Source organism: Xenopus tropicalis, chromosome 8 (genome assembly GCF_000004195.4).
Source record: "Xenopus tropicalis strain Nigerian chromosome 8, UCB_Xtro_10.0, whole genome shotgun sequence".
Classification (NCBI taxonomy): domain Eukaryota; kingdom Metazoa; phylum Chordata; class Amphibia; order Anura; family Pipidae; genus Xenopus; species Xenopus tropicalis.
Window position 1 is genome coordinate 104,203,830 of NC_030684.2, and position 72,089 is coordinate 104,275,918.

The following is a 72,089-nucleotide window of genomic DNA, read 5'->3' on the forward strand; positions in this document are numbered from 1 at the left end:
CCCACGAACGGGTCGAATGGAGTCCGATTGCGTTTTTTTCGTAATGATCGGTACTTTGCGATTTTTTCGTATGTTTTGCGATTTTTTCGGATTCTTTACGAATTTTTCGGATCCAATACGATTTTTGCGTAAAAACGCGAGTTTTCCTATCCATTACGAAAGTTGCGTAAAAAGTTGCGCATTTTGCGTAGCGTTAAAACTTACGCGAAAAGTTGCGCATTTTTCGTAGCGTTAAGTTTTAACGCTACGAAAAATGCGCAACTTTTCGCGTAAGTTTTAACGCTACGCAAAATGCGCAACTTTTTACGCAACTTTCGTAATGGATACGAAAAACTCGCGTTTTTACGCAAAAATCGTATTGGATCCGAAAAATTCGTACAGAATCCGAAAAAATCGCAAAACATACGAAAAAGTCGCAAAATATTCGTTTTCAAGTCGGAACTTTTCCAATTCGGGTCGGATTCGTGGGTTAGTAAATCAGCCCCTATGTCTATGTTTGGCTCCAATGTTTTCTTTTGTAATCTTGCTTTTTCAAAATATGCTGTCATGTACAGGTTTATTTTGCTGTGAAAGGGTGGCAAACTGAAATTTGACCCAGTGGGGTCCAGGACAGGTAAGGCTGCTTGCCTTGAACCTCCATAGTACAAGTCTATGCAGGTAAAGAAACATTAGGTGGGGGCTGCAATGAGGCTGTGAACACAGAGTTCTTACAAAAACAAGGTCCTTTGCACTCTCCATTATCCACTACTTCATTGTACATTTTCTCACAGGAACTATGTTTTACTTGCAATTTGCTTGCTTTCAAGGTCAAAACCCCCAAATAGTTGACCCCAAATATTGTCACCATTGGCATCATCTGAAATGCTGAAAGCAGGTAAAACTAAGTCCCTGTGAAAAATGTATAATAAAGTAGTAGAATTCTTAAAGGAGAAGGAAAGGCTAATAAAGAGTTAATCTCAAGCTGCAGGCATACCTTCAGTTGTCTCAATAGTGCCCTTAAGTCTCCCCATATTTCTCCCGTTCAGATGATCAGAAGCCTCATAGGGAAAAAAAACCACCGAGCTCTGTAAAGAAAATTCCCATAATGCCTTGCTCCTGCAGACTGCTGTACATGACTATGAGACAGCTTCCTACTGATTGGCTCAGATCCACATTCCTAAGGGGGGGGGAGGGCGTTCTTAGCATTCTTGAGGGAGGGCGGAGCAGGAGGGGGGAGAGAGCTGCACAGACTCTGGCACAGGAAAAAAAAAACAAATCCTGTTTCTTTTGACAGAGGACTTATGGCTGGTCTTACATAGACCTTTCTGATAAAGCCTACTTAGTTTTTACCTTTCCATCCTTTAATAAATCAGATGTAAGTCAATGTAGGACTTGCCAGACTGGGGTTGACTTTGCTGAAGTTGGCCAGTTTGAATGTATGGATAAACATTGTGACTATGTTTGGCTACAACATTCCCTTTATAATCTTGCTTTCATATACAGGTTTCCTTTGCTGTGGAGCACAGAGAAAATAGACCCTGCGGGTGCTCTTCTGCTCCTTGGCAGGTAAGGCAATATCTGATATGTTTTAAAAGGGCAAACTGTACCTGACCATTTACTTCTATAGAGCTCCAGATGGAGGCACTGTTAGGGTGCAGGTTCTACTGTTAGGGTGCAGGTTCTACTGGCCTTCACATCTACATTGTTCCTGGATATCTCTGCGTCTATGCCTAGTCCTCAACATTGACCTCTCATAATGTTTTTACCATCTTTGTCCTTGGATGGATTTTGTATGATTGTTGCAGTATTGTATCCTTAATGGATAATCATTTTTGATAAAACTGTATCTTTCCATTGTCTGAAGAGAGATGCCCCTTTATGGGGTGGTTCACCTTTAAATTAACTTTTAGTATAATGTAAACATTGATATTCTAAGACCATTCTCAACTGGTTTCACTTTTTATTTTGTATGGAGTTTTGGTTATTTAGCATTTTGTGCAGTAAAACTGGAGAGTTTGGTATTTTAGCAGCAATCAGGTTGCTAGGGTCTCTAGAAAAAAGGCAGTAGTTTTAAGAAGAGATGGGATTATGAATAGGATAGGGCCTAAATAGAAAGATAAGTAATAACAAGTAACAACAGCAATAAAATTGTAGCCTCACAGAGCAATAGTTTTAGGCTGCCAGGGTCAGCGACCCCCATTTGAAAGCTGTAAAGAATCAAAAGAGGAAGATAATAATTCAAAAACTATAAAAAAATAAATAATTAAAACCAATTTTAAAGTTGCTAGGAATAGGCCTTTCTATAACATAACATAAAGGTGAACCACCTCTAAGTCCTGCTAGCTACCAATTACTGACAGGATATCAAAATAAAGGAAATTGCAGGAAGGAAAATGACACATAAATGAATGAGAACATAGCACGTATTTTTGGGTCAGCTCATTAAAGTTAATTAGATACCATGCTGCTAATGTAAGCAACGCATAACTGTAATAATAAACATGTAACACATATACTTTCTTGCCACATTTTGTCTTATAATGCAGTGAAAATATTCTCTTTTGAGCTGCAGTGTGATCGCACTGCCTTAGTAGATCCCCATTCTCTTGTCAATAACATCAGATGATGTCTTTATAATGCAAGAGCAGCCCAAAACTGCAAAAACACCAATAATGAATTTATATCCCCATTGCTGGTGTATATCATCTTTTAGGGCAATGACAGACGTGGAGATTAGTTGCCCACCGTAAATCTCATCTACGGCGGGTAAGTACAAAATGCTTTGCATTTCATTTAGACACCTCAATCCTCATCTGCCCAGTTGTCCCCCTTTTTCTAGGTTTATGGTTATTATATACTCTTGCCATAGTTTGTAGGGAGAATTCTTATTCAGGACTTTATCTGCTGGTGTTCAGCCACTGCATGGAAACACAGTTAGAAATGCCCAGGCATAAGAAAAAAAGTACATTGTGCAGCTCTGTGTCAAAATCTGTGCATAAGGTATATTTGTTACATGTATTCCTTTTTGGGATTTGACTGTAGGCTAATAAACATAATTAAGTTCTTGTAAATAATTAACATCTAGGAAACCATTACAAATTCATATGGTTCCTGTTGCAGTCCTTATTCAGTACTTATTGATTTTTATTTTATTTGCAGTGCTTTGGTTTTTATTTTTTAAGCAAATTTCTCTGGGTCATGTGATTACCTTTAAACATCCCCCCCAGAAAGGGGCAGGAAATAATTAAATCTACAATGGTCTCTGTGCTAAGGTAGCAGCTGCTTCTCAGCTGCCTTGATCAAAAACACAACAACCTGTCAGCATGAAGCTCCGTTTTCCAACCAAGAGTTCCATTCTCCTCCATTTCCCATACCATTTTTAACATTTTGCGTGCCAGAGGGGATATCATTTTAATGCACGCCTGAAGGTAAGAGGTCGCTCACAAATGCATTCAGAAAAATAAACACCAAGTGCACCTTTAGTTCTTTTGTTTTTAACATATATTTTATCTTCTCCCCTACGGTGAAGTTACTTTTAAGTCCCTTGCTTGCCGTAAAAAGTCTTTACCAATTAGTACGCGGCGACTCCTACATGTATTTTTTTTCATTTTAAGATGAGCAGGAGACTAATAATGCTGTGATAAAAGGGCATAAGGCACCCAGAGCCAAGGAGGGATTAATGAGCTCCTCCATTTATTTGTCTTCCTAACAGCTGAACTGTTACAACTATTGACACTCTTCAAAAGGTTCGGCTCTGAACCCTGTCCAGGCTCTGCAGGCTCCAATGGACATCTTCAAATTTAGAGAAAGGCAGGGCAAGAGCTTCCCCTGTGTGATGCCAAAACCAACAAAGGACCGTGGATCAGGTAATGAAACTTCAGCTTTTTACCCTTTGAGATTTATTTACTGGCAGCTGACAAGGGGCAAATTCAGATCGAATTGTGCAGTCAAAGCCTTGTCAAGCCTTTAGAGGCACCCTTGTCTTGAAGCACCTTCATGACTGGCATTTCTCTCAAAAGCCCTCGGCACTGGTCCTTAACAGCTTATGACATCACAAAGGACACTCCAGACAGATGCCTACATGGCATCCTGCAGCATTTTAAAAGAGAATTAGTGGTTTTAATTATGGTCGTAGTATGAAAGGGAACCATGCAAGCTCCACAGGAGACCTTTGATCGGGCCTTTTTGCTAGTACAATGCCACGGAACTGTGACTATGCCTAGTAAGGGGCCTTTTCTTGCTGAATGACTCACCAGTGATCTTTGAATGCAGACAAGCTTTAGCCCTCCCTCTTCATTAGTGAGCATTTCTATACAGGGCCTATACAGTGCTTGGAGTCTAGGAGCTATACAATTGGGGGAAAAAGAATCCCTACAGATTCTGCTCTCTACTTAGGAAATGCTGAAGGACTCCAAGTGACTTTATTCATTAAAACAGGTTGGTATTAATTAACTGTCATAATAAAGTAAAGAACTATTATTTGCATTTCTGTTGTATGGTCTTTTTAGGAGTACATATAAAAAAAGATGCCTGAAACAGAAATTCATTTAACAGAGCTTCAGAAGTCTCCTTTTTACACGGAGGCAGCAGGAGCCGGCTAATTATTAGGACCAGATCAAGAAGCGAACAAATAGAGTACAGAGTAAATATGAAACTAATTAACCAAAAAAAAAAAAATCCAGTTTACTTGGCAACAACTTCATGCAACAGAGATGAACAAACACCACATCAGCTTTGCTTGTTTGCTATCCATCTACAATACCAGAAGGCGTACCACCAAGTCTGCAACACTGATCATTACGCTTAGATTAGCAGAACTTTCTTAGCAGGAAACCTGTCGTTCCAGACATGTTGGTAAAATTGTTATCGAAAAGCAAAATCGTTACCAGAAATAAAATTTAGCTAATAGGATTTAAGTCTGATACTGGAAGTGTTTTTGTACATATTTTATTGTATCATACAGTAGTATAAAAATACAATAGTTCCTGTCCCCTTGCATATGGTAATGGGAACACATTTGGATTGTGTGGAACACATTATGACATTGTTTGAGAGGTTTCGGTTAAGTCTGTATTGAAATCACAGCATTTCATTCAAACATGGGCATACATCTTTAGTTGTGGGAAAACAACCAATCAGAACTGTTGTGGCTGCATCAGAGAAGCCATCTGTCCACACTACTGTGGGCAGAGAGAGAGGGCAAGAAAGCTATGCAATGCTTCTATGACCAGAAATGGAAGCTAATTTAGCTCTGCAAGTAATGCTAAAGCAAAATAACTCCATTAATTACAGTGAATGGCAATATTAGGAATACATGATGGAATTGGCAATACTACAGTTTACAGCATAATTTTTTAAACCCAATAAGTTTCCATTTCACAGAAAAATCAATAATAAACATATACTGACAGCCTATAACATTGTTATAATTCAGATTCAAATAAGGAATTGCGTAATACTATTTAAAATCTAAATTTTAAAAAATTTACAACAATACTTTTGCAGGGAATTTTGTACAACTGCTCTGGCAAATGAAATGCTAGTTCTTCTTGGCAAATAGTCTGTTGCAGGCAAGGCTAACATAAATACTGAGAAATGGGCAACAGTTCTCTTTTATTTGTTTGCTTTCGTGTTGCTTTTAATCTTCTTTAATCGAACAAGTTCTTCTTTTAAATATGTCACAGCTTGGAATATTGCAGCCCTTTGTTTATCCTCAGGCGCCTTTTTCACATATATGGAAAAATACTTGATGGCCTCAGTTAGAAGCGTTTCTGGGTTGACATCTGCTCTTTGCTGGCGTAAGAGTCTTTCACAGGCAATAGCAAAATTTTTGCTCCAGTTTACTGGATGGTTATTGTGTGACGTTATAATCTCTTTATACAACTGAAATACAGGTTTGGAATAAAAATTACACACAAGTCATACTTAAACATTTTTAGGCAAAAACTATACATCCATCTAACTGATTCCAGGACAATGGCTTTAGACGTAAAGCACAGTAGAAGAGTAAGTCAACTTCTAATTAAGCAGACTGGCTGCATCCATTTGATCTTTTTGGGAGGGGGTTGGATCTATAGCTGTTTCTAAGGTTTCTATTCCCCTTAGCCAGACAAAGGTAGTTCAGACTCTGCAGCTTGTAAGCTCGTCATATTATATCTTCCCCTAACATTCTGCAGTAACTCAAAACTCACTCTACAGCTATTTACCCCACAGATTTTAAAGAAATGTAAACCAGCATATAGAAGATTAATTTACCCTTAGGGGCCCATTTACTTACTCACGAACGGGCCGAATGCGTCCGATTGCGTTTTTTTCGTAATGATCGGTATTTTGCGATTTTTTCGGAAAATTATCGCGACTTTTTCGTTACCAATACGATTTTTGCGGAAAAATGCAAGTTTTTCGTAGCCATTCCGAAAGTTGCGATTTTTTCGTAGCGTTAAAACTTGCGCAAAACGTTGCGCCTTTTAAGTTTTAACGCTACGAAAAAAGCGCAACTTTTCGCTCAAGTTTTAACGCTACGAAAAAATCGCAACTTTCGGAATGGCTACGAAAAACTCGCGTTTTTTCGCACAAATCATATTGGTAACGAAAAAGTCGCGATAATTTCCGAAAAGTCGTAAAGGCGCCGAAAAAATCGCAAAAAATACGAAAAAGTCGCAAAATGTTCGTTTCCAATCGGAATTTTTCCAATTCGGATTCAAAATCGTGTCTTAGTAAATCAGCCCCTTATTCTTCTGGGTACACAATATATTGTCCATAGAAAATAATTTTCTGTATACATTATGAATTCTTAACCAACACATTGGTTATATAATATTAAAAAAATCTTACCAAACTGAAATATATATACTGTTGTGTATATATATATATATATATATATATATCAGTGAATATTTCCCATTTACATATTTTCCTTGAGCCACCATTTAGTGATGGGCTGTGTGCTCCCTCAAAGATCACCTGACAGGAAATAATGCAGCTCTAACTGTAACAGGAAGAAGTGTGGAAGAAAAAGACAGAACCCTGTCCATTAATTGGCTGATGTGACCTAGCATGTATGTGTGCCTTTGTTTTTTATGCACCATGAACTGTATGAACCCAGGGGGTGGCCCTTACTGCTTAAAGAAATACTGATGCTAGAAATTTTTTTGCATCTATCATAAGATTGTCTTTGCATGCTATTTATAATATTGCCTTAAAAGTATTTGCCTAATGCATTTACATGACCTATTTGAGGCCTGTGTTCCTATATGAGGGGGCTGCCATATTTGTGCAGCAGTAGGACATTAGGATTAAAAGCCATAACCGACATGTTGAGAAGAGACAGTTAAGTTGGAAAAACAGTCAGGTTTAGGAACTTCAAGTAACAATTACTTACAGCAGCCCTATCAGGGAAAAACCTTTAACATGCAGCAATTTTTAATGTACATTCATATTGTGAAGAGTATTTTTTTAGTGTCAGTCCTTTACACAAGTGAACATAAACTTACCTTATAGGAATAGAAATAGAGTTGATTTTTCACAGAAGGAGATATATGAGCATTGTCTGCCAGGTCAAATATAAAGAATGCTGTTTTTGTCCTAAAAATAATACACAAGTTAAAAGAAGGTAAGAACTTTGCCTATAATACATCAGTGTGTAAAAAAGTTACACTGGTGCTAAATGAAAACTAAATGAAATATACCGAGCTTCCCACATTTCTTCATTTGCTACAGATTCCCAAGAAGACGCATGAAACCTAAAGGAAAAAATCATTTTATTTAAGTAGAAAGAAATAATATTAAATGTGGAATCAAACACCAAAACATTGGGCCATATGATTTCTGAAACACACCTTCCGTGCTCTTCTGTCCAGTTATATAGGTTCCTTGTAAGCTTGATCCATTCCTCTGCATCAAAAGGAGTACTTTTAGGGACCAGTTTCTCGCAAGCTCCCCAAGGCCATAATGAATAACTTTTCTGCCATGTTGGATCCCCTTCATTCACTCCTATGCAGGAAAATATTTCTTTACTGTAGTAAAAAGAATATAATGCAAGAAGTTTAAAGAGTAACATTAAATTCCCACAAAGAAGAATCTTAGTTTGATGTTTAGATCAGTTTATAGATGAATAAAAATTAAAATTAGAGACATTAAAGCCAAATTATTAGGCTATAAAACACTGACTGCTGTACCAACTTGAACAGAAGATGACACTATGGGGCAGATTTATCAAAATGTGAGTTTAAAGCTTAATACATAAAAACTCACCAATGTTCTATTCATTCCTATGGGATTTTTATAAGTGTATTTATCAATGGGTGAAAGTTAGAACTCACCTTTTCTTAAATAAGCTTCTGAAAATCCCATAGGAATGAATAGAACATGGGTGAGTTTTTATGTATTAAGCTCAACACTCACATTTTGATAAATATGCCCCTTAAGGTCATCATCTTTTCAACAGCATGTAAGCATGCCTAGTATGCACAGTGGCGCGGAGCTCTCTAAGCCAATGCAATGCCACTGACACAGGTGAGATGGCCATACAGAAAGATATGGATCTATAATGGCTAGTCATCATCAGTTATAGCCTTTTGCTTTGTCAGCCTTTAGGTGCAGATGAAAAACCATATGGGATCAGACATATGAGGAAGCAAGTAGAAGGCAGGTAGGGGCAGGTAAAAGAAACACATTTCTTCTTCTTATTGTTCCGTTTTATTTAAAGGTCTGTGTTTTTATTGTAATCATGTAAGCCACAGTTATGTAAAAAAGGCAGTATACACTGACATTACGCTAAAAATGTGTTTGGAAATGCTTACCGTTCATTTACTTTGAGAAAATGATGAAGGTTAAAGGTTGTTGTCCCATCAGCAAGTTTTGTTTCCACTGGACTCCACTTGCTTCCAGGAAAAATAACATTGGATATGTGCTTTGCAAGACTGGGTACATACCATGCATATGTCATCATCTGTAAATAAGAACGCATATTGCACATTTACCAACAAAGTAGGCTACCGAGGTAACTGTCAGAATGTGGTACTGAAGTACAGAAATACATCTTTTCACTTACAAACATAAAAAAAAATCATTACAAAATAAATATTATTCAACAAAACTTAATTAGCATTAAACAAAATTTTCTTCTATTTACATTGGTGCCACTTTGTCTATCTCATGTGTTTGAAACACACAAGCATGTATTAATTCCTGGACACCAGAGACCATCCTTCCCTGTTCCTATTTTATTATGGCACTGAAGCATATTGCTGGAAAAATTTAAACAAACAACAAGCTAGCTGTGAGCTGATGTAGGTACTTCTAAAATGGCAGTGAGTGTTAAAAGGCCACTTGTTTCAGTAATATATATATTACTAGTGCAACAATGTTCTTACCTCTTGGTCTACCAGTGCCAAGTCAGGTCTGAGTCCTTCACAGTAATGGAGATAACGCAATGAGTTGCCTGGCAGGTCACCTCTTAGTAAGATAACTGAACCATTTGGCATTGAAAAGAGAAGATTTCTTGCAAACTGATCTACTATATAATTGTTGCTTTGATCACAAATTCTAAACAAAATAATAAAACAAAAAAGCGGAATAAATATTAACATGCTTTATTATGTTCTGAAACATATAAAACCCTAAAGCAGTTGAAATGCCAGAAATCTGGCTTATTATTAAGAGATACCACAGATTATAATCACTGTAAATAAAAAGTATCACAAACACTGACACTATATATAGAAAAACATCAATTAATTTTAAAATATCATGTACCTGTAATTGGTTCTAATTTGGTTAAAAATAACCACTAGGGCACAAATCCATTCCATACACTGAATAATGTCCCTTTTGTTAATTTTCCTCTTCAGAATGTTGGTCAAAAAGGCCATTCCGAGGCCTGCAAAAAGACTAATAACTATATTGCTCTGCATCCAAAATCTCTCCACCTAGGATAAAAAAAAGTATATTTAAATATTCATTTTCCATTTCAGATTTAAAGGAAACCTATATAGGTCACTATAATATTTTTTGCATAAAAACACTCATATGTGAAACTCTGCTTCATCTAAGTAAACCATTCCTATAAAAAATATACATTTCTATTAGTATGTGCCATTGGGTAATCCTGCGCTCACACACAAACTAACAGCAAACATACTTGCTAGTTTATATCAGCCAATACATAGACAAAGCACTGTCTAACATTTTCCTGTTACAGAGCTGCATTATCTCCTGTCAGGTGATCTCTGAGGGAATTAGGTAAAATATATAAAAGGGCAATGTTTATTTATTTATCAATATGGCAATATTCTTTAATAAGCCATTTATTATGATATACAGTACATGATATGTTTGTTAAGTAGTCACTCTGAAGGTTTTCCTTCAAGCCACTGAGGCTTGCCCCGAATTGTTACTTTTGCACTTACAAACACTAAGGGGCTGATTTACTAAGACACGAATTCGAATCCGAATTGGAAAAATTCCGATTGGAAAACGAACATTTTGCGACTTTTTCGTATTTTTGCGATTTTTTTCGGCGACTTTACGACTTTTCGGAAATTATCGAGACTTTTTCGTTACCAATACGATTTGCGTGAAAAAACGCGAGTTTTTCGTAGCCATTCCGAAAGTTGCGCAAAATCTGCCGATTTTTTCGTAGCGTTAAAACTTGCGCGAAAAGTCGCGCCTTTTTGTAGCGTTAACTTAAAAGGCGCAACGTTTCGCGCAAGTTTTAACGCTACGAAAAAATCACGATTTTGCGCAACTTTCGGAATGACTATGAAAAACTCGCGTTTTTTCGCGCAAATCGTATTGGTAACGAAAAAGTCGCAACAATTTTCCGAAAAAATCGCAAAATACCGATCATTACGAAAAAAACGCAATCAGACGCATTCAGCCCATTCGTGGGTTAGTAAATGTGCCCCTAACAGTTTAAAGTGGAAACCCTATTTAGCTGGCTGCCATGCAGTTTGGATTAATATTTGTTCAGTTGCCTAAAGGTTATGTCACGTAAGGTATACTGATTTTCATGATTCTATTGTATTTCCAGTTTACCTAGATCAGAGGACAGTGTTTCCGAGCATTCACATCTTGAGTGTTTTATAAAACTATTGTGTAAATTTAATCGCTTGGAGGCACATTTATCAACATTTGAATATTCATCGTTTTACAGGTTTTTGAAAAAACAAATAAACTCATTACCACTAAAACCAGAAATGCCTAGTCATTTATCTGAATATAAGAAACACAAATGAATTAAAATGCGGAACAAAAATGAAAAGACCACAAAAATATCTTTTTCGATGTTTTTGTTTTTTCGTAGTCACAAAACAAAACCTGTGGTACCATGTTAGCCAGTGGCAAAAATAAAAAAAAACATCTACAAAAGTATTGATACTACTACTAAAGAAATGATACCTATATTGGCTAACAATAAACACATATTGCAAGCTTTCGGAGCGCTAAGGCCCCTTTATCGGGTAATTTTAAGTGTAGAAATATGTCCCAATTATACATTATTATTACCGTTAAAAAGTACTTACCACACCGAGGAAGAGTGGCTTAGAGATATCTAAATTTGCTCTCCAGGCAAAGAATAAGGAATAGCAAAGGAGCATTATGGTGAATAAAGTAACCACAGAGGTCTTTTTGTCCCTGTAGATGGAAATATCTTTTCAATAACTTAATTTTAAACATTTAATGTTAACACTATATGACATTTAGATAAAGTCCTCTCAGAACAGTTTCAATCAGCCCAAATTTCCCAGTACCGTGTCCAGGAAAGCTGGGAATTAGTACCTGCCTAATTCAAAACTCTGGTGACAATGTTCATATGTTCATATTACTTCTTTTTATTTAGTTTCATTGCTTTTCCTTCCAACTTAAACTTCCCTAGCCACCCATTTCAATGTCCAAATACACTTTTTGTAATCATACACACCGAAAGTTTCTGCAACACCTATCACATTGAGCTACTTCCAATAAAAGCTCTACAATTGGAGACAACATCCTCCCACATCCTTTACCCATCTCTATGCTACTTTTACTTTATGCCTGGGATCTCCAAACCCTGGTCCCTTACTCATACTTACTTTGTCCTTGTTATATTTCTCCATTGTCCCATCCCTATGAGGCTTCTATCCATCTAATCTTATAAAGATTACCACTCTTCCCTTTGCCTTTCTCAAAATTCATTTTCACCCATGATCTGTTCTGCTTAACGTTACTTATTATCTATGTTGTAGCTAAAACCTTGCATTATACAGGTAGCATTGAGACTCATTTCACTACCCCTTCCTATATAAAAACCACATTTAATTGCTCATTTGTGCCCTCATCTTATCCTGTCTATATTGTTACAATATTTTCTTATCTGACTACCCCTTTAGTATATCTTACTCTTTGCTGCTTGAATACTCCTACTGGCTTCTTCAGCTTTAAATCTATATCAAGGCTCACCATTAAGCAAAAAATAAATAAATCTGATTGGACTCTGGACTGGGACCTAAATCCCCTACTTGCACAGACCCACCCATAAATGAAGTCAGCCTTACAGTTTGGGGAAGTCTTTCCTAAAAATGAAAGAAGCAGCCTTTACACTACACTAAAGGGATTTCTGAAAGTGAAAATCTTTTATTTACAACTTTCCTCAAAGTTCTCTAAATGCCCCCATATATGCTGATAAGTAACCATCTACCTTTCTTCCTGCTGCAGACTTGGTGATTATCAAGCATGCAGACATGGACTCATGATTAACACCTTTAAAGGAGAATGCAAGTCAAGATGTAAAAAGCATACTGCCCAATAATCCTCCTATTGTTTAGTAAAAACGCCACACTTTTGGCTCACCTAATCAAATATTTACTCAGTCACACTTACTTCACATTTTCTAGAACAGGCAGCCATCTCTAAAAAGGTATTCTCCCTTCCTTTCCCTCCTTGCTTCATACTGCACATGTGTTTCATTCCCTCCCCCCCCTCCCCTCTGGCAAATCCGCTTCTGATTGGCTGGTGGGCATGTGTAGCTCAGCACAGGAGACAGGATCAAGTTACACACATGCTCAGAGAATAGGAAGGCTGCCACTGGCAGCCTACAGAAAGGGGAGAGAGATGTCACTGTAGTCTTCACACTGCTATAGGCTGCCAGCACCATATCTCAGAGAAGCAAGCAGGGATCTGGGAATTTAGATATGCAGTAAGTACTTAAAAAGAATGCCTTTAGACTTACTTTTAATTTATATTAACCTTTCATTGTCCTTTAAGAAGTCCCCACTTTATTTAATGTCATCCAGCAGCTGAAGCAGGACATAATTTGTTTTATTTTAAGCATTTTACAAAGTAGGCATCAAACTAGCTTGTGTCAATGAAAATGCTTTAAAGTGATCAAATGACAGGCGCGCGGACAAAAAATTTGAGTCTCTTAAAAACTGAATGATAAAATACTACATACCTAGTTCCAAAGCAGAAGAGCAATGCGAGAAGAGCAAGGACTTGTGCTACATAAGTGAGCTCTGTGTTCATATGACTGATCTGGTTACTGTATTAAGGAAGAATATAACAATAGTTTTAGTTGATTCATGGTTTTAAACAAAGTTGGGAATTTTTTTGTTGATATAAAAGGTGGCTCAATTTTAGATAAATTATGTTACTAGATGGAAATGCAAAAATGTACTACAAACACACAATATATTTTGGTCAATATTTTATATGGTTTAGATGACTGGGATTACACTTGTAAAAGGTTGAAGAATACTAAAACCCAAACCATAACATGCCTTGGTAAAAAAAAAATTTTTTTATCCATACACATGCATAGCCACTCCTACAATAGTTAAAAAAATATCTCACTTTTAATAATCACAAAAAAAAGACCAAAAGAAAATGTAGAACGAAATAGTAGTAAAAAGTTATTAGTTTACGTACATTAACATTCCCATCATACCAGGTCCTGTCTCCGATTTAGCCTAGTTGGAAAAAAAGCACAGTTAAACTACAGTAGGTACAAAATCAAAACAAAAACAAAATGCACGCAGCATAATTTTGTCAGAAAGTCATGATAAACTCTTTAAATAAGTAAGCAAAAAATACATGTCTGACATTTGCAATTCCCCCCCCCCCCCACACTAATGATGGAAGTAAACAATGGTTACCTGTAACACAGACAGAGAGCAGTGTACTCAAATAAGGCAGTGTTCCCCGAGTTCATATTGTTGAAAAAATAAAAGAAAAAGCTACCAAATGTTACAAACAAATTATTTATTTGGTACACCTCTCAGTTCATCTTCCGAAGAAAGAAGAATAATTAACTGATTTGGCAGGACACATGATCCACATGGCCACAGCATCCTGGTCCTGAGTCAGAACCATAAATACGGGCATGTGAATTGGCATATAAGTACCGTAAAATTCAGCATCTAGATAAAGATATAGGTGTATACACACACACACACACACACACGCATGCATGCATGCATGCACACACACTATAATTTTGTTGCTGCATTTCCCAAAAAATACTGCTTCTGCTCCCATAACCTGCAACTATGTGAATATTGCAATGTTTGTGAAACTATCAGTAAAATACTTTTTCAGGGGACTTTTCATGTATTTCTTTATCCATATTCCAACAGTCCCACATCACTTATGAATATAAATGGTTGGCATCTGAAAATGGTTGGAAATACATTTGATTCCAACAAGCTGGATATTATATTATCTTTAAAAAGAGAAGCATGTGCTTTGTTGCTGTCCCAATAGGACTGGCTTCAGGTTAGTTTAGTCTTGTAAACATTACAATTGTCCAATTAGCTATAGATTGGTTCTAATCCTGATTACTTCAAAGCTGCAGGAACACTAAGGAAACAAAGTGATTACAATGGATGCTCAGAACTCAGAGAGAGCACAAAGAAGCTACAACTCCCCCACCATGGACTACATAGTACAGTGATTACCAAACTGTGGGGCTGGCCCTCCTGGGGGCCTGGAGCAATAGCTAAGGAGGGGGGCTCAGCTGGAAAGCTAGTTATTGTGAGACTTAGGGAGAATGCCTATATGCTCTCCTACATACACCTAGAAGCCCAGCATGAAATTCAGTTGCATTGAGGGTGAATACTGTAGTCAAATAATGAAACAGTTGCTGTGTATTGCTGTGTACTGTATCAAAGAGATTAAAAGAAGCAAAAAAACTTCTTGTGAAGAGGCCTTGGAACACTTTCAGCTGAAACTAACAGATAATGAAAGAATAAGATTGTAGAGAGGCTGTAACCAAGATCTTTTAAGTTTGTTTCAATACTTGATGTTTTAGAACTTTACTAATAAAGCTGTACATAACCCATGTGATTTTAATTTGAAATTACTAGTTACAAAGAGAGAATGAATGTTATGCCCAACTAGCATTGATTGGTTTATTGTAAAAGTCAATTGCAAGGGTAAAAAGCTATTAGGGTAGAACCCTAGGCAATGTTTGCTCTACGACCCATGCTCATGTGCACACACAAACATTTTGCAGCGCGCACATAAAACAAAACTGTGGTGCACACATTATTTAGCGCGTAAGTAGTTTTTGTGCACATGTGAAATGGAAATTAGAGGGACTATTAACCTTAGGCAGAGTCAACTGGTGTTCCTTTGTTTAGGCAGAAGTGACCAACCTATGACAAAAAAAAAGTCTGCAGCAGCTCCATGCTGGATGTCATACCAAGCATACAGATAAAAACATCATATGATCTGGGTATTGTGGGAGCATTTAGGCATAGAGAAAGTGATGAAATAATGGCATTAAGAATGGTATCAATCCCCATTATGTAATAAATAGCACAACGTTTTCCCAGGTGCGGTAACCCATAGTGACCAATGGGATGTTTGCTTTTAAACAGGTGACCAGTAAATACTAAGTGGTGATTGGTTGTTGTTCCTTATTATGCATAACTCCCAATCAGTTATTAATTTATATGTTATGGCTACACAACTCTAATGGTCTATAAGTCTTAGGATATATGCTCCAATGAAACAGTAAGCCGACATTTTAATAAAATAATACAAATACCTTGTGGCATAGAGCAAGTTTACACTATACTGTATTTATTCAGTTTTATTTGCCTTTGTTGAATTAATTGGTTATATGGTGACTTTGCCCAGCCTATTTCATGTACGAGTCATGACATCATCTCAGTTATACTATGGGGCAGATTTCTCAAACTGTGAAATTAGACTCACCACAGAAAAACTCACCCATTCTGTGTTTACAGTGTATTTATCAAATAGTAAACTCTAACTTTCATCCACTGATAAATACGCTTCTAAAAATCCTTAAGTAATGAAAAGAGAGTTGGTGAATTTTTCTGTGGTGAGCTCTAATTTCACACTTTGATAAATCTGCCTCTATGTCTATTTTACACTTGTATAAAGCTTCTGTAGGAACACCCTATATTGTAGCTACAGGAGGCAGCAAACAATGCAATAAGACTTCTTTTGTAATAAATATAACTGGCATGTCAATTCAAGTGTACCCATACAGTTTTTGGTTTTTTTTTTTAAATAATAATTGACTAATGTTCCAGTCACCTAAAATGACAAATCTGAGGAAAGTCATGCTTAGGTTACCAAAATTTGATAGCATTTATGAGAAACCCCCATCCATCCAATGATCCATAACTTGTATAATATAATTAAATAAGGAAATCACACTTAATAAACATAGTTATTCTAATAACAATTGAGAGCTTACCAGACTGAATGTACCATACTCCTCTCGAAGGATATGAGTAATGATCCCTTGAACAGTTGTCTGATCTCCCCAGGTCCATCTTGCTCGATTCAAATATGATGAGACAATTAAGTACAAGTAAGGAGAAAGCCCCACAGCAAAGCATATTCCCAACTTCAATAAGCCATACAAAGACAATTCCTGCATCAGAATAGAGTATAATAAATAAAACATTTGTACAGCCTCCAAAAATGGCCATAAACAGGAAAAGAAAAACTTAAAATACTTATTTTAATACAGAAAACGTCTCAGCTCCTTATATAAATGCTGTCAAAACTGAATGACTTTGGGGATTAGTATGGAATTGCTTTAAACTGATCTCTTTTGCATGGACTAGTAAAAATGTAAGGGAAGCAGAAATGCAAGACTTCTGAATATCATGCTCCCTTCAACTCTTCAACTGAAATAATTTCATGATATGCATAGGTAGAGAGGAACTGCAAGGCTGAGATAACTCACATAGAAATGATTAAAACTTGGCTTATGTTGCACTCCACAGAATAAACCAGAGGGACTTACAGTATCAACAAAATGAGGGCAAGATTCAGCATGTGATCACTCAGATTGTATACAGAGCTCAAGGCACCACAAACACCACCATTCAGGCTGTCATAATCTTTAAAGTGTTACAGTAGCTTTGAATAAAAGGCAGAAGTCTAAATTAGTGATGTTCGGGTCACGAAAGACTCAACCTGCACCCAACCCTATCCCACAAAATGTTGCCATTGTTGGACCTGAATTAAGCTCTACGGGGCAGGGACCTCCTTCATCTTGTGTTTCTGACTCTTATTGCAACTGCACCTTGTATTTATTTATTTATTTGTATTTATTGTTGTACTTTGTATTTATCCATTATCTTTAACCCCCTGTCTGTATTAATTAATTCTACTGTACAGCGCTGCGTACATAAGTAGCACTTTATAAATAAAGATATACATACATACATACATACCCAACCCATACCTGCATCTTCCTCCTTTGTACATTACTTATGTGCGCAGCTCTGGTTCCAAGAATCTTTGGGAGCAGCGGAGTAGTGTATTTTCCCTGTCTGACCTGCACCCAACACAAACCCTCCACACCTGAAGGTAGGTTTTCAGTTCTGTTCCAGTTTTCAGACGGACAGACTGATTTTCAGAAGGGCTGTTTGGGTAAAAACTGCCTGTCTGGATTTCCAAATTAGGAAATCTGGACAGGATATTGAACTGAATGGCGCAACGATCAGCCAATCGCTGACCGCCACAATATAGTCCTTCCCCTAACATCATAGTCCCACCCCCAGTCCAACTCCCAAGCCACAATAGGTAGAAACCCTACCCATGTGTAGAACTCGGGTCCTGCGGGTTACAGGTCAACCTGCACATTGCTAGTCTGAATGGAACAAATCTAAAATTATAAGTAACGGTTTTAAGTTAAATGGTTCCATCAACATTGTAGGAAAGTCTCAGCGTTATTATATTGACTGTATAAACAGTAAAAATATTGGGCTTTTGTCTGGAGTCCATCATCATATAGTTCATTTCTCTTTATGTTTCTCTAATAAAAAACAACACTTAGCAGAGTAGCTCTGGAGAAAAGACACTGATAATGATTTTACACATAAGGCAAGGCACATGAGCATTTGAGACAGAAACTATATTCGTTTATCCAGCCTGCTTGTATTTTCTCAGAACCTGGAAGTTATGATATGCCAACAGTTCCATATGGCAAAAGGCATGGTTTGGTAGTCCCTGCTCTTGGGAAAGTTATTGGGGGTTACTATTTACATCACATAACCTTAACCCAATCATATTCAGTCTATCACTTTTTATAGCCCCTTGCAAGTAGATCATCAGTACAATTGTTAAAGCTAATTAAAGACAGTTCTCGTTGTTGCTACAGAGGGCAATTTACCACAGGTTATGGTATAAAGTGCAAAGTAAGAGTTTTAGAAATACATTAGGATTCCTTGATTTAACAGAAGTAAATGTGTTCAAAATATATAAAACTTGACTGTATGGATGGGTTTTATAAAATAAATGACAAACCTGTTTATTAAACTGGAGAAAAAGGACCCACAACACAATGCTTGCAACATAGAAAACAATAGTGTGCTGATTGCACAGGCTAAGTCCACAGCAGAAAGCACCAAATTGAGATATCTGGTAGTGGGAGGTAAGAAGAAAAGAGAACATTTACCACCGACATAGCAAATTTATTCCTCATCACTAGTACTTTTCTGTGAACTTGGCTTACCCCAATTAAAACTGCTTCTCTCTGAGGATCTTAAATAGGAAACTATAACTTTTTATGACCAATACATTTACTAAGGGGAAAAAAACAGTAGCAGAAATTGGTTCCAAAACAGATTCAGATCAGATTCAGGAATATTTCTTATTTAAACATATTAAAAACTGAGCAATACCTCTCTGTGCAGTTATTTAGTCAGGAAAATAAAGATTACCTTTGATCTGTCTTTTGTAGTCTTTGCCTCCTCAAACCCTACTGTAAGAGCCATAAGCAGCCCCACAAACAGATTGTTCAGGCTGAAAACCTCTGCTGCAATGGACCAGTGCCATGTTAGACGGGAAAACGAAAACAACCCTGAAGCAAGGATTCCTGCTGCATACGAGCCAGTAAGCCTGCAAACACAGATAACATGAAATCGCCTTTTGCAACATAAAAAGGTCTATTTGTTATGCATCTTATATTATAGCACAGATCATTACAGCTAGCAAGAGCAGTTTGGTGTGTAATATTTTCACAAACCATTGCATGACACACTATTAATTAGAAAAGTACAGAATACATAGCTAGTGAGAGCAACTGTTTAATATTCAAGTACCTGTGGCATATCCCTTAAGGTACAATAGGGGGTTTGGAGCTTTTGAGATACTTGCCAAGTTGAATTATAAATGCCAGCAGAAGCAGGAAACTAGAAAAGAAATACTGGAGTGGAACAGGTCCTTGTGTACAGAAACAGACGATTGAACCGCACAGAAGGGAAAAATATATCAATTCATGGAAACTGATCTTTCTGAATGTTTGGCTTTTCATTCCAAGACTCAAAATTCTATGCTGTTAGCTGGGACTAGATATTTTATTTTAGTTACTGGCGCTCTCTACTGCATCTGCTTTCCATCCACTGTGCTCCCTAGAACAGATTCATACTGATTGATTGATTGAGTTAGAGAAGTCTTACAAATTGGAGGAGTCATTTGTATTTTTCTTATACTGTACCCACTGAAGTGCTTATTGACCCATTCAACATAAAAATATTACTGATTTAGAAGCATTAATGTCTCAGATTTCTGGTTTGATTACATCAAGGGTCTATGTGGAGTTTGTATATCCTTCTTATGTTTGTATAGTTTTTGTCTGACAAATCAAAACATAGCTTAACTAACCTCTCATCAATCTGTGCCTAGTGTGCCTGTGTGCGTTAATGTGCATATGATAAGCAAGTTAGATGGTAAGCTCCAAGGCAGCAAAAACTTGTTCTTAAAGCATGTTTATAGGGGATCTAAAAATTAAGTGACTAATGCTTCTCAAACTATGTTTGCCATTTGCATTCATTATCTATATTTAGCAGTTTCTTGGATACCAGCAGTTTAAATGGGTAGTTCAGCTTCCAGTTAACTTTTGCTTTTCAGTTTAAATTGGCCAATTCTTAGCAACTTTTAAAAAAGAATTTTACAATGTTTAAAATAATTTGATTTTCTCTTCTGAGTCTTTCACAGGGGTGATTTTTGCCACAAAGCCACCTAAGGCGGCTTTTCTTTGATGTTGCTCTCTTTAACTCATGCACTTACCTTTAGGAGGACTAGAGGGGCTCTATGCACAAGAAAAGGCAAATTTCCAGTTTAGTAACAAAAAGTGAAATAACTAACAAACTACAAAAAATAAAAAAAATGAACTTTAAAAGTTACCAAGAGTGGCTTTTGTGTGGCACAGGTACCGGAGGCAAGATCCTTGCCTCATTGCAGGAGCGTCCCTGCTCTTTCCAGGTTTTCAAAAAAGGGTCACTGACACCAGAAGCCAAAAGATTATTGCTCTACGAGGCTACAATTTCATTGTTATTGTCACTTTTTATTACTTATCTTTGTATTCGGGTCTCACCTATTCCAGTCTCTTGTTCAAAACACTCCCTGGTTGCTAGAGTAATATGGACCTTAGAAACCAGATGGCTGCTGAAATTCTAAACTGGGGAGTATTATAACTGGAGACTATTCTGTTGTTTCCACTATAAAAGTTTCAACAGAATTATGCCCCAATGCACATAGCATGATCCTTATATACTGGGTTTGCTGCAACGGAAGTACACAAAATCCAATTGTTGTCCAACCTCCAACCTCATTAATGCTCTTGTGACTGAATAGAAGCAAATCCCAACAACAAAGTTTCAAAATCTAGTGAAAAGAAGCCTATACAGAAGAGTAGAAGCTGTTATAGTAACAAATGTCAGACCAATTTCATACTAAAACACCTGGTTTGGAAATGGTGGACAGTCAAGTGCCTGGATACTTTTAGCCATAGAGTGTATGTTCAACACAAGCCTAATTCACTGAGCACAGGTAAACAGCCATGATCAAAAACTATGAACTGTGACAGAGACCTAGCTTTCTGATATTGGGTTTGATTGTGCACTCCAAAATGCTAATTCTACAATGTCATTCATAGACTCAAGGGACCCCAGTTCAAAGGGCAGCGAAGCAACCACAAAATTAAGAACCTTCCTCAAATGTTTGTTTCTTTGAAGGCTTCATTCTTTTTATCTGTATTTTACCAAAATGCTTAAACTGAAGCTCATCTGTCTGAAGGACCACTTTCCCAAAACTTTTTTGTATTGTTCAGAGCAACAAATTCCAATCGAGTTTTCTTATGCTTCTCAATTTTTCTCTTGTATCTACATTCATGTAGATTGGCTACAGTGCCATGGGCCTCCACTTCTTGATACCATTGCATACAGTGAACACAGGCATATTAAGATCTCTGAAGATGGATTTGAAGCCTTGGCATTGTCCATTCTTTCTAATGATTTTCTGTTTCACTGCCATAGTTCTATGCTTTTTCTTTTTTCTCCATTTTCAGTGTGGCACACAGAGACGATTCATACTGGTTAAATGTGTGTTTCTTATTTTGAAAGCAAGCAACAACGCTTCACTGTTTAGCTGGCTTAATTTGTGTAACTCACACAAAAAGTTCCACAACACCATGCACTCAAATGGTTTTTATAATAAGGTATTTTCAATTAATCCACAATTGTTTAAAATTTGTGAATATTTTATAAATAAAAAACAAATAAATATTGTTTAAACCAGTTTAAAATAGGGCTGGGCGATATACCGTTTAATACCGAATACCGTTTTTTTTTTTAAAAACTATATTCATTTTTCAGATACCGCAATACCGGGGTATCAGGGTACTCACCCCGTGCGGCCCGGTCTCGCGCATCCCGTTGTCCGCGGGACGTTGCACACATGCGTCCAGGTGCGCGTGCACGTCCACGACGCGCTGACGGAGCCGGTTCTGCGCATGCGTGGGGGGTATTTAAAGCTATCAAACGCCTCCTCCTGTGCTATGTTGTCTGCGGCCTTGCCTGGGAAACTAAGCCTGCCTGATTTACCTTACGACTTTCTGTTGCCGACCCTTCGCTTGCCTGACTCTGATTTTCAATACTGCAGTAATTATTCTCTAATTTATTAGGAAATGGGGTTAACACCTAATCATGCATGGAAAAAAAAAATACCGTCAAATACCGTGACACCGATATAATTTTGAAAAATACCGTGATATAAATTTTTGGTCATACCGCCCAGCTCTAGTTTAAAATGCTATAGATGCTCTATACATGTGAAGATATGATGATAGTATTCCTTTGAAATCACAGACAATTTGAAAATAACCCTACAATTTAAATAATTTGGAGTGAACAAAACCAAGTGTCTTGTTTCATATATGCTTTGTTAGATATATGCTGTTCTATATAAATAGAAATAATCCATCCATAAAATATAGACATATACCAAAAAAGATAAACACAGCTCATTTAAGAGTTGTATTGTATGATTTAAAACTGTGCGCAAACCAAGTAGGGCTTAAAAAAAAACCTATCACAATATTTAAAAAAAGACAATGTTGAGATAAAAAGGTTGTACGCTCCAATGCAACAGATTCTTACATCTAAGAACTCATGCTGGTTAAATTAGCTAAAAATGTATGGATATATTGCAGAACTAGACAGGCTTTCTTTCTCTGTAAAGTTCAGAGACAGACTTGCTCAAAGCAAATCTAATATCGAATATCCTCAGTGCTGTTACACAAATCAAATGTATCTCTATTTTGGAATAAATTACACATAAGAATAAAGACAAAACATTTAATAAACCATATTCTGAGTGATTAACTTCGTCATGGTCTTAAATGAAAGCCACATTTAAAAAACAATCCAACATGTGAAATGAGTTTTAAGACAAACAAGTCTCAGCATTGGTATCTTGAATCTGAGTAACTTGAATTATGAGTTCTTTTCATAGACAATACCAATTTTCTTGAATAACTTTCTTTAACACTCCAACACTGACAGCCTGGTTTATTGTGGCATCCATGATAAATCCTATGTAACACTTCCATAAAGGATGCGGCCTTCTTCCATTTAGCAACCTGGTGCAGAGTTAGCCCTTCATTAGGGTAATGGCTATTGGGCCACTTTATAAGGGAATCATATGCAAGAGCTAGTTGTTTAAAATGAAAACAGCAATAAACCATAACAATATCTGCTGGAATATTACTTATGAATGGGAAAGGATCTGAATAGAAAGATTAGGAATAAAAAGTAGCAACAATAATAAAAAGGTTATAATGCAGAGGTAATCATTTTTTGTAAGTTCTTTTGGGCAGGGCTCTCTTCTCTTGTATCGGTTATTGATTGCCTTATATGTTACTCTGTATGTCCAATGTATGAAACCCACTTATTGTACAGCGCTGCGGAATATGTTGGCACTTTATAAATAAATGTTAATAATAATAATAATACTAGACCCACAACACACTATAAAAGGAGAGCAACAACCCCAGAATACTACACAGTAACAAGAGCAGCTAATGACAGCCCCCTTGCACAGCATACAGCAGCATATTAGCATCTGACAGACAATGGCTAATTGCGCCCACAATACTCTAAGCCTTAATAGTCTAATTCCTAATAGCCACTGGACCACACAATTTTTATTATCAAAAGTTATACAAAATCACATTTATTGATGCACGCCATAAGCAAATTATACCACAGATTTAAATCCAAGGGGGAAAAAAAGCATTAATCAAAAAATATTGTTTATTTGCAGCAGGTAAATAAAAATGTCCAAATCATGTCTTAACATTGTAACCATGGCCAGCACAAAAGCCTGACTCTGTACTGAACTTGCTAGACAAGGACATGCATAATCAGAAGAGAATTTGTGTACGTTTTCAGCAAGATGTGTGATTTAGTTATTGCATTACTTGTTTAGTCTGTAATTAGAGACCCTACATGAACAGGTAGGGAGCAACTGATTGATTTATCTCAGGATGAGTTTCATGCAGTAAATAGGCAATATATAGTCCATACATTGTGAGATGCAATCATGGGCAAAAGAAATTTAACTTTTAGTACTTAAAACTTCAGTGATTTATTTTAGAAGCCAAATATGATACTAGTTTGATACAGTTATATTGTAAGCTGTATATAGCATTGACTCACTCCCTGTGTCTCTCTATTTTTATTACTGTCTTTAGTATTAGTAGTGCAGCGTTTGTCCCCCTCTTTGTACTACTACCATTCTGTTGAAATATATAGTCATATATAATTAAAGATAAACATAACAAAACTATTCTTTAATAGTATTATCATTATTATACTTATAAAGTTCCAACATGTTCCACAATGCTGAAAAGTGTTGTATATGTCTAATTTAAAACATAAAATACATTTTAAAGGAGAAGGAAAGGTTAAAACTAAGTAAGCTTTATCAGAAAGGTCTATGTAAATACAGCCATAAACACTGACAGTACTGCCAAATCCTTTGTGAAACACCACATTTCTTCACTTCTATTCTGTACACAAGAGATTCTGCGTCAGATTTCCTTTTCTCAGCTCAATGCTCCAGGGCATGGCATAAGCCTGTGCAGCTTGCTCCTCTCCCCCTCAGCAGCGAGAGACAAGCCAGCAGGAAAGATGCAGGCAGGGAAGCAATGCCAGACCAAGATGGCATCTGCTATCTTAAACAAACAAAGAGAGCTTCTAGGGCTGTTTACTCAGGTATGGCATTCTACAGAATCTAGTTTGCACTATTGTGACTAATCTACTGGAAATAAACTGCATAGTAGCTTTCCTTCTCCTTTAAAACAAATTACATTGAAAGCATTAGTGAACAGTCGTTCCTCATTAGAAATGAGGTAAATGTGGTGGGTGCAGGTTTATTACCTAGAGAAGCCAATAGAAGGTAGAGGGACTGCAAGTCCCGTAAAATCCTTTCATTGTAAGCAAAATCCATAATGTAGAAGGACCTTGGCGTCCTTGTAGCTAATAAACTTGGCTATAACAAGCAATGCCAGGAAGCTGCAAGGGCAAACAAGGTTTTTAGCTGTATTAAAAAGGGGCATAGAGCGCTGGTAAGGCCCCATAAATATATATATATATATATATATATTTTTTTTTTTTAATATAACGTTCAGTTTTGGTTCCCAGTGTTCAAACGGGACATTATTGAGTTAGAGAGGGTCCAGAGAAGGGCAACTAAGCTGGTAAAGGGTATGGAAAGTTTCAGTTATGAAGAAAGACTGGCCAAGTTGGGTCTGTTTACACTGGAGAAGAGACGCTTAAAGGGTGATATGATAACTATGTATAAATATATAAGGGGATCATATAATAATCTCTCTAATGTTTTATTTACCAGAAGGGCCTTCCAACTAACACAAGTGTGCCCAATTCGAGGGAAGAAAGAAGGAGGATGTTCCATTTAAATATTCGGAAATTATTTTTTACTGTGAAGTTGTAGAATACCCTCCCTAAATCAGCTTCAAGAAGGGATTGAATGGCTTTTTAGCAAATGAGGGAATACAGGGTTATGGGAGATATAGCGCTGTGCAATATGCTGATAGATTAGAGGAATCTGCTTGCAGGAGCATGCAATCTACTTACCAAAAAGGGGTGAATTTTATTGAAATAGGTCAAAGACATTCCTGGTAGCAGTGCAATTGATGAGCCATTAAGATATAGCAATTGGTCCGTATTTTAATTTTTACCACAATGTAAGTTTTTTTGAGCTAAAACTCGCAAACTCACAAATACAAACCTCCCACTGTATAATTAGAATCACAGGGGTAATTGGAAACCCCCATGCATACATAAAACGTGACGTAAAATTTTGTTTCTAGCTATACTAGTGTGTTTCTAGGTAAAATTAAACATTCTGTATAAAGGCAAAATTGGGTTTTGTTGCCCCAGCAAGTGGCCATTGACGTTAATGGCAGCCACCTGTAACCGGACACATGGGGTATTATGACCTAAAACACTTAAGTGCATGTTTTTGGATCAAAATCCACCTGTATGCATGGTGAATTGCTGGAAGCTGGCAAAAGCATTGGCTTCTTAAAAATCTGATTGAAACTGACAGCAGTGTGAACAGAACCATGCTGTTCTCAAATATATAATGATTGCTACATTCAACAGACTAGCCAGCCATAATAAGGCTGAACATTGAAAGAAAGAATTAGCAGATTTCTTCACCCAGTGGGAAATGTATATTGCAGCTGCAGGTGTGCAAATCTATTATACAGGTGCATATGTTCTATGTATATAAACACATACATAAGCACAGTCCAAGTGGTATACTCCAAAGTGATTGGTTCAAAAAACACAAATAGAAAATAAAGTTTAAAACAAAAGAAACTTCAGGTTCAAAGACACTATTAGAGCAGCATCCACATAAACAGCCACTCACAAATTTTTACCTACAAAAAATATTTCAGAAAGTGCTCTTGGTTTTAAAACACTTGAAAGTAAAACACAAAAAACACACGACAGGTAAAATACTCTTGGAGGCCACCTATTGAAAAGTGCACCTCACCTTTAAATGTAAAACCCAGTAACATACCACCACCCACCTTCTTGGGTAGGAATTCATATATCCAGGTCAGGAAGGTTTTTACAGCGGATTGTAAAATTAGAGGAAAATTTCCCCTTAAAAAAGATCATTGCTGCAGTAATTATGCATCCCATTTGTACATAATTAAACTGTGTTTTGCGTTTTTGTCATATGCAGTGCAGTCTTAATTTTCAATTAGACAAACGTCCATTAGCCACATAGAGACAATATGGGGTCCAATGAACAGGCTTTGAAGACCACAACTGCAACCCAGTCATTTAATATTGCCTAGCACTGGATCTTGGGGCCATACCTGACTAAATACAGTTTCAACAATCTTTTCAAAACCACCCAACAGTAATGTGGTAAATGAGCAGGCATACAATGGAGTTTTTTTAACCCATTGCTGCTCCCAGTGTTTTATTTTACAATCACACAGGTAGTGTTCTGTATCTCCATTCTAAGCATTGAAAGTGTGATCTCTATAACTTATCAAGTTGTCTTGATATAGCAATAACTTACCAACCTCAGTAGTGTTGGCAGACAGTTGACTCAATCAGAATGGCACCTTGGAGATCATTAAGAAGTTTATTCCCAACTGTGATAACAGTTAACATTCAGATAGGTCAAAAGATCATAAAATGATCCACTCCAGCAAATATATGTGTGTACATAAAATGGAGTCTAGAGATACTGCTGGGGGTGGAGGTAACAACAATGCATGTGTAACATGACAGGTAGCATCAGCAAAAATGCTATGGGGGGTCCGTGACACGTCCCCTGTCAGCAGGTGTCCTACCTGCAGTGTGTCAGCAGTATGAATATTTCATATTTTTGTACATGAATGTATTTGGGATGTGTTTAAAAATTTCACTCACATTTTCTATACAAGGGAATTTGTAAGAAGGTAAACATCCCCTTTAAGGGCTCTGCTGTGCCAAACGTTATATACATAGACAGATAGATAGATATACAGGAAGGGACCTATTATCTAGAAATTTGTTTCACTAGATTTTCTTCATCTACTTTTAGAAAAATCAGATGATGTTTTAGGTCACATTCATAAAAAATATTGTAAATTGTGAAGGGTTCACAAACTTTCAAGCACCACTGTACATACATACATGCCCCCAATAATATTAAATTGGGGATAAACAGAAAAACAAACTGGGGTTCAGGTCTGAGGTGACCCTAGGGTACAAAAAGCGCTCACAGAGAAAGCTATGTATAATATTTTTGTTGGAAAACTATTTGTTTATTCAGTACACTCCTACTTAGCAGCAGGCTATATCCAGAAATGTCATTAAAGAACAAGTAAACCTTTTTTTTCTATCAGTAAAATTACTCTAAACAGCCTCCAAAATTACCTACCTTTGTCCCAGCATTCTGTCTGGCTTGGTTCCTCAGTAAGAAGTTAATCGTTTTTCTTTGCTTCCTTGTGAAGCCCGCCCACCCACTTCCTGTTCAGTTCTCTCTTCAATTCAACTACCTGTAGTCAACCTGGAGAGCCTTCTGGGCATGCCTGGAGGCAGCAGGAGCCAGTCTGTGCATTAGCAGGGTTTTTCTTTTTTGATGAGAGACCTGAACAGGAAGTGGGGGCCGGCTTCACTCTGCACAAGGAAGCAAAGAAAAACTATTAACTTTTAACTGAGGAACCAGGTCAGAGAGTAATTTTACTGATAGAAAAAAAAAGGTTTACTTATTCTTTAACACAAATTCTCCAGTCACCCTATTTTCTCCCTGCCTCACCCAGTCACCAGTAGTAACAGCCTAGACACCCACTCTCTGTGAATAGCACCCAAATTGTTAATTCTCTCTCCCTCTCTGTCATGAAAAAGCACTGAAATATGCCCGACTATATCCCAATACACATTTAGAAACACAGAGCTTGGAGCATGATTAGGGGAGTGGACAAAACACAACCCAAATACAAAACCAATTGGTTGGCATTTCTGTATATCAAAGGGTCCTACAATTTTTAGCTGATTTTCTATTTTCTGACTGCTCGGTTCTGTGAGGCCAGATTTAGAATCATCCTGTTCCACCTTTTTAATATACAACTGACTTGTGAGCCTGAGGCTAATGGAAACATTAATATACTCACACAATACAGCAAACATTACAAAACCCTCTCTACATAGTTTCATATGGGGAAAAATCAGAGATTTCCTTTTTTTTTTTTTTTTTTTTTTGCAGAAATAAAACAGATTCAAGCAGCTCAATTTTTCCCTTAAGATAAAATTATTTTCTATAACCATTTTTTATGTATTTTTGCAACCAAAATACAAACTTTGTTTAAATAAAAACTGAAAGGCTGCAAAATGACATGGGGGAACAAAATAACAAATAAATAAAACGCTATTGCTATTATTTCCTCCAAGCCAGACTCGGCTTTGCACAACGCAGCAGGTCTTGAGGTAGCATAAGGGCGCCTTTATTTTACGTATGTATCAGTAATTAAAAGAAAAAAATGTATCCCTCCGCGCCCACCCCATACTAACATTTATCTCCATTTCCACAATAAATAATGTGTAAATGTACAGCGCTTTCCTAGCAGCAAAATACTCTGCAGGGAACAGATTTAGCAATTTAAATGTTTTATAAGTTTTTGTAATTGAGGAAACTTTTCATAATCTGACATTTCTTAAAACCACTTATTAGAAATTATGCAGCACAGTGGCTGTGGAAATATGAGCTCACTTCACAATTAGAAAGTCAGCCTGTGTAGCCTTGTCCTATTGTATGAAGTGGCATAAACCCCATGGCGGCCTATCAGCTAACTGGCAGGCAGGGGGCTGTGCTATTCAAAGTGAAAGATACAAGCTGCAGGGCAAAAACCTGGCAGCTCCCATCTGACCCCACAATCCCCTACTGATGACAGCTCCAAGCTCCATAGCAAATTAGGGCTTCTCATATTACAATTGGAGAAGACAGATTCCATTAGCAGTATCTGAAATTGAGTGGAGAGCTGCGCCGTTATCAGACTTGACTCATAAGCATTGCTATTAATCACAGCTATGATAGCATTTATATATTTCAGCTATCTGCAGTCACTGTGATATTCCGCTACAAAGGGTTGATGGGACTTAGGAAAGTGAACAATGGGGCTTTCCGGGAAAAGCAGAGTAAATCAAGAAAGTCTATGACTTCCGCACATTCTGAAGGGATTTCGGTTTACATAAATTTTCTCCCAATTGGAGACTGAGCTCTTCCTCATCTTACACATGGGATTTAGTTGTCACTCAATGGTAACAGCTGTGAAAAGGTGATGTGGCCCACCGCTCGGAATACTGCCTTTGCTTTTAAAGCAATTAACCCATGAGCAGGAGGATACCTGGTGATATCAAAGGGATTAGGCTAGGCAAAGCATTATTAACATTTCCTTCAACTAATTTTAACTCTGACTAGCTGTCAGAAGAGACTCCCTATTTCTAAAGAGTATACAGAAATATATATTTAAAGGTTTTCAAATTAAGTGTGGCTATCAGCATGCAAGGAGTGTACTTTGGAATATTATGGAAATTAAGCAAGCTTTTAAAGTAGCCCGAATAGACCAAATGCACTCTTAATACGGACTGGATAAAGGAGGGGAGATTAATTAGGAGCAATGATTGATACTCTTTGAATTGGAGATTCATTTTTTTAAGCGTATTTTATTCTTCCTTTTCCACAACAAACACTGTAACTCTCTTAAATTGGTATTAAATTCTGTGTTATGCTATAGGAATCTTACACAGAAAAGTGATTTCTGCAAGAACATTAATAATAAAGTCTGGTTTTAATTTAGGATATTATTTCCCCTTACTTATGTTCAGTTCAGAAACAACACACACACATATACATATATATATCTATATATCGAGAGAGAGAACAAACCTAAAAAACATTATGAAACCTAAACACTGGTTTAAAGATCATTGATCTACTTGATATTACTGTATTTCAAACACTATAAATTTATCACCTAGATTATTCTCTCTAGATTAGACATGTCATAAAACAACTTAGACAACTAATCAAACAGCCTTGGAAAAGGCTATATGAGAATCTACTGGCAATCAATATCATAACAGAAGTTAAAATGTAAAATAATAAATTAGACTACTATAATTAACTCCGACCATCCAAAGGGGGTAATGTTCACGTGAAGTTTAGAAAAGGCATGCCCTCCAGCAAAATACATTAATCTTATGGGACTGTATTAAAAAGAGGTAATATGCCAAGATTTGTATGGGGTATTAACTTAACATTTTGCAAATATTTATGGCCATAGGCTATAATGATTATGGTTAAGTGGTGCCACAGCAATATGTTAAACATTAAATACATTTATATACATATACGCACACACAAACACATATTATATATATATTGATTTAATATATCTGACACAAGCCAATAGCGGATTGTATTGAATAATAGGGAGCTGATTTATCAACAGTGGAGTGGTCCATTTCCTGGCATTTTTCCAGCAGATGGAATTGTATCACATTTATGAAGACTTTCCTAACTGTCGGAAAAGTGTTTAATGAACTGGCTCATTGATCAAAGCGTTTTGCAAAAACAAGTCAAATTTCAATGCTTGCTATGGGCATAATTGTAACAAGGCAAAGCTGAGTTCTAACACCTAAATGATTCAAGTCACAGAAAAACTATGAGCATTCCATTCATTTTAACACAATGATTGTCTACTGGGAGAATTAGTTAAAAAAAAAAAAAACTGGTGTAATGAAAGCATAATAAATCAGTAACAATCTTTTCTTTTAATTATGCGTAACTAGAATTACATTTTGTAAAAAAAATCTGACCCATACACATATCAATTGCCATTTCCTTAAACCCACAGACCAACTGAAACTTGCAAAAGAGATCAGTGATTTTGGATACAGTTGGGCAGTCGCAACAGGCAAGCACATAAAAGGCAGAGAGCTGTTAGGCGTTACAGTTATTGTACAAATGACAATGCCATTTTTTTTTAATCCTTCACTGTAATGTCTACAGCAAACGTGCCCTGCTGGTGCATTTATGTTCACAGTAGAAAGGTTTGCAGAGGTTAAGTTTGGGTCACAAGACAAATTAAATTGTAACAACCCAAGTGACATTGTATAATGTCTTCTTCCTCTCAATCAATAGGGCACTGTGAGCAGTATTACCATAGAGATGGCTTGCTCTTTACCGAAGGCTGTCTTTTGTTTGACAAGACAGATTTGCCACTTGAACTGTGATGTTCCCCAAGGACATGTACTTCATCAATTATTTGTATTCAGCATTTTAGAACATTTTCATATTCAAATCTGTAGGGTGCATAGTATGTGCAATGGCTGTTGCGGCACACAAAGGATGGCTTTCAGCAATGTCACAAAATGATCCCCCGTACTAATAAACGCTGATTCGCAGCTCATTTCTTTTTCTTTTCTAGTCTGTTCCATCTCGATATAGCTATCTTCTCTCTCCATATTTTGCCAAGAGATATTTCCTCATATTAGAAAATTCCACCTGCATGTAATGGTCTTTAATGTAGATGTATATTTGTAACGATTTTATATACACTGACAAAAAGTATTACAGGTCTGCACCTTCACTGACCAGAACAAATAATGCAGCTTTAGGGTGAAGACACACAGAGCTTCTAGTAGCAGCTACTTGTCACAGCTACAGAAATAGACGATGCTGATCATTTACTGATAATTGTCTCTACGTGTATTTCTGCAGAGGAAATTGTCAGTATTGTCTATGGCAGGGGATTTTCTGGAGATTAGTAACCGTGACAAGTAGCTGCTTCTAAGTAGCTCTGTGTGTCTTCACCCTTACTGGCAATTTATAGTCGATCGACCTGAGAGGGGTATTAGTGGCAAAGGTCAACTTGGAAATTAATAAAATTGGACTTGGTTTTTCTGGGTTTGGGAAATGTTTACCTGTTTACGCTCCAACTTTAAAAATACTATAGTCTACATTGTAAATGCCCCCCCCAACCTTTTTTACCCATGAGCCACATTCAAATGTAAAAAGACTTGGAGAGCAACACAAGCATAAAACATGTTCCTGGGGGTGCCAAATAAGGACTGTTATTGGCTATTTGGTAGCCCCTATAAGGACTGGAAGCCTACAGGATGTTCTGTTTGGCAATACATCTGGTTTTTATGCAACCAAAACTTGCCTACAAGTCAAGAATTAAAAAATATGCACCAACTTTGAGGCCACTGGGAGCAACATCCAAGGGCTTAGAGAGCAACATGTTGCTCACGAGCCACTGGTTGGGGATCACTGCTGTAAAGTAAATTGCAATTTTGCCATTTGATACACTATTCTGTAATCTGAGAAGCAATGTCTTGCATCCGTCTGTTATTTTTCTTCCTCTCGAGTCTGATAAAAGAATATGCAAGGAATTGTGGGAACTGGAGCCCATTCTGGAGAAGAGCTGACCATAGATACAATGTTGCAATACTATAAACAGGAAAAGCAGAGGAAGGAACTGTACTTGGCAGACAGACAACAATATTTACATTTAAACATAACTTTTTAAGATACTATATATTTGAAATTTGCTTAAAATGACATCTTCTTTAATTATACATTTTGGTTTTTTTTTCTTTGGGTCGTCAATCTCTTTAAAATGATGCTCCAGCTTATTATAAGAATTGTTTGTTTGGTTTTTTTGAAGCCTAATAGGCTGGAGCGCCGATGTAACCATCGTCTCCAAGCCTGAGTTTTTCATTTCCCCCAAGCAACCCCGGGCAACAGAGCAATATGCTCAGAGCAGCAGGCAGGGAAGGAAGAGTGAGTAAGTCTGGCCCAGAAGGGGGCTATCGCTAAGGAATGTTTTAAGTGGTATATTCCTATAAAAACAATAATGGGAATGGGTTAGTGTCATCCTATTCATAAAGTATATTTTACACAACAAAAAAAAAAAAAGTATGTAACAAGGGAGAATGCTTGGGACCTGTATTGCATTGTTCACCATACCTTAAGACAGTACTTCAACTTTAAGCTAGCTTTTAGTATGCTATAGAATGGCCAATTCTAAGCAGCGTCTCAAGAGGTCTTCATTTTTTTCTTTTTTTATATACCCATTTCTTCTGCCACTTTCTAGCTTTCAAGCAGAACTAAAAAAAAACGATTGCTCTGTGAGGCTACAATTTTATTTTATTTTATTTACTTATGTTTCTGTTCAGACCCTCTCCTATTTATATTTCAGTCTCTCAAAAAAGGAATCCAGTTAAAAAAATGGAAGATAGCCTTCCTGGATATCAGATCTCATACATGTAAGTTGCAATTTGTCCACAAGCCTGAGCTCTTGGGAACAATAACATACCATACATGATATCAGTTTCTGCAGTACCAGAAAAATAAAACATGAATGGAGAAGGAAATTGTAGTTGTTGTTGTCAAGAAGTACAGTTCAGTTAAACCCTTGAGTGCTACAATATTTAAATGGCAGACATTCTAGTATAATCTATGCCCTACTTTGCTTAGTAAAAAAAAAAGAATTAAAAATTGTTTGTATCTTGCACGATAATCCTCTGAAATATGGGTCAGACTAAGGTTAGCAGTTTGAAAAAGCATTCACATCAAAGTCGGGCAAGGTTAACAAAATTCCAACAACATGTGATTCCAACTGTTTTCATTCTGAACGGATTGAGGTACAAACGAAATGAATAACTTGTTCTGGAGGAAGAAAGAGCTGACATATTGTCACAGAAATTTTATTGCTGGTTTAATTAAAGGGGAAGTGATAAAATGCTGTTTTAGACAAAGAAACTGCTTTTCCTAGATAGGGATATAGTACCTAGACATATTCACTATTGAAAGCAGCATCTGTCCTTTTCTGTTTTCTGCCCTGGTAGTTCTTTTGAAACCATGTAGCAGAAGCCAGCTCATGAAGAAGCATGCCAGGCTGACCTCTGTTACAGTGTGACACAGGACCAGCAGTATAAAAAGGAAAAGAAAACACTGCTTTTAATTGCAATTATATTAAAAATAAAATAAAAATCACAGAGAACTTTTTTTTGGGGGGGGGGGTTAGAAAATGTTGGGGTTTTCCCTTTTTGGCATTTTTAGTGCAAAAGCCATACATATTATACTTATTTCCTAAGTAAAACATCAGATAAAATAACTGTTGATTGCAAGCCCTAACTTATGTTGAAGAAACTACCCCTTTAATGCCTTGTTGGTACCAATTGCGACAGAACAGAGGGAAGGAATTAAGGATGCTTACCCCTTGTTGGGTAAGGGAAGAACAGGAATTCCTGATTTAAGCAGGTGAGACATAAGTTGAGAACTCAACTTTATCAATTTAATTATAAAAATATAAATAGGATTGCACATAGACTCACAAAAAAGATTCTTAAAGTAAACTATGAATTTTGTATTATATCGATATTCCATCACTGAGTCATTATCCCCGAGACAATGACAGTTTCTTTTTTGTGGGTGGTCAGGTTCAGATGAAGTTTAAAACTTAACTTCAGAAAGCCGTGTTCTTCACAGGTCAAAAAACAAACACATCACAATAATATCAAGACAGGCAGTTATTTTGGTATTAAGGGCGGTTTTGCCCATAAAACTGTATTCCCAATCAGTATAATAGAAATAAGTGTAATCTAACTTTAATTGTGTAAAAAAAAAAATAAATGATGAAATAAATCAAACACATACATACACACAGGGTGCAGGCATCAAACACATGGCCACAACACACTATTGCTTGTGTGGGAAAGGGGAGTGGTCATGTGCCAGATGTTTGAAAATGGTCTACTTGTATAATTTTTTGTAGGTAGGAATAAAAAAAAAAATCACCTGTATTCACATTATTCACATCATGAACAAAAGATTTGGGCAATTTGACATCACTTTTCTTTATTGAGAAATAAAGAATGCATCAAGCCAAGTATCTGAAATCACCTCCCTGTGCCTATTAGGCATAAACAAATCACTCACTTTCTATTCATTCCTATGGGATTTTTAGAAATGTATTTATCAGTGGGTGAAAGTTTGATAAATAAGCTTCTTATTTATTTTTTCTCTTTAGCTTATGTTTTCTAGTAACCAAATGAAGCAGGCACTGGTGAAGAAGTGTCAAAGATGCAAAAAGTAACTGAAAACTGGCGAAACATGTGTAGTACTTAAAAATAAACATACTTTAAAAATACATATATAACAGAAATTCAGCTTACCTAGATGTTGTATAGAACAGAAGAGATGCTGCCGCTGCTCCAAACACGCCACATAGAAGATTTACCCTGTATGCAGCAGAACCAATGGGCAAAATGATAATTGCCATTTTAGCCAAAATTGTAAATAGTGGGTAACCAGGAGGGTGTGCAACCTGTCAGGAGATGAAATGAAAAAGGTACAGACTTATAACATATAGATTTTGATATATTACTTAGGCTTCATTTTTCACATGTAGGGAAAAAAGACCTACCAAAGTCGCTGCAAGTTTTTTAAAAGTTGCTGTGACTAATCCGCGCAGAAAAAAACGTTTGTGATAAGTCACAACAGCAGACACAGTACCCTAAGTAGGGAAAATAGCTGCAATTAGTCGCCACAACCGACTTTTTTTAAAAGTCGCGGCGACTAACCGCCCCATGTGTCTTTGCCCTTAGACTACAAAGGAATACTGAAGACAGAGGGCTTGTTAAGAATATATTTATTAAATCTGTTCTCATACATGCAAAGTTAAAAAAAACTGGCAAGTGAAAAGGCGCTGATGGGTGCAAGTTGTGCTCTCCATGCATTGGAGCACAAGGTAGGAGTCCTTTTGGATGCACTTTAACTGTGCTATATTCACATTTGACAACTGCCTAAGACATTAACTAGAAAGTTCCCTTGTCATGTCCATATGTAAAGTTAGGGCTGCATGTAAGATCTTATGTGAATAAAACCTGCTGGCCATGGAAAGTAGTCTTAAGCTTGCCATACACGCAACAATTATGATCGCAGGAAAGATCATTCACACCCTCCACTGATGTTCAGGGCTGAATCGTCAGATATGGATGAAACAAAAGGGATTCTATCCCTATCTAACAATTCAGTCCTAAACGCAGATTTTGCCCCTTTAACGGCGCCCAGTTAAAATCTTTTGTCCCGCCTGATCGACGAGACAACCAACATCCAAAGCTTTTGCAAAATCGGTAGTCTCGTCGATCCAGCATACACGCACCGAATATCGTACAAAACTAAATGAAAATATTGGTGTGTGTATGGCCAGCTTTAGGCCACTAGTTAAAATCAGATATGTTAAATGCAAGTTTTGGTTGCTCTTCAGAGACATAAGAGCTCGGAGAATCCTTTGTAGGAACTGTAAAGTTGACTTGGCGTATGTGGTGACTGGTTTGAAATGTCAATCAATTAACAATAGTGAGACAAAGGCCTGAAGCCTTGCCCTTCATTGGAGTTTTGTTGAGCTCTTGATATCAGCTGAGCTGAATGAATGTACAACAAGTCATGGTCTGGTTGAGTGAAGAAAAACAAAGCTGGCAGTTTGCTAATTAACAATCAGGAATATGCCCATGCAGGCATTTGGTTTCTCGCCTCCAACCACACTTAAAGACTTGGTAGATGCACCAATTTTGCATTAATACATCCAAAAGGAATAAGAATAAGCCACAAGGGATTGGAATTTAGTCTGACAAGTTTCGCACCATAGACTATAAACATGTAGATTTCTATGCCTATTAATTGTTTTGATACTGAAACTGGGTGCCTGGGCAGCACCTATTTTGTCAACATCTACTTGTCTGATCTGCTCCTGCTTCCTTTTAGATATATAATCAGGACACAATTTCATTTAAATTAACTGAAATCCTATTATATCAGTTAAAGGTTTAAAAAAAAAAAAAAAGGTGACCTGATATCCAGAATGCTTAAAACATTGGTAGTTTGATAAGAAATATTTCTGTAATTTGGAGCTCCATACCTTAAGCTAAAACGCATTTAAACATTAAATAAACCCAATTGTATTTTTTGCCTTTAAATGTTATATTATTAGAGAAAAAGGAAATAATTTTTAAAAAAATCTGAATTATTTGCTTAAGATGTACTAGAAGGTGGCCTTCCCGTAATTTGGAGCTTTCTGCATAACAGGTTTCTGGATAAGGGATCCCATACCTGTACACATTTTTTATTCGAACAAAAATGATTGATTTACAAACAAAAAAAAACCTGATAATCTAACAAAAAACAAACTATTACGGCAAATATAAGGACCACATGGCCTTTGGATAGTTCTTCACTGACAATCACCCAGCCTTACCTAAAGGGATCATGACACCATAATTAAGTATAATGAATAATAAAACTTATTAAAACTGTTAACCCGATTTATTTCATTCTCCCCAGCTTACACACATTTTGGGTTGATAATAAGCCATGCCACTGTATATACAGTAAAAGCTTTGCTTTATAATTTTGTTTAATTGGATTTAAAACTTAAAGTAAATTGTCGCATACTGTACTTATAAGTTAGTAAAACTATGGTTTGAAAATAAATTAATCTACTTTGCTCCATGCTTAATTAAACTTCCCTAATTCCTAAAACTGTTAATGAGAGCATTGATTAAACAATAAAATTAATACTTACTCCAAGCTCATATGCGGCTGTGATCAGCTCCCCTGTGGAAAAATAATGTAAAACCAATAATTACTACTAGGAAATGACACTCCTCCAAAGTTTTCCAAATTCAAAGGCTTGCATTGGGATTTTGCATTAATTTGGCTTGATAAAAATAAATCTAGGGAGATTTAACAGCGTGAAATTCTCAGCAAAAAATCCACCCACTTTAGATTTGGTATAGCTAAAAGCATTTAAAAAAAAAAAACACTGTATATATACACATGCACTCATGTCTTATATAACAAGCAAAGCGTACTAACTAGTCGGAAAGATAATATAATATCTCTGGCAAGCATTCTGATACACATTTATATGTAATGAATTACAATTAAGTATCAGTTGCTCTTGAAAACAGAATAATTTCACACACACATATTGAGTATGTCATTTTTATTTGTCTATACAATACAGAGGAACCTCATTTTTTCCATCCCCTGATTTTCAGTTTTCCTGCATTTTACACAATATTTTGTGGTTCCTCCAATTTATAATGCATAATGTATTTCCAGGATTTACCAACATTTTTTTTGTTCCCCTGATAAATGTAAAATGGGGGTCTACTGTAATTGTGATAACTCAAATGAACATAAATTATTATAGCATTTCATTTACTTCAGGTTTATTATGTAAGTGAATACCAGGTTTTAAAAAAACACATGAGCTTATTTATCTGTTTTCAAGTCTGTGAATTAAAGTTTGTTTTTCACAATCAAATAAACTTGCATATTGAATGCTTATTGATTAATAAGGAAAACTCGTTGAATAAAAATTTTTCAAGTTTACAAGCTCTAAAAAACCAAAAATACCAAAAAACCAAGAAAACTAAAAAACCAAGAATATGGCTTGACTTTGCCTATGATAACTCCCATTGACTTCTATAGAAACTTGCAAGCTTTTACATGGCAAATTTTTACACTTAATAAATACTACTTATTCAAGTTTTCGAACCATACCTCGAGTTTTTTTAAGCTCAAAAATCTTGAATCTTGAACCAACAACCTCGACTGTTCATAAATACCTGCCAACAGTGTCAACTAACATACATCCAAAGCAAGTAATTGAGAGTATTAGAAGACATCTCTAAGACCTACACAAAAGCACTCAGTATACAGTGGTGTGAAAAACTATTTGCCCCCTTCCTGATTTCTTATTCTTTTGCATGTTTGTCACACTTAAATGTTTCTGCTCATCAAAAACCGTTAACTATTAGTCAAAGATAACACAAAATGCAGTTTTTAAATGAAGGTTACGTTATTAAGGGAGAAAAAAAACTCCAAATCTACATGGCCCTGTGTGAAAAAGTGATTGCCCCCTTGTTAAGAAATAACTTAACTGTGGTTTATCAATTTCAATTTTCAATTTCAATATCAATTTCTGTAGTCACACCCAGGCCTGATTACTGCCACACCTGTGCCAATCAAGAAATCACTTAAATAGGAGCTACCTGAAACAGAGAAGTAGACCAAAAGCACCTCAAAAGCTAGACATCATGCCAAGATCCAAAGAAATTCAGGAACAAATGAGAACAAAAGTAATTGAGATCTATCAGTCTGGTAAAGGTTATAAAGCCATTTCTAAAGCTTTGGGACTCCAGCGAACCACAGTGAGAGCCATTATCCACAAATGGCAAAAACATGGAACAGTGGTGAACCTTCCCAGGAGTGGCCGGCCGACCAAAATTACCCCAAGAGCGCAGAGACAACTCATCCGAGAGGCCACAAAAGACCCCAGGACAACATCTAAAGAACTGCAGGCCTCACTTGCCTCAATTAAGGTCAGTGTTCACGACTCCACCATAAGAAAGAGACTGGGCAAAAACGGCCTGCATGGCAGATTTCCAAGGCGCAAACCACTTTTAAGCAAAGAGAACATTATGGCTCGTCTCAATTTTGCTAAAAAACATCTCAATGATTGCCAAGACTTTTGAGAAAATACCTTGTGGACCGACGAGACAAAAGTTGAACTTTTTGGAAGGTGCGTGTCCTGTTACATCTGGCGTAAAAGTAACAGCATTTCAGAAAAAGAACATCATACCAACAGTAAAATATGGTGGTGGTAGTGTGATGGTCTGGGGTTGTTTTGCTGCTTCAGGACCTGGAAGGCTTGCTGTGATAGATGGAACCATGAATTCTACTGTCTACCAAAAAATCCTGAAGGAGAATGTCCGGCCATCTGTTCGTCAACTCAAGCTGAAGCGATCTTGGGTGCTGCAGCAGGACAATGACCCAAAACACACCAGCAAATCCACCTCTGAATGGCTGAAGAAAAACAAAATGAAGACTTTGGAGTGGCCTAGTCAAAGTCCTGACCTGAATCCTATTGAGATGTTGTGGCATGATCTTAAAAAGGCGGTTCATGCTAGAAAACCCTCAAATAAAGCTGAATTACAACAATTCTGCAAAGATGAGTGGGCCAAAATTCCTCCAGAGCTCTGTAAAAGACTCGTTGCAAGTTATCGCAAACGCTTGATTGCAGTTATTGCTGCTAAGGGTGGCCCAACCAGTTATTAGGTTCAGGGGGCAATTACTTTTTCACACAGGGCCATGTAGGTTTGGATTTTTTTTCTCCCTAAATAATAAAAACCCTCATTTAAAAACTGCATTTTGTGTTTACTTGTGTTATCTTTGACTAATAGTTAAATGTGTTTGATGATCAGAAACATTTTGTGTGACAAACATGCAAAAGAATAAGAAATCAGGAAGGGGGCAAATAGTTTTTCACACCACTGTATATTACCGTGTTTCCCCGAAAATAAGACACTGTCTTATATTTTTTTAAGCTCCAAAATATGCACTAGGTCTTATTTTCAGGGGATGTCTTATTTTTCCATGAAGAAGAATACAGTACACATTTATTCCATCGTTTGGGCGAGATTTATCGCCCAGCCATAGGTGGGTGTCTTATTTTCGGGGGGTGCCTTATTTTCCGAGGGGGGTGAAAAATCGGGGGGGTGCCTTACTTTCGGAGGATGTCCTATTTTCGGGGAAACAGGGGTATATATATTCCACAAAAATACCAGCAACGCCGGGATTTTTTAGGAACATACAGTCAGCATTACGTTTCGGTCTCAAGGCATTGAGAAAGGTCCCAACTGGGAAACTGAAAAATCCAGGTGTTGCTGGTCTTTTTGTGGTTTCTATGTTTTTTACTGTGCACCTGGGTAGAGATTGTTTGAAGCAGAGTTCTACCCTATGGACATTATATATATATATATATATATATATATATATTATATATATATATATTCATGTGGGCACATGAACACTACATCCATATGTGCTTGATGTGTGTTGATCAGTTAATTTGAAAAACCTTTGCAGCTATAAAAGCCTACAACCTTCTGAGAAGGCTTTTCACTACATTTTGGACCATGGCTGTTGGGATTTGCTCGCATTCAGACAGAAGAATAAGGTCAGGCACTGATTTTAGGAAATGGGGCTTGACTGAAGTCGTCATTCCAGTCAAGTTCTTCCACATCAGACTCAAAAATCTGTTGCATTATGAAACTCTTCAAGCACAAGGACATTGGCAAGCAGAATAGGGTTGTCCCCAACCTGTTGCCACAATGTTATAAGCACACAATTCTCTAGAATCTCAGTGTATGCTGTAGCATTATGATTTTTCTTCACTGGAATAAGGGTTTCTAGCTCAAACTATGAGCTGGAATGATTCCTTCACCAACAAATGTTACAGTTTGGACTATGCATGTATGCAGGTAGTGCTCTCCTGGCATCTGCCAAGCCTAGAGTAGCTGTTCTTTTAGATATTGGAAACATTTTTATCATACAATATGTTGTGGGTCTGCATGTATCCTGCCATGCATGCTGGGGTATTATGCATAAAACTGACCCTGCATTTATCCTCCCATGTACTGATGGGTGTTGTACTTGGAAGTTACACAAAACATTGTTTTTTCTTATGGCGTTAAAAAGCCACTGTAGCTTATTGGTAATGTTTTGGGTATTATACATTGATTTGGCACTGCATAAATCATGCCAAATGTTCCAGAAAGTATCTTGTGTTCTGGGGTATTACACATAGAATTGGCTCCCTGAAGGAATATGTGAAGGAAACGTCTTTAATTAGCTTACCAAAACACAAAAATCACTCTCTGCCTATGCCTACACAGAACCTAGATCTGAACCCCATCAAACACCTGGGATTAAAAGGATGACTGACTGCCAGACCCCATCACCCAACATCAGAGCCTGGTCTCACAGATTTGTCTGAATGGAAGAAAATTCTTGCAAACAAATCTAGTGGAAAGCCATATCCGAAGCGTAGAGGAAAAGAAGGGACCAGCTCCTTATTAATACCCATGGCATTGATATTAAGGGCAGATTCATCAAAGTACGAGTTTGAATCCCGAAATGGGTAAAATTCGGATTAGATACGATAATCTTCTGATGATCGAAAATGTCACGAAAATGCTTACGGAAAAAATGTAATAGTCATGATAATATCGTATTATCGATCCAAAAGTCACAAAATTTTCATATCCGAATGATCGTAAACGGAGGGAAAACCTTTCTGATTCGATCCTTCTGTGCATGGTTTTGGAAGCCTCCCATAGGACTCATTGGCATTTTGCATCTCCAACCTGGCCCAAGTTAAGTCACGATAACGGATCTTTAATGAATCCGAAACTTTTGTACTCAGCGCGACAAATACGATTTTGTCGCACAAATTGTCGCGCAAATAGTTGCAAAGTACAAAAAAGTCACGCAAATTAACGAAAGAGTCACAAAGAATACGCACAGTACGAAAATTTAGAAAAAAACACAAATTTTTTGTATTCAGAATCATTCGTACTTTGAGAAATGTGTCCCTAACTGTTCAAAAAGCTCATATAGCTGTGGTGTTTATGTGTCCACATACTTTTGGCCATAAGGTGTATGCACTGCCTAATTCTGGAAGATATAGTTCTACAACTGCTGTACATTTTTGCTTAAACCAGCATGTCCCAGAGTAGGATTCACAAATGACCTGACTAAGAATGCACCAGAATAAACAAAGCTATTCCAAAACCAGTAAAACCAGAGCTCAGCAATTTATAAACTTTCTCAGTTTGTTGAATACAATTGCTTTGTGACATCTGTACATTACCCAGAAATTATTTACTAGCAATGCTTAGCCATCCCTTTTTCCATAGAATCCATTATAGTGGTTTTATCTCCAAACATGCAAATATCTTATACAGGTATGGGATCCCTTATCCGGAAACCCGTTATCCAGAAAGCTCTGAATTACAGAAAGCCTGTCTCCCATAGACTCCATTTTAATCAAATAATTCAGAATTTTAAAACTGATTTCCTTTTTCTCTGTAGAAATAAAACAGTACCTTGTAATTGATCCCAACTAAGATATAAATAATCCTTATTGGATGCAAAACAATCCTATTGAGTTTAATTAATGTTTTATTGATCTTTTAGTAGACTTAAGATATGGAGATCCAAATTACAGAAAGACCCCTTATCCGGAATACACTTGGTCCCGAGCATTCTGGATAATGGGTCCTATACCTGTACATGTTTTTATTAGCATCCAAACAATATAGATTCAATGTACCTGAATCTCCGCCGGGCACGGATGGGTGTAATGTCTTTATGTACACTGCAGACACCCCAGCAAACACTGCAAGGCTCATGATCCCATTCCCATAAGAATTGAGGGAATGTATGGCAAAAGTATTTCTTTCAGGTGCCATTGATTTTTTTTTCTTAGGCATGATGGTTCACCAGAAAATAATCAGCAAATAACTACATACACCATGCAGTCCTTACAGTACCTGTAAAAAAAAAAAAATCTTAAATATAGAACATTATATAGTTTAAGACCTGTATGTCACAGTTAGATGAAGAATACAATATGTGTACAATATGCGAAGCCACAGTAGTAACATGTTAATGGAGTTGCCACTTCACCCCTTTAAATCAGTCGTTTATTGCTAACGTCAGAAAACGCATAAAATTGACAGCACTCACACACCGTAACTCCCACTGGCAGAGCTCCAGCAGCCACATTCACTACCAGGGCACCCCATGATACTGCGGGTCACATGACTTGTTGTCTGGGCAGCAGCGTCTCTACTCTATCCGTGTGTGTAGGATTGAGCCTCTCTGTTACGGAGCCCTGAATGGGCCAATATCAGAGCCGCGCAAGGGCGACACTAATGCCGCCAGCTGTATAAGGCCCCTAGTTGCTTTCTTCAGTTCGATACAATGCTAAAATATACCGTTACTTACAAAAGTCTAATTGGCATAGAGGAAATGCAGGGCTTCCTAACATCAGTTGCACATTGTTACATGTCTTCCGTTCCGGAGCTTAGGGGAAGGGAAGGATGGTCATGTGATCAGCCTGACTGAGGGAGAGAGTTGTAACTAGAAGTCTGGCTAGTCCTCCTTTTTATTATTATGTATGAATTAATATAGGAGGGGGTGTATGTGCCAGTGTTTGTATGTATTATATACTGTGTATGCACAGTTTAAAGCGCTGGTCTTTGTATCTTTGGTCGCTACTTCACCTACTCAATGGCGCATGCGCAGTACCTGCTCAACGCTCCTGGGCTGAGGCATAAGTAGCTGGCACTGTCTGTCTACATCAGGGGTGGACGTTTGTATATGTACGTTTTTATTTATATAGTTGTTCATCAGAACAGTAAATTAATGAAACAAACATGGGTCATTGCAATAATAAATACAAAGTACCAAATAGAAATGGTCCTTATGGCTTTAAATCCCTACAGGTTCACTTCTTTTAGTTGTGCTGGGCAGAATAGAATGTATCTAAGTAAGTTAATACAGGTCCTTTTCAAAAAATTAGCATATTGTGATAAAGTTCATTATTTTCTGTAATGTACTGATAAACATTAGACTTTCATATATTTTAGATTCATTACACACAACTTAAGTAGTTCAAGCCTTTTCTTGTTTTAATATTGATGATTGTGGCATACAGCTCATGAAAACCCAAAATTCCTATCTCAAAAAATTAGCATATCATGAAAAGGTTCTCTAAACAAGCTATTAACCTAATCATCTGAATCAACAAATTAACTCTAAAAACCTGCAAAAGATTCCTGAGGCTTTTAAAAACTCCCAGCCTGGTTCATTACTCAAAACCGCAATCATGGGTAAGACTGCCGACCTGACTGCTGTCCAGAAGGCCATCATTGACACCCTCAAGCAAGAGGGTAAGACACAAAAAGAAATTTCTGAACAAATAGGCTGTTCCAAGAGTGCTGTATCAAGGCACCTCAGTGGGAAGTCTGTGGGAAGGAAAAAGTGTGGCAGAAAACGCTGCACAACGAGAAGAGGTGACTGGGCCCTGAGGAAGATTGTGGAGAAGGACCGATTCCAGACCTTGGGGGACCTGCGGAAGCAGTGGACTGAGTCTGGAGTAGAAACATCCAGAGCCACCGTGTACAGGCGCGTGCAGGAAATGGGCTACAGGTGCCGCATTCCCCAGGTCAAGCCACTTTTGAACCAGAAACAGCGGCAGAAGCGCCTGACCTGGGCTACAGAGAAGCAGCACTGGACTGTTGCTCAGTGGTCCAAAGTATGTCATTCGGAAATCAAGGTGCCAGAGTCTGGAGGAAGACTGGGGAGAGGGAAATGCCAAAATGCCTGAAGTCCAGTGTCAAGTACCCACAGTCAGTGATGGTCTGGGGTGCCATGTCAGCTGCTGGTGTTGGTCCACTGTGTTTTATCAAGGGCAGGGTCAATGCAGCTAGCTATCAGGAGATTTTGGAGCACTTCATGCTTCCATCTGCTGAAAAGCTTTATGGAGATGAAGATTTCATTTTTCAGCATGACCTGGCACCTGCTCACAGTGCCAAAACCACTGGTAAATGGTTTACTGACCATGGTATTACTGTGCTCAATTGGCCTGCCAACTCTCCTGACCTGAACCCCATAGAGAATCTGTGGGATATTGTGAAGAGGAAGTTGAGAGACACAAGACCCAACACTCTGGATGAGCTTAAGGCCGCTATTGAAGCATCCTGGGCCTCCATAACACCTGAGCAGTGCCACAGGCTGATTGCCTCCATGCCACGCCACATTGAAGCAGTCATTTCTGCAAAAGGATTCCCGACCAAGTATTGAGTGCATAACTGAACATAATTATTTGAAGGTTGACTTTTTTTGTATTAAAAACACTTTTCTTTTATTGGGCGGATGAAATATGCTAATTTTTTGAGATAGGAATTTTGGGTTTTCATGAGCTGTATGCCACAATCATCAATATTAAAACAAGAAAAGGCTTGAACTACTTAAGTTGTGTGTAATGAATCTAAAATATATGAAAGTCTAATGTTTATCAGTACATTACAGAAAATAATGAACTTTATCACAATATGCTAATTTTTTGAAAAGGACCTGTATATATGTGCTATTGGCTAGCAGGTATGGTAACCATTTCCTGCTTTACTTTGGTATAGTGCAGGGAAAGGCGTGGCACCTTCCTCTTTGCTTTCACCTGAGGAACAGGGTGGATGGCTGCTATGTACAGTGTAACCCCTATCCCCAACCGTTCTTACACGTGAGCAACAGTCAAATGTAAAAAGACTTGGAGAGCAACACAAGCATCATAAAAGTTCATGGCGGTGCCAAATAAGGGCTACGATTGGCTATTAGGCAGCCTCCATGCACACTATCAGCTTACAGGAGGCTTTATTTGGTAGTAAATCTTGTTTTTATTCAACCAAAACTTGCCACCTAGTCAGAAATTAAATTGGGGACACTGAGAGCAACATCCAAGAGGTTGGTGAGCAACATGTTGCCCCCGAGCCACTGGTTTGGGGAACACTGGTGTAACCCATGTTCTACTGGAAGGCAGCTATTGAGCTAAAACAGAGGTTACATACATTTGTACATTAAAGATTAGGAGCTTACAATGGTAGTGGGTGGGTAACCTAGAGACACAAATAGGAGGGTATTTAGTGCAGCAGGTAACAGTGGGTGACATTGCACTATAAGTGCCAGTTACCAGTTCAGGTGCGATGTGAGTGGCCAAGAGGTAATTTTTTAGTTTATTTTTAAAGAGACCAATAAGGATTTTTTCCAGAGGAATTCAGGGATGACATTCTAAATGTAAGAAGCAGCATGGCAAAAATGTTTAACCCTTTCCCTGCCACCCACGTAGGTACTACGTTGTTTTAAAAAAGGCAGTTTCCTGCCAACACCGTAGTACCTACGTTTTCCCTCCCTGTGCCATTCTCTCTGCATCGGCGGCAAAAGCCGCCGGTGCAGAGAGATAGAAGTGCCCCAAACCCCTTCGGCAATGAGCCGAGGGGGTTGGGGGGGATGGTCCTGCGATGCGATTGACGCAGGACCATCCTACAAGCAGCAGATGCGATCGCATCGCATCTGCTGCTTGTACTGCTTCCTGCTTCCCCCCTGAGCCGCCTCCTACCTACTTCCTTCAGACGGCTGCAGCATGGAGGAGCTGGGAAACGATCTCATCTTCAGGACAGGTAAGTGTGACTTTATTTTTGTTTATACACACTTTTACACACACTTACATACATTTATACACATTTATACACACATACAACACAATTTAGCACAGGTTTTTTTTTTTTTAATTTTTTTTTTTTTCCCCACTTTGCACACTTATATACACTCATATACACTCATATACACTCATATACACACTGTCACACAACTTTTACATGTGCACATGTATACACAAACTCCCAAAAACTTTTTAAAAATTTTTTTATTTTTTTTTCATTTTACTTCTTTTTTTTTTTTATTTCCCCCAAAAACTGTTTATTTTGACAGCGTGACTATTGGATCAGATATTCTGACCACTAATTATGCTGTTGTGTGACTTATTTTGTTGTTTCATTGATTTGCACATTTTTATCCCTATATTAGTATTCCTGATCTGTTTTTAGCGTAGCTTTGCCATGTGTAACTTTGGTGTACAAAAATAACTTTACCTATTTTGAATTCATCAGAATGTGTACTTTCCAAAAATATATGGTTTTCTGGGGGTCCCTGTGTAGTTTGGGGGTCTTACTGCATATAATAGGCCGTCAGGGGGCTCTGTGTGCAAAAGCTGAGCTGGCAGGCGAGAAATCCTTATGCGCTATTTTCATTTTGGGGTCAGTACATACCGCAGACTTTGGTATATCTATGCATATTGGGCATCAATCTGTTCAGTAGGCCTCTGGTGTTCCTATTTGGGGTGAGTTGCCTTTGTACGCAAGAAATTGTGTGAGATAAATGCGGCAAACTGCAACATTTTCATGCGATTTTCTCAATAGTCATAAAAACCACTAACTTTAGGAAAGCTTTGCAGATGGGTACTTTGGTGTAGAAAGGACTCTTTACCCTTGTTGGATTTGTCAGAATGTGTACTTTCCAAAAATATATGGTTTTCTGGGGGTCCCTGTGTAGTTTGGGGGTCTTACTGCATGTAATAGGCTGTCAGGGGGCTCTGTGTGCAAAAGCTGAGCTGGCAGGCGAGAAATCCTTATGCGCTATTTTCATTTTAGGGTCAGTACATACCGCAGACTTTGGTATATCTATGCATATTGGGCATCAATCTGTTCAGTAGGCCTCTGGTGTTCCTATTTGGGGTGAGCTGCCTTTGTACGCAAGAAATTGTGTGAGATAAATGCGGCAAACTGCAACATTTTTATGCGATTTTCTCAAATGTCATAAAAACCACTAACTTTTGGAAAGCTTTGCAGATGGGTACTTTGGTGTAGAAAGTACTCTTTACCCTTGTTGGATTTGTCAGAATGTGTACTTTCCAAAAATATATGGTTTTCTGGGGGTCCCTGTGTAGTTTGGGGGTCTTACTGCATATAATAGGCCGTCAGGGGGCTCTGTGTGCAAAAGCTGAGCTGGCAGGCGAGAAATCCTTATGCGCTATTTTCATTTTGGGGTCAGTACATACCGCAGACTTTGGTATATCTATGCATATTGGGCATCAATCTGTTCAGTAGGCCTCTGGTGTTCCTATTTGGGGTGAGCTGCCTTTGTACGCAAGAAATTGTGTGAGATAAATGCGGCAAACTGCAACATTTTTATGCGATTTTCTCAAATGTCATAAAAACTACTAACTTTAGGAAAGCTTTGCAGATTGGTACTTTGCTGTAGAAAGGACTCTTTACCCTTGTTGGATTTGTCAGAATGTGTACTTTCCAAAAATATATGGTTTTCTGGGGGTCCCTGTGTAGTTTGGGGGTCTTACTGCATATAATAGGCTGTCAGGGGGCTCTGTGTGCAAAAGCTGAGCTGGCAGGCGAGAAATCCTTATGCGCTATTTTCATTTTGGGGTCAGTACATACCGCAGACTTTGGTATATCTATGCATATTGGGCATCAAACTGTTCAGTAGACCTCTGGTGTTCCTATTTGGGGTGATTTGCCATTGTATGCAAGAAATTGTGTGAGATAAATGCGGCAAACTGCAATATTTTTATGTGATTTTCTGAAATGTCATAAAAACCGCTAGATTTAGGAAAGCTTTGCAGATTGGTACTTTGCTGTAGAAAGGACTCTTTACCCTTGTTGGATTTGTCAGAATGTGTACTTTCCAAAAATATATGGTTTTCTGGGGGTCCCTTTGTAGTTTGGGGGTCTTACTGCATATAATAGGCTGTCAGGGGGCTCTGTGTGCAAAAGCTGAGCTGGCAGGCGAGAAATCCTTATGCGCTATTTTCATTTTGGGGTCAGTACATACCGCAGACTTTGGTATATCTATGCATATTGGGCATCAAACTGTTCAGTAGGCCTCTGGTGTTCCTATTTGGGGTGATTTGCCATTGTATGCAAGAAATTGTGTGAGATAAATGCGGCAAACTGCAATATTTTTATGTGATTTTCTGAAATGTCATAAAAACCGCTAGCTTTAGGAAAGCTTTGCAGATTGGTACTTTGCTGTAGAAAGGACTCTTTACCCTTGTTGGATTTGTCAGAATGTGTACTTTCCAAAAATATATGGTTTTCTGGGTGCCCCTGTGTAGTTTGGGGGTCTTACTGCATATAATAGGCTGTCAGGGGGCTCTGTGTGCAAAAGCTGAGCTGGCAGGCGAGAAATCCTTAGGCGCTATTTTCATTTTGGGGTCAGTACATACCGCAGACTTTGGTATATCTATACATATTGGGCATCAAACTGTTCAGTAGGCCTCTGGTGTTCCTATTTGGGGTGATTTGCCATTGTATGCAAGAAATTGTGTGAGATAAATGCGGCAAACTGCAATATTTTTATGTGATTTTCTGAAATGTCATAAAAACCGCTAGCTTTAGAAAAGCTTTGCAGATTGGTACTTTGGTGTAGAAAGGACTCTTTACCCTTGTTGGAATTGTCAGAATGTGTACTTTCCAAAAATATAGGGATTTTAGGGGTCACCCTACATTTCTGCAGCTTCTACCCCTCATAAAACTGCCATGTGTTTATGAATTAGGTAAAGATAAGCCATGAAATTAGTGTGCACAAGGTATATTTGGGGGTCTCTAAGTGCCATGTGCTTTGATAAACCTATGTACAGTGGGCATCAAACTGTTCAGTAGACCTCTGGGGTTCATATTTAGGGTGTTTTATCTTGGTACCTAATGACCTGTAGAAAATAAGATGCTGTATAGTGGAAGTTTTGAGGTGATTTTTGGAAATTCCATAAAAATCATCAAACTTAGGAAAGCTTTATGGCTTGGTACTTTGGAGTAGAAAGACATGGGTACCCATTTTAGATTCGGGGGGATGTGTACTTTCCAGAAATATATGACTTTCTGGGGTGAATGTACTTTTTACTAGCATTATCCCACATATAATGATGTAAATGTGTTGATTTTGCAGGAGCTGAAATGACAGAAATGATAGATCATAGGGGGGTATGTTCTCATTGGGGCCCCTACATGCCACATACTTAGATAAACCTATACATATTGGGCATCAAACTGTTCAGTGGGCCCCTGGCGTTCATATTTAGGGTGTTTTATCTTGGTACCTAATGCTATGTGGGAGATAAGATTCTGGAAACTGGAAGCTTTGTGTGGATTTTTGGAAATGTTATCAAAATTGCCAACTTTAGGAAAGCTTTGCGGCTTGGTACTTTGGAGTAGAAAGACATGGGTACCCATTTTAGATTCGGGGGAATGTGTACTTTCCAAAAATATATGGCTTTCTGGGGTGAATGTACTTTTTACTAGCTTTATCCCACATGTAATGATGTAAATGTTGATTTTGCAGAAGCTGAAATGACAGAAATGACAGTACATATGGGTATATGTTCACATTGGGGCCCCTACATGCCACATACTTAGGTAAACCTATACATATTGGGCATCAAACTGTTCAGTAGACCTCTGGGGTTCATATTTAGGGTGTTTTGTCTTGGTACCTAATGACCTGTAGAAAATAAGATGCTGCATAGTGGAAGCTTTGAGTGGATTTTTGGAAATGTTATCAAAATTGCCAACTTTAGGAAAGCTTTGCGGCTTGGTACTTTGGAGTAGAAAGACATGGGTACCCATTTTAGATTCGGGGGAATGTGTACTTTCCAGAAATATATGGCTTTCTGGGGTGAGTGTACTTTTTACTAGCTTTATCCCACATGTAATGATGTAAATGTTGATTTTGCAGAAGCTGAAATGACAGAAATGACAGTACATATGGGTATATGTTCACATTGGGGCCCCTACATGCCACATACTTAGGTAAACCTATACATATTGGGCATCAAACTGTTCAGTAGACCTCTGGGGTTCATATTTAGGGTGTTTTGTCTTGGTACCTAATGACCTGTAGAAAATAAGATGCTGCATAGTGGAAGTTTTGAGGTGATTTTTGGAAATGCCATAAAAATCGTCAAACTTAGGAAAGCTTTATGGCTTGGTACTTTGGAGTAGAAAGACATGGGTACCCATTTTAGATTCGGGGGAATGAGTACTTTCCAAAAATATATGACTTTCTGGGGTGAATGTACTTTTTACTAGCTTTATCCCACATGTAATGATGTAAATGTTGATTTTGCAGAAGCTGAAATGACAGAAATGACAGTACATATGGGTATATGTTCACATTGGGGCCCCTACATGCCACATACTTAGGTAAACCTATACATATTGGGCATCAAACTGTTCAGTAGACCTCTGGGGTTCATATTTAGGGTGTTTTGTCTTGGTACCTAATGACCTGTAGAAAATAAGATGCTGCATAGTGGAAGTTTTGAGGTGATTTTTGGAAATGCCATAAAAATCGTCAAACTTAGGAAAGCTTTATGGCTTGGTACTGTGGAGTAGAAAGACATGAGTACCCATTTTAGATTCGGGGGAATGTGTACTTTCCAAAAATATATGACTTTCTGGGGTGAATGTACTTTTTACTAGCTTTATCCCACATGTAATGATGTAAATGTTGATTTTGCAGAAGCTGAAATGACAGAAATGACAGTACATATGGGTATATGTTCACATTGGGGCCCCTACATGCCACATACTTAGGTAAACCTATACATATTGGGCATCAAACTGTTCAGTAGACCTCTGGGGTTCATATTTAGGGTGTTTTGTCTTGGTACCTAATGACCTGTAGAAAATAAGATGCTGCATAGTGGAAGTTTTGAGGTGATTTTTGGAAATGCCATAAAAATCGTCAAACTTAGGAAAGCTTTATGGCTTGGTACTTTGGAGTAGAAAGACATGGGTACCCATTTTAGATTCGGGGGAATGTGTACTTTCCAAAAATATATGACTTTCTGGGGTGAATGTACTTTTTACTAGCTTTATCCCACATGTAATGATGTAAATGTTGATTTTGCAGAAGCTGAAATGACAGAAATGACAGTACATATGGGTATATGTTCACATTGGGGCCCCTACATGCCACATACTTAGGTAAACCTATACATATTGGGCATCAAACTGTTCAGTAGACCTCTGGGGTTCATATTTAGGGTGTTTTGTCTTGGTACCTAATGACCTGTAGAAAATAAGATGCTGCATAGTGGAAGCTTTGAGTGGATTTTTGGAAATGTTATCAAAATTGCCAACTTTAGGAAAGCTTTGCGGCTTGGTACTTTGGAGTAGAAAGACATGGGTACCCATTTTAGATTCGGGGGAATATGTACTTTCCAAAAATATATGACTTTCTGGGGTGAATGTACTTTTTACTAGCATTATCCCACATAAATGATGTAAATTTATTGATTTTGCAGAAGCTGAAATGATACATCATATGGGGGTATGTTCTCATTTGGGCCCCTACATGCCACATACTTAGGTAAACCTATACATATTGGGCATCAAACTGTTAAGTGGGCCCCTGGCGTTCATATTTAGGGTGTTTTATCTTGGTACCTAATGCTATGTGGGAGATAAGATGCTGGAAACTGGAAGCTTTGAGTGGATTTTTGGAAATGTTATCAAAATTGCCAACTTTAGGAAAGCTTTGCGGCTTGGTACTGTGGAGTAGAAAGACATGTGTACCCATTTTAGATTCGGGGGAATGTGTACTTTCCAAAAATATATGGCTTTCTGGGGTGAATGTACTTTTTACTAGCATTATCCCACATGTAATGATGTAAATGTTGATTTTGCAGAAGCTGAAATGACAAAAATGACAGTACATATGGGGGTATGTTCACATTGGGGCCCCTACATGCCACATACTTAGCTAAACCTATACATATTGGGCATCAAACTGTTCAGTGGACCCCTGGCATTCATATTTAGGGTGTTTTATTTGGTTACTTTATGACCTTTAGGAGTTAAGATACTATAGACTGGAAGCTTTGAAGCGATTTTAAAAAAATTTCACAAATTTTGATAAAAACCAATAACTTTAGGAAAGCATTGCGACTTGATAGTTTGGAGTAGACAGACAGTTGTGCCTATTCTGGATTCCCCAGAATCTCTTCTTTCTAAAAATGTAAAATTTTCTGGGATAAACTTTCTGTTAGCGGAATTTTTGGCCTTAAAATCTAAAGTATGCAGCTTTCTGGAGCAGTGCTTTGGAAATTTGGTAGGTTACTGCTGGGAGTTTGTGACCTATACAAGTGAGAAATCTCCATAAAACTATATATATTTGGTATTGGCACGTTCAGGAGACATGGGACTTTCCAAATCAGGTGTATTTTCATGCATAAAATAATTTTTGTTTCTGGTATGTGTGTTTATATTATGGAAAATATAATTTTTTTTCATTTTTTAGACATTTAGAAGCCTATATCTTGTTACAAAATTGGAATTACACAAAAATTCTACCATATTTTAAAAGCTTAGGTTGTCCTGAAAAAAACAATATATTGTTTTCCTGGGTAAACTAAAAGTCCCCCCAAGGAAAGGCCCCTAAAGTGAAACAGTGCAAAATGTTCAAAAACTGTCTGGCAGTAGAAGTTCCGCTTTGTTCAAAATGGCTGGCAGTGAAAGGGTTAAGGCAGGAAACAGTAGTAATATTAGTGGGTCCGTGACCAAGCGGTTGATGTGAGAGATGCGGAGGAGTCAGCCAGGAACATATGGAGACACAAGAAAAGTGATATAGTGAGGCTCAGATGAATTTCAGGGTTTTTGAAGGTTATGAGAAGGAGTTTATATGTTATTTTTTGTTTTATAGGAAGCCTTGTTAAGGACTTGGATGAGAAGAGGAGTATTCTGGCAGCAATATTTAATACAGACAGTAGTGGAAAGAGATGGGAGTTTGGAAGGCTGGTTAGCAAGTTGCAGTAATCTAGACAAGTTAGGATGAAAGAATTCATGAGCATCTTAACTGTTGCCTGTGAAAGAAAGATTTTGATTATATTGCACAAGTGACAGGTTTTGACAGTCACTGACAACTAAAAAGCAACTGCATAGGTGTTTCAAAGGCAGAATAGAGCACAGCAGAAAATAAACATTAAGGACACAGACAACAAATAAAGGACAAATGATTTTTGTCTTTGTAAAGATTAATATTAAGGTGAACTTCACTTTAAACTTTTTAGTCCTGTTTTGCAAGAAAGAGTGCTGAACACCTTGACCAACACCCAGATGTGACATTTGCCCAAGGCTATAAATATAGTTGAGATGGCACTGGACAATATACATCAATATACACTGATGTATAACTACTTATACCAGATGGTTTGCTCCAGTTTTTTGTGCATTAGTGCCACAGGGGAAAATTTTGCCATGTAGTGTTGCCATTTTGTTTGCTTGCCATTTGGCCACAGGCAGTGGCAGATCAGGATTGATATTCAGGAATAGGCCTTGGCAAATCAAATACATACAGGCCCAAACAACCCCAATAAATAGAGACTCAGGGAGTGGCTGACATGGAGTATGCGGAAAGAAGTGGACAGAGGAGAAGTATGCTTTAAAATGATTTTAAATTCTGATTGATATGATATGCTGAGATACTTTTTGCACTAATAAGGATGGTAAGAGTTAGTAACTGCGCACATTATTTATTATTTGTCTGTGGCGTCTTAAAGGGGCCTGTTTTTTTGCCATGATCTTTTGATTTCCATTCCGTGCCTGAGTGGTGGAATGGAAGAATTTTAATAAAAAAACTAAAAATTAAAAACAGAAAGATTGTGTTTCATAAGTATTTAAGCTGCTGTTATGAAAGGTCTGAGTTTACACAGTTGAAAAACAAAGAGGACACAGTTGACTTACAATTTACCCCACCCCATTAATCATCAAAATTACCACCACATTTTATGGATAAACTCCTAACAGTTAATAAGTCTTTTTGAGGTTGTAAATCTGAAGGATCGCTATGAAAAGGATGGCTAAAGGGAATTGAGAAATTAATATATCAAAATATATATAAGTTTAAACAGTTATAACAAGGGGATACCCAGATGCTGCCTAGAAAATTTCACCCCCTCAAAACTCAAACAAGAAGATGGCCTGTGAGAGAAGTCACTGAAACGCCAACAATCACCACCATATTCATTAGCTAAGCCTGAAGTACCAGTGCACCAGTCAGCTATATCAAGAGCTTTTCATGACATTAGCCTGCGTGGGAGGGTGGCACAGAAAAAGCCAAACCTCAAAAAGAAATAAAAGTATATTTGAAGTTTTCCAAAAAGTAGGAAAATAACCCAGTTACATGGTTAGAAAAAGGCTTTCTAGTCACTTGTTATTAAGGTTATGACATAAGAAATAAAGTAATTGAGATTAATATATTTGAAAAAGGTATAAAACAATGTCCAAGTGTTTGGATGTCCTGGTGAACCAATCATCAGAAAGAAGAAGCTAAATCAAACCACCCAGATGCTGCCTAGAAAAGGGCATTCCCTCAGACCTGTACTCAAGCAAGAAGACAGCCTTTGTAAAAAGGCATAGAAAAAACAACACTACATACACTACAAAACTGAAGTACCAGTGCACCAATTACAAGAGCTTTGCAAGACATTAGCCTATGTGGGAGGGTGGCAAAGAAAAAGCCAATACTTAAAAAGAAATGAAAGTATTTTGGATTTTTCCAAAAAGTAGAATGGCCCACAATGTGTATGGCACAAATCAAGTGTTGCCAAGAACAACAAGGCGAGTGTCCTACACTGGCACAGTCACAGTTCTTGTCTCAATCCAAATGAGAAATTGTCTTTGAAAACTGCAATTGGCACTCTACTAACAACATGGTACAAATCTATCTGGAAGAATGGGCAAGGAGTAGTTCTGGGAAAGAATCTGGTTTTGACTGAAAATGTACTGTAGGCATTTAAATCTTATATGGACTGTTGTCATTTATGATGGGTGTCTCTGTCTAATGAAGCTACATTTGTGAAGCACATTGCATGTGTTTTTGGCTGAGGTTCTGCCAACGGAAGGTTGGTTGGAATTGGTCCAAAGACACAAGGAGCTACTTGTAGCCAGCTACTTGTCATGGCTACAAAATAGGCAATACTAAAAATTGTTTCAGTGTGTTTTAGAATTCTTTGCATTGTCTATGGCAGGGTATTTTCTGGTGTTTTGCAGCCACTACAAGTAACTGGCTACAAGTAGCTCCATGTGTCAAAGCCATTAGGCTAATTTCCCGCAATATATCTCTGCTACCGTGGGCAACTAATCTCTGCAGTAGGAAACTTTGTGCAGCTTCAAAAAAGCGAGCTTCAAAAAAGCGACACATATGCCTTTCCACGGGCAATTCACTTTGTTGCCGGTGGAAAGGCATTTTGAAGAGATTAGTTGCCTAATTTTCTGGGCCCCCCTCCCACCAGTACAAAGGACTCACAAACATGAGACATTGGTAGCCAGCAGGGCCCCCCTAATACATGGTAGCCAGCAGGGCCCCACCTAGTACATTGGTAGCCAGCTGTGCCCCCCTAGTACATTGGTAGCCAGCAGGGCCCCCCCTAGTACATTGGTAGCCAGCAGTGCCCCCCCCTAGTTCATTGGTAGCCAGCAGTGCCCCCCCTAGTACATTGGTAGCCAGCACAGCACGGCTCCTCCAGCATCTTCTTCTTCTTCAGCAGTGGTGGCGGCGTCTTCTTCAGCAGCGGCGGCGGTGGCGGCGGCGTTGTCTTCTATGGCGGTGGCTTCAGACTCCCCCGGCATGGTCCTTCCAGGACGACACCTCTGCACTTCTGAGTGCCGAACGATGACAGGCCTTTTTATAAGGTTGCGCCCCGTGCGTACTGAGGTACATGTATGCACGGGGCGCGACCAATAGGATCACCCGCTGACCACCAGTGACAGGTGAACTGATTAAAGGGGGCCCGAGCTACTAAAAAAAATTTAGCATGGCCGGGCCCCCTTTTAAAGTTAAAATCATCCGGTCCCGGGACGATTGTACCCCCTGTGCCCCCCTGATGGCCCCCCCATATTTAGAGACACAATCTGAAGGCCAGTTAGTGGGAGATAGGGCAAGGGTTAGCTGGGGCAAATTAAAAGAGTGTATTAAACAATGTACTGTATGTGCATTCTGGGCCAGAAAATAACACAACACTATAATTACCCAGGCTAAGGACAGTCGACAATGTAAAAATTGAAATACGAGCCAACCTTAGCGCCCAGCCTCACTAATGCCTTTGAGGCTGAATGGAAGAAAATTCCACAAACAATGTTCAAAGTCTAGTGGAAAGCCTTCCCACAAATCTAAAGGCTGTTATAGCAGCAAAGAGAGGGCCGACTTCATATTATGGCTTTTGGTTTATGAATGAGATGTTGAACAGGCATTATATCACTTCTGTAAATATAATGAAGTCATATTAGAATGGTTGCTTCACTTATGTTAATGGTCTATTTACTTTATTTAGATGTGCAAGTTAGTGAGCAGTGGTGGGTGCAGTGTTTCAGGCCCAATTTTACCTCTTAGGGCTCTTGCACTTCCTCCCCAGGTTTATGTAAATTACCCCTCTCGTACAGCACTGGAGTGCTTGGAACACTGCTAGTATAACGCTATACACTGGCTGATATTAGCTCCTTCAGACATAATTGGTAGTTTGTTGGCCCCTTGTATGGGTACATGCCAACATCAGCTTTGAAAACCTTACCATCTGATGGCCATTGCAGGCAACTGATGCAGTCCTCTCATGGCAGATCTCTATAGGCCCAGCCCGATTTGGCACAGTACTTAGGTGCCTAAATTGGTGAATATCTGTTCATTTGGCAGTCTTGGAAAACAAGAAAATCTTTTGGTGTATAGCCAGTTTAAGGGCTAATTGTACAGGAGATTTTGTGATTGTGATGGATCGACTTATTGTGTCCTACATGTCAGCTGTAGTTGCATGAGCTGCATGAAAAAAAAACTGCATGCGGTGTCTGCATCCGACAAGATGAAATCTGATGACTGAAGACTTTTTTTACTCATTGAAATACATTGACTGTCAGATGTAGATGCAGGAACAAAACCTACCATTCAACTTTATTGGATCCAACTTGCATTACAGGTGTAGGGATCAGATTTTATAGGATTTTACAAAATCTCGTGTTGTTGCCTGAGAATATTTTGTCCCACAAAATTTGATCAGATCCTCTGTATAATTTAACCCTAATCTTCCTCAATAAAGAAAAAACATCCTGTCATGACTCTGCATAACATCTGCATTTCGGAATGCCAGGAAGTATAAGGCACGATGGTCCACTGCTTAGATTGTAGCCTGGAAACTATCCAACCTGATTTTCTCATTGACCACTTTGGAAAAGCTTTGGTAATCACTGAGACTTGTACAGACAGCATAGATACTGGATGACACGTTTGAATGTATAGATCTCCTATGGTGCTTAGATCTTTGATAGAGTAATACCTACATTGTATAATGTATTTCTGTGACTTTCATATCATGAGCAGCTGGAAGTTGGGACAGCTGCTGATTTGTTAATCTCCAGTCCCGTAGAAAGCTCAATAAGTGTCTTTACAAGAAAGCTTTGTGTTGTGGGAGCTAGATATTGCCTCAGTTATACTGCTGGAGTTACTATACTTGTGTAAATGGGGGGAAGGGATAAGCTGGTTGGGGGAAGGCTCAAATTATCTATCAAGAACCTGGACCCCCTGCCGTTCCAGCTCTGGCTATCTTTGTGTCACCTGATCAGTTTAGATCAACAAGAATAGCTCTATTGTATAGTTTAAAACAGCATTGGGTAACAGATGGCAGTAAACAGAGATGCTATAGAAATTAGGTGCTGTTTCTGGAAGCTCATAATGCAAAAATTGAATATTTAAATATGAGTACATTATTTTACCTAATCATTATTTGTTTTGCAGTCGATTCATTACACAAAAGTACTACAGAACATTTTTTCATTTGATAATTTACAGCAACCCCTAAGCTTAGCTTCCCAACAGCTGCCCAGTGACACACTGAGCATGTGCGTGTCACTGACACTTCTAACATATATGGTGACCCCCCCCCCATGACAACCCCATGACAACTTTGAAGGCCTGGATCATTACTACTATAGAATGGTTGAAACTTTAGACTGGTTGCAATAAATTCAGAATATAAAAAAACAGCTTTTCTAGCAGTGTTCATATTTAGGGTTTATTTCTCCTTTAAAGTGAGTTTAGAACCAAACTATTCTAGACTGGGGACATATAAGGCCTAGTCTAGAGGGCAATTAGACTAGTATATAGCTCCCTCTACCAAGGGGCAACATCAAAAACAGAAATATCCTGTAACTCCAAAATTTTTCAAAAAAATCAACAAAGTTTATTAAATACGTCATATAAAGGCTACACACAAAAGAGAAGTAATTCTCGTTAACTTCTGGGACAATGGAAGAATTTTGCATCAGTGCTTTGGTTTGCATCCCCATTATTCATTTAACAGGATACTCAAACATGCTGGTTTAGAGGCAAAAAGATTCTAAACAACTACCTGGATCTGCCAGAAACACTGACAGTTGGGTTTGCACCTGCCCTACATGCTGCTCCTTGTGAATCTCTAACCTAGTTATTTAAGGACTCAATACACATGCACTTTGGTCCCCAACCAGGTGGGAGGTGCCAGAGTTATTTAATCAACTGAGCAGATGTTACAACTTAGTGCGCTGCTCAAACCAATATCCATTAGGCTACTAAAAGGTTTCCAACCTACCCCAATATTTTCAAAATAGATTTTGAAAACATAAAAAACACCTGCCTTTACCTGGATAAGTGGTGTTTAGACAGATACTTTCTTAAACTATTGTTCTGAGGTTTAACATACTTGCTTAAGAAAGACCACATGGCTTTGACATCATGTGGAAACGCAGAAAGATTAGAAGCAAAGATAGTCCATCAGGGTGAGTATCCAGTCAGTGGCACAAGATACTTCTAATGCTGGGGCCTTGTACATTCAGAATGGCTGCCTAGGGGTGACAAGATAGATAGAGTGCTATACTTTTTGTTTGCACATATATAAAGTAATCTAAAACAAGGTGCAAAGTGACTATGTAACTCTAGATGGTATACTTCAACCCAGTGTTCCCCAACCATTGGCTTGTGAGCAACATGTTGCTCACCAAACCCTTGGATGTTGCTTCCAGTGGCCTCAAAGCAGGTGCTTATTTTTTAATTTCTGGTAAGGAGGCAAGTTTTGGCTGCATAAAAACCAAGTATAATGTCTAAAGGTGACCATACACGTACCGATATTATCGTACGAAACCTCGTTTCGTACGATAATCGGTGCGTGTATGGTATGTCAGCGAGCCGACCAATGTCGCAGGAAGCTGCTGAAATCGGTTGGCTTGTCGATCGGCCAGGTTAGAAAATTTTGATCGGGCGCCATAGAAGGCGCCTGACCAAAATTCTCCCTTCAGAGCTGAATCGGCAGAAGGAGGTAGAAATCCTATTGTTTCTACCTCCTTACCTGCCGATTCAGCCCTGAATGGTGTGTGGCGGATCTGACGATGTTTCGTGCGACCGATGGTCGTACGAAACATCGTCAGATCGCCACGTGTATGGCCAGCTTTACAGAGCCTTCTGTAGGCTGCCAGTCCACATAGTTAAGTAGCCAATTAAATCTCTTATTTCTACCCCTAGGAACATTTTTCATGCTTGTGTTGCTTCCCAACACTTTTTCCATTTAAATGTGGCTCAGGAGTATAAAAGGTTGGGGATCCCTGCTGTAACCTATATAGATAATAACAAGAGCAGGGTAACATCCCTAGCACATCTTTACACAATCTTATTTTATTGTATGCCTGCTTAATCTGTTCAAGCATAAGAGCCCAGGGATCTATGTAAGTAACTCCCTGTAAAATAAACCACACACTGAGATAAGACAAAGCCTGCTTACATTATTTTTACCTGTTTTCTGGTGGTGTAACTAATTACAGCCAACCTAGTAGGTGGCATAACAAACCAACCAATGGTATAACTAACAGCATAATCTGGGAAGGGGCTATGCCAGATATGCCATTGACTTTACTAAGGAGACATTAACTCCAAGAAATTATTACTAGGTGGTGAAAAAAAATGAAATATTGCCTTATCATTGCTCTGTAGTCGCTGTTAACTAACCAGTTATAGACACAAAGGGGCCGGTCCACTAAAGGTCGATAAAACAAGCGCTATTTATAGCATGCGTAAAAAATGTTATCACTTCTTATTTTTTGCGACAACGCTCCACTAAAAGAACACTTGTCATAATTAAGAAGCGGTGTTCTTTGCGTTATTTATCTCGCGATGACTTTGATGAATCGGTACTTATTTATCGCATGCTTTTTAATGCAAAAAAGCATGTGATAAGCGATATCGACCTTTAGTGAATCGGCCCCAAAAGCCTCACAGATACTGTAGCAAAAATAGAAAATCTTGGAGCAAATCTAAACCTATTTGGGACCCCTAGTCAGATTTAAAAAAAGGATTATAGGGCCGTAACTAACTACAAAGATAAGTATCGCCTGGTCAGAATGATCAATGATGCTATTGTCACATCATACTTATTAATTATTAATTACTGCTTTATATTAAAGAATCCAATCATACCATAAAAAATAAGAGCATCTCCTAAAATGCTATTAAAGGTATCGGACCCCTTATCCGGAAACAGTACCTTGTAATTGATCCCAACTAAGATATAAATAATCCTTATTTTATGCAAAACAATCCTATTTGGGTTAATTAATATTTTATTGATTTTTTAGCAGACTTAAGGTATGAAGATTCAAAAAAGACCACTTATCCGGAATACCCGAGCATTCTGGATAACGGGCCCTATACCTGTATATGATTGAATATATATGTGCTTGGAGGTACCACTTTTTCTCAGATATTTCAGTGGAAAATGGAGCTTACATCTCACCTTGGGCTTTATTCATAAACAATATGACACAGAGGAGACCAGAGAAGGTCTTCTAAAAGACAATTAAATAATTGAATTTTTGAGCTTGGTGTTGTGTCATGTTATTTCTTCTAGTGCAATATTCCTAAATATCATTTCCCTGCTTTATAATTATGTGTTTTTTTATTTTGATTTTGCTGATAACAAAGCCCTTGTATTTAAAGTCACATTGGTAACCTCACCCACATACCAACAGAAGTGGGGCTGAGCAGCAGCTGTATCCACAAAGGGGCCTTAAAAATCTAAATAGTGATAGAATGTGGCAGGTATTATAGAATTACCAGGTTAGATCCATAACAGTGCAGGTAAAGCCAACTGTATACTGCATGCCTAGTCAGACTTAAGAATAAGCCATCAAGCCAATGACTACTGCTATAGATGCAATTAAGCTGTCACTTACTGATCATATTTTGTGGTCCTCCCACCATATATTTCGATTTAGGCTGAATGTTCATATTAGTAGCTAACTAAGGATTTCAAAAACTGTTAACCCTACAACTTCATACTAGCAAACTGCTAAAATGTTTGAATGAATGTTTCAGTCACTGCTATAATATGTTAAAAGCCTACTGCAGGGCATTGGATATAATCTTCCATTTTCTATCAAAGCATGGCTACAATTTATTCTTAGTCCCTGTTTAAAACTTGCCTATAAAACGATAGGGTCACAAACCAGATATAATCAAATCGGAGGCCCTTGGTAGGGATCAGAGATGTCCTTACAACTGCAGGGTATCATAGACTGTGTTCTATAATCCTCTAGAAACTATCCCAATTTCGCAGGTTTTATCCCAAGTTTCAATGTAAGCTTTGATGCACTGGTGCTCTGTTTATTTGCCTCCACGGAGACCTTTTACAGGATGATACATGTGTTTACCTCTTTTATCATTATTGATATGCTTTTTATTTACTGTATTTATATGGCACTTGATATAATTTAATTATGTATTGTATTTTGCATTGGCATTTATTATTATTTATGATGATTTCTTTTCATAAATCCAGATGATATGTAGCTCAGTTTTAAAGAATTTCAGACCGATTTTTCCATTACTTAACTATGTCAATTTGTCCCCTTTTAGCCCTCCGCACAACCCCCCATTGAGTATAATGAAATGTACTTTTTTCTGTTCTGTATACATTGTAGCCTACCTTCTTTGATCTTTTTGAGCTCAGGATTAGGCCAAGAATGTAAGATGGAATGTAATGTATAAAGCGGAGTAGATTGGTAGCACTAGAGCATACTCTAGTGGTATATAGGGAGTCCTTGCAGATTGCCCATTCAAAACTCGCAAATCCACAACCTATGAATGCTGAACACATCTCAGGATATATAGCCAGAGACAACATAAATCTGTATCCTAGAGCCATTTGTCTTGGCTTTTTTATGGTAGTATAGTATTTACTAGTTTAAGAGTTAGTTACATGTTGCCTGTGTTATTATCAAATTTCTTCTTGGTATTTTAACTGCTATTTAATACCCTGTGATGTATTTATTTTTTATTAATTAATAATTTTTTTGACATTTGTGAAACTAAGTTTATTTATAGACAGCTTACATCTGTGTGGCTTGTGGTCAGCTGCATGCCTTTGTTTATAAAATTTTCAGCTTTTTCCCTAATGTCCCTGAACCCTGTAATAAAAATACATCACATTCTCACATTTATCAGAGGCTGCAGTATTTCCCCTGTGCTGTCATCCAACCAGCCGCACAAAAATATGGCACATACAGCAATCCATATTGGAAGATGAATGCTGAGATGGCCCCACATAAAGACCACTCTCGTAATTTACAATGATCTGCTGGAGATGTATGTATGCGTTTGCAAATCTCTCTAATACCCAAAACATATATGCATTATCTGATTAAAAAGAGACTTATTATATAAAAATGACTGTAGGGAGTCAAGAATCTACAAAACAGGCACAGAAAGAACTAATATTCATATTCTATTGTTATTTTACAAAATTTGCAAAGACAAACTGAATGTGCAAGCAGAAACTGATAAATCTTTCTACCTTTCTAGCTTCATAATTGGCCACCCTCTTAATACTCTCAATGGCCGTGACTGTGTCTAATGCATACACATAGACATCGAAGAGCAGCTGAGAAATCATAGGAGATAGGCCTAGTAGATGATATCAGTTGCGGATGGATTCTCAGCTAAAATAGTTCAAACAAAACCTGCCCCTCAGATGCTGCCCGGGAAGCAAACAATAGCAGTAAGTGAGGCACAGAATTAAGCTGGCCATACACAGTAAGATTTTTAAAAGATATTTTCGTTATCATGGGACCAAGCTTATCCTGAAACATATTATTTGTCTATCAATCTAGTTGAAGCTAAGAACACTACCTGCTTGGCCCTGCAAGCAATTGGGCAAATTTTATTGTTAATGATGAAAATTGTCAAACCTGCCTGATCAATTTTCTGACCAGTATTAAATGAAAGGTTTCTAGATGTACGATTGCTTGGTGCCTACTAACATTACGATAATTTAACGGTTTTGTCAGATCAAGTAGAGAAAAATTGTTACATGTATGGCCAGCTTTATAAAGGATAGTCTCAGCTGAGGCAGATGTAATGATTTTGTTTTTTAAAAATATAACAAACTTGGATTATTTTTTTAATAAATATTCCACAAATATGTTGACAAAGGTTATTTATCACAAAGAAGAATATTAATCTGCATACTTAAAGTTACTCATAGGAGGGAGTGCAATAAATGGCTTTTAGAAGCTGCTGCTGTGCATCTAGTCTCAGATGCTCTTATCTATACACTCCAAAGCAGAACCAATTTCACAAAATGTATTTGGCACTGAAGTCTAAATCATTAGACTTAATGCATAAAAAACAAATAAGATAACAGAGTCAGAGCAGGTTGGGCTAGTATACCACATTATAGGTCCGATAGAGGCCATCTCTGTTAAATACGAAGGTTATGTAGCTCCCATTTTAAAATATAAGGATATATATATATAAGGATATTAGATGGTTCCATGACCATATGAAAGCATAAAGCTGAAGGCTCATTTCTTACACACAGGTAATGGAACTCCAAGGTGACTTCTAATATCTTTATACTTTCCCAGAGAAGATTCTTTTTTTTCCTAATATTCCCGTTTCAGTGCATTGTGACACAAATTGCATCCCTAAGCACCAATTATAACTGATTACATTATTAAGCTCCATTTATAATAACATATTTTACACAGTATTCATTGGCTCTTGTTTAGTATAGATATATATATATATATGAATAAGTGATATCATAAGTGACATTTCAAATGACATACCCCTTTATCCACACTAAGATGACAAGTGTGCAACAGGGTTGTTATCCCAGGGAGGGCTGCCCAAGTACAGAATGCACACGTAAAGATATGATGCTGACAAGCTCAGAGGTACATGAAGATCTGTGGATAAAGAATAGACAATGGCGGTAAGCAGAGAGCATGCTGCAGGGTTATATTAAAAGAATAAGTTATGTTACCAGCAGGAAGAAGAAGGTCTTGTTAGAATACTTTATGCTGTAGTGGTTCCCATATCTCCAATAACATTACTGAATAGTCAAAAATGGTTTACTAGTCACATCTTATTATGGAGAGAGTAGGGAGAGGTGAGATACAAACAATATCTACATGTAAAGTTCAATGATAACGATTGAAAGACTAAACCAGACATTTTAAATAATAATACCAACTGCACAACAAAGCCATCTGGCTGCTTCTTGCCACTCATGGGCTGTAGCTTTTTTTAGGCCTACCTCTCCCTACCAAAAACTGCTCTCCCTGTCGCTCATCCAGCCATAAGGCCTCCTCCCCCTTCTGAGCTATAACAGCTTTGGATTGAAGCTTCTTGAGCTCCTTCCAGTTGCTATCTTAATTTGATTCCAGCCAGGGCTGCAAGACGTTGCATGTACTTGAATGGGCTTTCTCTAGGTACTCTGGTTTCTTCCCACACACCAGAAACGGAAAGGTTCACTGGCTCCTGATAAAATTAAACGTGATGTGTATGTGGTTGGTACCTTAGATTGTGAGCTCTACTAGGCAATAGCCACTGATGTGAATGGTTCATAATCTCTTGTAATTGTGGTAACTGTGGCATTTGGTGTTCCAGTGAACATTATGCTAACAGTACAAAAATATGAACGTTGCTGTCATACATTAAATGGCATAATTGGAATAGGGAGAAGGTTTTTTCTAATGGAGAGCAACACAGAAGAGAAACAAGACAGAACATGGCAGAACAGGTAGAATGCAAACAAACTGGAAAAATGGGGCATGGGACTGGTAAACTGGAGAAGCGGTGACGCTGTGCTGGAAGATAAGGGCTTATGCTGTTGTCCATATTTATCCATGGTATCATCTGCATCCATGCAACATCTGCATATTTGTATACTTGCATTAATAACTGACCCTACCTGGTAAGAAGAAAAGCTCTGGCTAATAAACTGGACATAGCAGTGAATTTAAGCAATAATTGTCAGTGTAATTGTAATTGTAATTTGATATCTTTAGGACAGGGCAGTTTTATCCCCAGGTAACACATCATATGAGGGTCTACACCCTGATATTCTTTTACAATTTACAGATGGTCTTCATTTTTTGTTTACATTTCTATTCTGCCTGATATCTAGTTGCTAGTATCACAACCCCTGGCAACCAGAAATTAGATTAATCCTGAGGCAAGATGTTTATTTTTAATGCTATGGGACCCGTTATCAAGAATGCTTGGGACCTGGGGTTTTGCGGACTGGGGTCTGTAATTTGGATCTCCATACCTTAAGTCTGAAAAATCATTTAAACATTAATGAAACTAATAGGATTGTTTTGCCTCCAATAAGAATTGATTATTTCTTAGCTGGGATCAAGTGCAAGGTACTGTTTTATTATTACATAAAAAAAGGAAATAATAACGGATAATTATGTACTTCTGAGATTTCTGGATACTGGGTTTCTGGATAAGAAATTCCATACCTGTACAAAGGCCTACTTCTATTCATCTTCCAATCGGATATTCAAGCTACTGTCCGTTATTAGTTGTTTAGTTTGTCCAAAATGGACAAATGCGGAACAAAAATGTAAATCTTTTAAAAGCAACACATAATATAAACAAAGCCTAATTGTCATGGAGTACCTCTATATCATACCTAAAACTAATGGGGAGGTTACATTTTAGGAAACTTTTTATATGTTATAGATGGACTTATAATAAGCCACCTTTAAACATTTTTACACTGTTTTATTTTTTTGCTTTTAGCCTTTCTATTCTGTTTCTTTCCTGTCTGCAACTGAAAATGCTGCCTGGTTTTCAGGGTCACTGTAGCTCCCCAGCAGGACACACGTTAACTACATAATCGAACAGATTATGTTATGTGAGTAACAATTTCCAAAGCCTAAAATGTCCCGTGACATATTGTCAGTTACTTGCAGATAGGGCACCACCCAAGCCACCTTCTGTTATACTGTAATATGAATGTCTCTAAAGAAACTATGATTAAAGTCTTGATTTTCATGGTGTACTTTTTATTCCTAAATTACAGTTTACATAGCAAATTATTCACTCTAACATTTAATATTTTATTCTTGAACCAACAAATGTATTTTTTTTAGTTGTAATATAGGTGTGTGGCCAGCCATCTCAGTGCATTGAGCTTGGCCAGGCACTGACCCATAGCAACCAATAAAATGTTAGCTTTTAAACAGGTGACCAGAAAAAATTCTATTTGCTGATTTGTTGCTATGGGTTACTGCTCCTGGGCAAACTTAGTGCCTTCTGATTATAATCAGAAAAGGAAGAATGGGATATGTTCTTGTACTTGCCGGCACTTGGCTTTCCCCAGTAGTGGCACTGCCTCGGTTTTCACTAGTATCAGTTCATTTTTAGCAAGAGATTTGTAAGAAGCAAGCTCACTTTAAAGATTCGTTTGCCTTAGGTTCCTTAAATATGAAAATGAACTTTTATAAATTCATGAGAAATATGGCTGATGACATAAAGAAACTGAGGTCGATAATCCCTAGTCATTAGTGAAGTGCTTTTTTAATATGCCGTTTCGCGTATTTACCCCTAGGAGACATTATTTGCGTAGTAATACTTAAAGCCAACTCTGCTCACCCGTGTCAGTGTCATTACAAACTTGAATGAACACCGTTATTGTAAATAAATAAAAACAATGTACCAGAACCAATTCTAACTAGGAAAATACTGTTCAATTAGCACTAAGCTTTAGTTAAACTTTTCTTTTGCACCCTTATCGATAAAGGTAATAAAAAAAAAAAATGAACTCATTTACGGAAGTCTTTTTTTTCCCAAGTCGATTTGCTTAAATGCATTTACATACATTGCTGTATTATTGTAAGGGTTGCGAAGAGAACAGCTTTACTGAGTGATTCTATGTAGACAAGTTTATTCTTTTAGGCCTTTTGCAGGATAGGTTCTTTTTTTGTGTTGGGGAGAGAAGAAAGGAAATAAAAAAATCATAAAGCAAGAAATGATTTTCTACATTCTAACACTTTTACTATTTACACATTTTTTTTTTTAAATTATTAAACTAATGTTGGGTTGCTTTGGGTGGCCTTTACTCAGATGCAGAGTCTTATGCCAATGTATCACATGGGGATTTGTCTATAATAAAAGCACAGCAATAAAGCAGCAGGAAAGCTAACTTACCCCCTGTTATAGAAAATGGCAATCACTATGATTATAGTACAACTGTCTGCCCTTAACAGTGTTGGTTGTGTATATGAGTGTTACTCACAGGTTCCCAGTCAAATATGAAAAGGAGTGACAATGTTTCCTTGCCCCAAATTTTCTAAGGATTTTAAGTGCAGGGTCACTCCTGTAGAATGTAGTAACCTGTAATACTACAACCTTCATTTTTATGAACTGGATATAATTATTATTATTATTATCAACATTTATTTATAAAGCGCCAACATATTCCGCAGCGCTGTACAATATGTGGGTTACATACATTGGACATACAGAGTAACATATAAAGCAATCAATAACCGATACAAGAGGTGAAGAGAGCCCTGCCTAAAAGAGCTTATAATCTAGATTTTTTTCTACGGAAATCCAGTGCCTGGTTGTGTTACTGGGAAATAAATGTTTGTAATGCAAATAGATAGGCTTTACTGATACCGCTAAAGCAGTAATTGTCAGATTTTTGCAGTTCAGGCATCCTTAGGCCATGGGAAAACAGTGCATTTCCTCAACTGCTCTCAGCAGTTGTATTATGTATTAGTCACTGTTCTAAAAAGATCTAGGGCAGCAAATAAATGTCCTTCCCAAATCTCCTCCTAATGGACAGTCATGTTGGGTTTTCAAGTGTATATAAAAGAGCTTTCTCCCCAAATGTTGCTTCTGTACCAAGGCTTGTGTCTAACCCCCTGTGTTCGTCACCTGTGCTTTTCTGCAAAATAGATGCCAAAGCCCTCAGTTCATTGCAAGGTGATCATCCTGCACAATCTTGTTCCTGTGATTCTAGGTTTGACCTTTGGCTTGATGTTTTCAACTTTGTTTCCTGACCCATCTATTGGCTTTCTGGTTTGACCGCTACATTTACTCATGACCCTAATTGCTGCCTGCCCTGACCCCTGCCTGTTTTTGAATTTGCTTGTTTCCTCATTCCAATTCTTTTGATGCCTGACCTGCAGAACCTGTGCTTATCATTTGGTACCTCTACTACTTTGTACTAAACTCACCATGTCCTCATACCCAGGTCCTGAGCAGAGGAACCCAACTTCTACCTGGCCCCTGGCCCACATCCCCTGCTCCCCACCCGCAGGTAGGAAAGCAGTTGGGAAGAGGGGATCTCTTAGCAACTATATAGAAACCAGACCCCGCTCTCCATAACTACTGGGTCTGCTTCCTCTATATGCCAATAGCCCTAGGTTCTTTGTGGGGGCTTAGGGGAAGGCTTTTACACTCTCTAAGTTTCCAGACTACCATCTGGTCTTTAATGAGACTGGAGCATATATTATGTAAAATAATTTTTGGAATATGGTGATCATAGATCTAAATACGTATTTTTATAATGAGAACTATGCACGTTCCAATGAATTGTAATGTTTCATGTCCCTAACTGATTACAGCCTGCTACTAACGACCTAAACATGCGCAAAATCAGCAACAAATTTGGCCCCCAGAATTGGTGCACTATCGTTAAGTGGTACATGCCTCAGATCAAAGAAGTGAGTGGCACAAGGTCAGTTTGTCACTTGTCTCCAAACAATTCTTTAATCTCCTGTCCCTCTAATCATTTTCTAAATGTCCATCAAAGATTTTCCTCACATCTGGCTGGTGGGCATCAATAAGCCGTCAGTTTCATTTAGCTCTATAGATTTTTTTTTAGTTTGTTGTCACTTACAAAGTAAACATATGTTTTACCTCAAAAAACAAAATCTCCCAGGGTAATGTCTCCTTAATGGAGAGTAATGCATTAAATATTACATTTAGTGCTTATGTCAGATTATTAAATATAATCCTTTCTGTGAATTTTAACATCTGAATGAGGTTAAGAGACCTTCTGGATTTGTAGTACCATATTTTAGGCTGCATAGAGATTTAGTGTTATTTTACAGCTAAACAACAGGGGTCACAAAATCTCTTAGTATAGCAAAGTGTAATCTTGTGTAATGGACTAATATTTAGTTCACTATCCTAGCTCTGAGAGCATAGAAAAGGCTAAATATGGAACACACTAAAATCCACATGAGCTGCATTCATATCATGTCAGGCTCATTCTAAATGTTATTTAGAGAGATGAACTTGCCAGAAAAACCCTAACTTGGCAGTTAGAAATCATTGTATTGAAAAGTGAAACAAGGGAAATAAAACATACTCCAAATGTAAATCCTGTATAATGGGTGTTCTTTTTACCCCTATATATATTTTTTACCTGTCATTTCAGAAACAAAAGCAAACCCCCATGG

At 37.7% G+C, this 72,089-nt stretch overlaps 1 protein-coding gene across 4 annotated transcripts; it reads right to left on the minus strand.

Annotated features, from left to right (window-relative positions):
* Positions 1 to 4,908: 4,908 nt before the first annotated feature.
* Positions 4,909 to 44,795, minus strand: tmem260 (transmembrane protein 260). Of its 4 annotated transcripts, none has more exons than XM_012969480.3 (17): positions 44,692 to 44,795; positions 44,015 to 44,234; positions 38,414 to 38,445; positions 36,006 to 36,157; positions 19,170 to 19,347; positions 18,754 to 18,867; positions 16,688 to 16,867; positions 13,885 to 13,925; positions 13,412 to 13,498; positions 11,505 to 11,616; positions 9,736 to 9,908; positions 9,354 to 9,525; positions 8,781 to 8,929; positions 7,818 to 7,994; positions 7,668 to 7,721; positions 7,473 to 7,563; positions 4,909 to 5,862 (listed from the first exon to the last, which is right to left on the minus strand). In XM_012969480.3, the coding sequence occupies exons 2-17, from the start codon at positions 44,172 to 44,174 to the stop codon at positions 5,593 to 5,595; spliced, it is 2,142 nt and encodes a 713-aa protein (XP_012824934.1). In that variant the 5' UTR covers positions 44,175 to 44,234; positions 44,692 to 44,795; the 3' UTR covers positions 4,909 to 5,592. The 4 variants fall into 4 exon arrangements, with proteins under 4 accessions (XP_012824934.1, XP_002933788.2, XP_004917282.1 ...); XM_002933742.5 differs by lacking the exon at positions 44,692 to 44,795 and adding an exon at positions 44,435 to 44,648; XM_004917225.4 differs by lacking the exon at positions 44,692 to 44,795 and adding an exon at positions 44,431 to 44,648.
* Positions 44,796 to 72,089: the final 27,294 nt, after the last annotated feature.

Coding starts and splice junctions, on each gene's coding strand:
- tmem260 (XM_012969480.3), bottom strand. CDS start 44,174: ATGCCTAAGAAAAAAAAATCAATGGCACCTGAAAGAAATACTTTTGCC. Junction 38,446..44,014: donor CGTGCCCGGCGGAGATTCAG/GTACATTGAATC, acceptor ATTTTTCCACAG/GGGAGCTGATCACAGCCGCA. Junction 8,930..9,353: donor TGGCACTGGTAGACCAAGAG/GTAAGAACATTG, acceptor TCTTATTTACAG/ATGATGACATATGCATGGTA.